The 70892-nt window shown below is 41.0% G+C and overlaps 3 protein-coding genes across 4 annotated transcripts; 2 read left to right on the forward strand and 1 right to left on the reverse strand.

The window, feature by feature from the left end:
• The first annotated feature begins 4986 nt into the window (after window positions 1-4986).
• Window positions 4987-6538, forward strand: PPP1R35 (protein phosphatase 1 regulatory subunit 35). Its single transcript, XM_069063274.1, has 4 exons — window positions 4987-5361; window positions 5581-5854; window positions 5968-6110; window positions 6253-6538. Exons 1-4 carry the CDS (start codon window positions 5137-5139, stop codon window positions 6424-6426), a joined length of 816 nt encoding a protein of 271 aa, XP_068919375.1. The 5' UTR covers window positions 4987-5136; the 3' UTR covers window positions 6427-6538.
• A 574-nt stretch (window positions 6539-7112) lies between these two features.
• Window positions 7113-12553, reverse strand: MEPCE (methylphosphate capping enzyme). The gene is made up of 4 exons (XM_069063271.1): window positions 9853-12553; window positions 8165-8383; window positions 7819-7945; window positions 7113-7656 (listed from the first exon to the last, which is right to left on the reverse strand). The coding sequence occupies exons 1-4, from the start codon at window positions 11494-11496 to the stop codon at window positions 7604-7606; spliced, it is 2043 nt and encodes a 680-aa protein (XP_068919372.1). The 5' UTR covers window positions 11497-12553; the 3' UTR covers window positions 7113-7603.
• A 246-nt stretch (window positions 12554-12799) lies between these two features.
• ZCWPW1 (zinc finger CW-type and PWWP domain containing 1) lies at window positions 12800-54860 on the forward strand. 2 transcript variants are annotated; one of them, XM_069063272.1, is made up of 17 exons: window positions 12804-13264; window positions 27621-27670; window positions 29333-29613; window positions 30119-30209; window positions 31652-31727; window positions 32008-32156; window positions 40925-41056; window positions 41923-42039; window positions 46132-46252; window positions 46862-46937; window positions 47619-47723; window positions 48475-48558; window positions 49100-49178; window positions 49579-49655; window positions 53178-53238; window positions 53783-53908; window positions 54357-54860. In XM_069063272.1, exons 2-17 carry the CDS (start codon window positions 27646-27648, stop codon window positions 54470-54472), a joined length of 1716 nt encoding a protein of 571 aa, XP_068919373.1. In that variant the 5' UTR covers window positions 12804-13264; window positions 27621-27645; the 3' UTR covers window positions 54473-54860. The 2 variants fall into 2 exon arrangements, with proteins under 2 accessions (XP_068919374.1, XP_068919373.1); XM_069063273.1 differs by lacking the exons at window positions 49100-49178; window positions 54357-54860 and having other exon boundaries at window positions 12800-13264; window positions 53783-53909.
• The last annotated feature ends 16032 nt before the right edge of the window (window positions 54861-70892 follow it).

Genomic DNA, 70892 nt, shown 5'->3' on the forward strand with positions numbered 1-70892 from the left:
TTTGTTATTAAGTCCAGCTTTTTGTGATCCTGTGGTTTTCTTGGCAAAGATAACTGGGAATGGTTTGCCTTTTCCTTCTCCAGTAGATTAAGGCAAACAGAAGTTAAATGACTTGCCTAGGGCCACACAGTTGGTGTCTGAGGCTGGATTTGAACTCAGGCTTTTTTTACTCCAGGCCTCGAGCTCTATCCACTAAGCCATTTAGCTGTCTCTTGATTACCTTTTACAAAAGGATATATAAGCTTTTACCTCCAACATCTCAGGTACACATGCTACCTCAATCTCTGAGGAAAGAGTAGCCTCACTTTTTTTCCTAAGGCAGTTGAAGTGAAGTGATTTTCCCAGGGTCACATAGGTAGTAACTGTCAAGTGTCTGGTCTGAGGCCAGGTTTGAACTCAGGTCCTCTGGACTACAGGGCCAGTGCTCTATCCATTGTGCCACCTAGCTGCCCAAAGTGGCCTCACTCTTAGCACAATTTCTACATAATAACATTGGTTCCCACCAAGTTAATGTACAAATATGGCATGTCAGGTGAGTCCTTGTCTCAGTTGGGTTTTAGAGGTCACTCCTGAGGATGACTTCTTGCTCCTTGGGGCATAGACATTAGACTGGCTACAAAACCCAGCATGGGCTGATTCCCAGAGGCTCTGTCTCGTGACCTTTTAAAACTCACAAGATTAGGGCCAGTTAGGTGGTGAAGGAGATAAAACGCTGACCCTGGGATCAGGAGAGAGGTAAAATGGGGGGAGGGGGTGTAAACCAAATAGCAAAGCAAAAGGCCTGTTTTCATGAGGTCACATATTGTTTCTTACTGTGCACAGTCAGCAAAGGAATCAAACCAAGAACATACTGTAGAAGAAAATGGATGAGTCTCTGGTTGTTAATGGCTTTTTGAAGGCACCCCTATCTGCAGCTACCTAGTCTACTGAAGTTTTCTCCTAACCATATAGTCAGTAGATTGAAACCAGTTATAAAATGCTTCTAATATACTCAAGTCTTTCCAAAGTACTTCCTTCATGACACTCCCAGAAGAATAATTAGCCTCTTTTGTGTGGCAAGTAGCATCAAAGGAGCTCTGTGCATCTTGTCAGAGAACCATTTTGTATAGTTTGGCAAGGGAGGGGAAAAGAAATAGGTAAGTGATCAGGAACTCTATTTACATGACCTGTAATTCTAGGCAATGTGAGGACACCTGGATTTCTGAATAGAGGTGGGAGAGTTGGAGGTTTGATGGCTACTGGGTCTCTTGTTTGGGATGGAGAGAGAAAATAGTAATAGTTTCTCCCTTCTCTATTACTTCATGTGAGTGGGTGCCAATGACTGTAGGGCAAAAGAGCGTGTGTGCATGTGCGTGCTCACGCACGTGTGCCTTCATGCCTGTGTGTCTCAATGTGTTTCTTTATACATATGTATATCTGCCCTGGTATGCTACACAGATATGTACACACATATATGTATTTGTAAATGTAAGGTATATTTGTGTACGTTTCTTTCTTGAAGTGCTCCTGTCCTTTCATGTCAATCCATATCTAACATTCAGGTACTTTGCCCTGATCATATTGGCCTCTGTGCCTTCTAATCATCTAAAATCTCCAGCAGAGCTGTTCACATCCACTGTTATCTGCTTTGGCTAAAAAATTTCCACTGCTTGTTACTCTCTTAATACTTGTGATATTAAGCTTTGGCTGCCTAAAATGAGACCATTCCCCCTCCCCAACCAGTACTTCCTGTTCTCTCATCCTTCTCCTGAACCCTGCCCTTCCTATGTTCCACTCCAACTCTGCCAGCCCCTTCCATTGGGTCTCTCATGGAATCCATCTCATAACTAACCAACAGCTCCACTTGCGCTCCTTCTGTCTTGTATTACTCACTGGGCACTGATGACAGTTTCAGATATTACCCCAGATGACACTACACTCCTCATTATCTTTTCCAAACACTTGCTGTGTCTTCTCTCATGTTCCCTTGTCACTCTGGTCCTGGAAGAGGACTTGGAATACTCCTTGTTCCCCAAAGTCATTTCCAGACTTTTCCTTTGCTGACATCATCCAGCTACTTCTCTTCCTTTGAACCACCCTATCAATAATAGCATAGATGTTTACCAGCTCCTAGATCATATTTCTTCATTTTTCAAGGACTGCAGTACACCATCTTCCTCTCTACCCCAACTTTTACCCTTACACTAAAGGTCTAGTACCCTCTCAGATCCTCTATCTTCCCAAATCCCTTGACCAACTCCTGCACTCTGCCTTAAAAACAGAGATATATAGGAAGAGTTACATCTAGATCTCACAGACAAATGATCCACAAATGTTTCACTTCCATGACTGAAAGTTCTGATTTTTTAATTTGATTATAGCCACCTATCATTCCATCTCTTCCTGTGCCCTGACCCTTCTAAACCTGTTCTTCATCCTTATTATGACTTTGGATCTCTTGGACCTTAGTATTTTCTCAAAGCATTACCCCTGCACTGCTCACTTTCTTTCCATCCCAATCTTGACTCTAATAATTAACCAGTTCAATTCCACAGTGCCATCTACTCTCAGATCCTTTGCCTCTCTGTCCCCCTTGCTAAACCCCAAACTTGGATTACTCCTACCATTAGTTTCCTCTACTCCTACACAATTGCTGTTGAAGGAGAATGAAGGAAGTAATGGGATTGAACTGATTGGGTCTATAAATTGGGACTATAAATTTATGTTATCTAATCTCAGTTGGGCTTTCTGTTCCTCCCTGATTCACTTTCCCATTTTCCACAGTAGTGTTTCTCATCTCTCCTCAAGTGTCTTATGGCATTCTCTCCCCTTTTCCTCTTAGCTGATATTCTTGACTCATCCTTCACTGAAAAAAATTGAGGGCATTCCAGCTTTCTCCCTTCTTTCTCATTTCATATGCAGACTTCTCTACTCCCAGAGATGATAGCTGAAGAAATGAAAAGAGTCCCTGCAAAAGCACATGGTAGTGCAACTGTGTTCATGAAGTTCATGAACAATGTCCATAGACCTCAAGCCCATGAAAAAGGAAGATCGATCTTAAATTCCATAATCAGCAGGTGATCCCAGAATCTAGGCTTGTAGTTAAAGAAGGGAAAAATTCCTGGGCTGTCTTGGGATCAGACCTAGAGAGAGAAGAGGATTTTCTGTGGCTGTATGCTCTTAGGGGGAAAAAAAGAGGACATTCTACAAAATTACTGTGTGTCACCCTACTTGAAGAGCAATTCCAGGGAGTTTTAGGATTATTAAGGTCTGATGAAAAGGAGACTGATTGTTCAATTGTTCAGTCCCCAGTTAGTGGTGCAGTGGATAGAGTGTCTAGCCTGGAATCAGGACAACTCATCTTCCTGAGTTTAAAACTGGCCTCAGACACTTACTAGCTGTGTGACCTTGGGCAAGTCACTTAACCCAGTTTGCCTCAGTTTCCTCATCTGTAAAATGAGTTGGAGAAGAATACAGCAAATTATTCCAGTATCTTTGCCAAGATTCAAGAGTCGTCCATGACTGGAAAATGACTGAACAACAAAAAGTATGTTTACCTTCTAAGGTAGGGTTAAATTACCAGGTGGCACTATGAGCCTTGGGGAGGACAGGTCTCTGTGGGGGACAGGGATTTCTCTGCAATATCAGGGTGTTATCCTGTTAGAAAGCTAAGTAAAGTTGTCTTCTAGGATCTGATCAACTATCTAAGAGCTTTATATTTCTCTGTAGCTTTCCTCTAAATCCTTTGCATTTTGTACATTTTCTGGTGGGGTGAAATAAAGGTTGTCCTGTACTCACTATGCATTTAGTATCTTGAGCGCTTTATACAGCTAGGGACTCTATTTACCCACATTTGAGAAAACCTGAATATGAACTTTATACCTTGAATATATTAAGATATACTCCTAGAATAACTCCAGGGGACGGCAAAAGAGAAAATTACCCTCTTGGGGTCATTAGGGAGGGTCCGGACCACAGGTTACACTGGACTGGAACAGAGATGATGATTGGGTGTTTTTGGAGGGCAAAGTTTTGTATTTGGGTGTTTTTGGAGGGCAAAGCTATGTATAATACGGAGACATTACCTATTCTGATATAACTGAAACCTAAAGACCTAACTAAAATACAAGAGAATCCAGTATATATGTGCATCTTCCAGTATACCAGGTAGGAGTGTGAAGTGGTGAAATGAATGTTGGAATTGGGAATGAGGTGAGAGCTGGCTGTGGATATCCCCTCTAAAACTAGCTTGCTGTGTAACCCTGAACCTCTTTTCTCATTCTTAATTGGAGTTGTGCCTGTGATTTCTACCTTACAGGATTCATTGCGAAAATTAAATGAGATAAAAAGAGTGTTTTAAATGTCAGGGACACTCGCAATTATTCCAGGCTCCTGTATTTAATAAATGTGTTGGGGTGTGTGGCAACTCTAAAATGTGGTTATGGGGAAGTATAAGGAAAACGGACTTTGATTCCTGGGAGAGAGGGAGGTTGGGATACAGGGCGGACCAACTGAGACCAAAAGATGAGAGTGCCTTGACTGTCAAAGCACTGACCCGTTTGTCTATGTGGAACACCTGGCCACTCTAGATTCGGAAGCTATTCTGGGCCTGGGAGTCCGTAAGGGACACAATCTTTCCCACTGTCTTTCATTCAGAATGGTACCGTGCACGCCTAGGACAGCGGAGAGCAAAGACACCATTAATATCCACTCACTGAAGCTAAAGAGAGGACAAAGGTGCTCAAGGAGTGCGCCCCGTCCCTGTGCACGTTGGCTGTTCGCATGACGTCACAGAAGACAAACGCGGTTGGAAGCCAATCGTTCGCTTCCCTTCGTTCCGCCCCTCCTCCTTCCCTCCCTCGGGCTTTACTGAGCCTAGGAGTCATAAACTCGTCAGTCCTCGCCATCTCCTGATTGGTCGTGAAGCTCTCCAGTCTAGGCCAAGAGGAGGGGGGAGGGGGACGGTCCATGTCGACTCAGCGCGGAAACGTAGAAAAACCCAGAGAAGTGACGCATGAAGTGGGAGGGGATTATTCTCCCAGCCTTCTCTTGGGAACGCCAATCAGTGTTGGTGGCGGTGCCGCGGACCCTGGACTGTAGCGCTTCTGACCGCTGGGCCTACTCCAGCTCTTCTTCCCCATTGCCAATTACTGGATTATGCTGAGTCGGGGCAAGGGGAGGTTCGGGGGACTCTCGAGGGAGGGGGTGACCGTGGGGGCTCCAGAAATAGAACCCGAGCCTTTTGCCTCCAAGCCCGAGCCCGAGCCCGGCCTGGACCTGAGTCTGAGCCCTGGCCCGAGGAGCCCCGAGCCGCCCTGCTCCATCCTCCGGCTGGAGGGAGCCAGGTCCGGGGGACGGAGAGGACGGCACAGAGCGCGGCAGGTGAGGAGGCGTCGCCTCTCTTGTTCCCTCATTCCTGCTTCACCCGGTCCCCCCACTTCTGTTCCAGACATCCCCACTTACTTGTCATCTTTGCCCCACTTCCTAACTTTGTCTCCATCGCTAGATGCACACTGGTCTAAGAAAAACGTTAGTCTCCGTTTCGTACGCTGCCCTCCTCCCCCCCCCCCCCCCCCATATCTACTGTTCATCTCTCTCCAGGTTCGCTTTCACTTGGCTTCCCCGTGTCAGTCTCCTTCTTCCAGCGTGTCCCCACCACGGGGGAAGCTACCCACAGAAGAACTTTTGGAGAAGTGTGAAGCCTTACCACACCTCGTAGCCCCAGGGCTTCAAAGTACTCTGGCCCTGGGGCAACAACTGGAGTCCCTTAGGGAGGTCACAGCCCTGGGGCAGTTTGATGCCCTGAAGGCTGCAGAGGAGCAGTTGAAAAGTTCATTCCTAAGTCGCTGTGAGATGGAGGAAAACGTATCTGAGGGTAAGGAAATAACTGGCGGTTAATTGGGAAGTTTCCCACCAAAGGATAAGGATTGTAGGTCCAGGGGCAGTTGCAGCTCCCACCCCAGCAGGCCCACTACCTTTTCCCATCAGGGTTGAACGTGCCTAGATCCCAACGGCTCTACCGGGACCTGGTGAGCCTTCAGGTGCCAAAGGAGCAAGTGTTGAATGCTGCCTTGATGGAAAGACTGGCCTTGCTTCCACCACAGCCTCAGGTCCCGATCCACAAGATAAAGGTTTGTGTTTGGAGTGGAGGAGGCAAAGGAAAGGAGGGGATACACTTCATCTTTGGGTCCCAGACCCACCTCTGGATTCTTCTGGTTGTAAAACTTACCTATCTGAGCTATTATTCCCAACTTGTACTCCAACCCCAAACAGGAGGTTCCTGAGGCAGGTCCAGAACTAAGCATCTTATGTGATCCCCAATCACTGGCCCGTGAGTCTCCACACTTAATACTTGAAGGATTCCCTCTCTTGAAGCTAAAGCCACAGACCCGTCCTGCAGAGGATACCTTCCTCATGCATCAGACTCTCAGACGGTGGGATACATAGTATTACAGAATTGCATTCACTTTTATTTTTGTTGTGGTGGGAGGGTGGGTGCACACGTTGGGATTGTCCTTTTTACATTTGGATTTTATAGAAATAAAGTTTTTAAATAAGTGACCTTTTTTCTAAGGATTTGGGAAAGGATGTTAATTAGTAAGGCTTAGCCTAGTAAGAGCCTAATAACAGCTCTTGGAAAGTTTCTCTTATTGAAATACTACTGTGCTACTCCCATATTCTAAGGTTTGAACCTTCCAGGGGATGAAGATGGTAAAGAGTATGAAGATAGCTTCCCCCCTACCTAAAACAGGATCCCAGTAATTTCTCTTTTATATGAAATAGGAGTGGGGGGAGATAAAAGGTTGATTTCCTCTCCAGTTACTGGATTTAAAGTTTTATATCTTCTATTCTCTTCTTGTGCCTGGCCACATTTGAGGCTATGGGATCTCCTTCAGCAGAGGACAACCTGACTGGGACATGTGACTATTTGTAGAAAAAGTAAGAGTTCTCCACACCTCCCTAGTTAATAAAAGCCCTACTTTACAGGAGTTTTAGCCTCTTCAATGGCCCATTCCTTCAACACACCTCTAACACACCAACCTGGGACATTATTTGCAGAGGGGGCAGAGTTCTGCTCCCTATATATATATCTTCTCAGCCCATTATCTAAGCAAAAGACTTAAGTTTAGGGGTCACTGCCTTCAATATCAGGTTTATTGTGCTGCTTTCACCCCAAACCCTCTCTTCCCCCCATCACACAAGGACCATCTAGAGGGGACTTCTGCAGCATCTGGTGATAACCAATCCTAAGTTGGTCCACTGAAACGTGGCCAGGGTGCCCACCAGGGGCTAGGAATCGAAGGGGTGGGTGGGGAAGAGACAAAAAGGGAAGGCCCAGAGCAATTGAGATTTGGACACCCAGCTCCCCTTACTAAAAGCAAGGGTTCACAATCCATATCATCCAGCGTACTAGGCTGTGGGGAGAAAGCGGTGACAATCTTTAGTCCAACTGTGCCTGCTGCTTAGGTGCTGGAGGTTGGTAGGCTCCTTGTTAAAGATAGTGGCAGGAAAACAAATTAGGTATTGGGAAGAGGAGCAAGCCATGAGTAGGACTTCTCTCCACCACCGCCCACATGTCCTCAGTAACACAAGCAGCCTCTGATCTTTGTCCTTGAAGGGCTCCTCAGTGGCTAGGGGAATTAGCCTTGTGGAACAGGTATACAGGACGCTGGAAGCCTGTAGGGAAAAGATAGATGAGTGTTGCAATTTAAGACCCCCCATAATTTCTACTGTTCCTCAGCCAAGCTGGGAGGTACTACCATCCACTTGAAATCTTCTACCCACTCCCCATTCCTCACACCCAAAATACAGATTAAGATGGGCTAGCCTGGATCTCACCTTTGGAAGAGTTGTGGGGTGTGGCCACAAGCTCATAGCTAGAGAAGCCAACCTCAGGGGATGTCAGGTAGGAACTGAACTGCTCAGGTTTCAGCTGAATTCGATAATAATTCTTGTAGATAGTTTCCTAGGAATAAGCACAGGCACTAATCTTTCTTTGTATTCCCAGCACTTTGCACAGTCCTAGTATATTAAGTTCTTAATAAATGTTTGTTTACTTATTTGGCCCCATTCTTCCTCCACTAGCCAAGAATTTTTAGCCTGAACCCCATTTAACCAATACCCCTCCCCTTCCCCCCATTTCATAGGAATGATCTCTTTCACCTTCCCCTAGGGTCCAACTTACTGTGAGTGTCTTCCTTTTGCCATAGGATGACCAAGGCTGGGGCTCTAAAACCAAAATGCCCCCAGGTCGTAGATGGCGGTAAATTCTTCGAAACATTCGCTTCAATCCCTCATCACCCCAGTTCAGATGCACCCATTTAGTGAGACTGAGACAGAGCACCACATCATACTCAGGAGCTTGGGCTTCTACCAGTTCATCTCGATCTAACACATAATTACCCTGAAAAGACAAGGTTTTTTTTGGATAAAGGTTACTACAGGGAAATCAGTATTTTCCACTCCTTTATTCCGCTATGGACTCCCAAATAAGTGAGGCAAATTTTAATTTAAGGTTCTGCCTTTCAGACATTTCCCAAACAAGCTTATTGAAAAACTACCCTAGTTGAATGTCACTCTGCTGTAGCACCTCTGCTTCATTCTGGCAGAACAGAGAAAGCACAAGGAAAAGAGTATAGACAGTGGGGAGAAGGCTGTACCATGGACAAACCTCCACAATTAATTAGTTATCTGAGGGATGGACAAGGTCATCATAGAGAAAGCCCTAGTGTTCAGCCTTGACCCAATTCTAGTACTTATCTCCCTCCCACACCAATTTTCCTAGGATAAAGAAGTATTACCTCATGAGGTCTTGGGCAGCCCCTCCAGTCTTTCCCCATTCTCTGTCATCCTCCCCACTGCCCCCACCCCTCCATTTGAGAGTTTCAACTAAGTTTTCTTCTGTGTTAAATTTTAACACAACTCAGGAGAATGTAAGCTTTGTAAGTGCAAGGACTGTTCATTTATTTTTATGTCCCTGGTGCCTGGCAGAAACTATGCACTTAAACGTTGCAGTTAAATAAAAACTTAAAAAAAACTCACTGTCCCCAAAGCCTAACCCTATCCATAGCTCTGACTCCCTACCAAATTTATCAGTCCCCTTTATCCTACTGTACAGAAGATCTTGAACTGAAAGGTTCAGATCCTACACTTACTACCTATGTGACCATGTGCAAGGCACTGAACTACTCTGGGCACTTGATTTCATCTGTAAAATGAAGAGGTTGGACTAATCCAAGGGGACCTTTGGACCTCACAGGTTCTTTCTAAGGCTAAATCTCTATGTCCCTAAAATCTTTCCCTACACCTTTTTTTTTTTGCTCTATTCTTGGGTAATCCCCTAGTTTTCTGACCAATAACACTCAAACCAATACATTAAAGGAGAAAAATTGACTACAGGGTTTTAGCTTTTTTATCATGAAGATAAGGGTTGTTGATCCTCTGGTACATCTAACCTGAAAAACACAGGAGAGGCACCAGACCAGATACCTGTCACTTGAGTATGGTTCCTGGGATAGTTCTAAGGTCAAGTTTTTGCCAATTTAAAATACTCAATGGAATAATCCTAGTCTTGTTGAGCAGACTCAGTTTAAAGGTGTAACAAGGAAGAGGAATCCCATACTCACTGCCTTATAAATAAGCACCCTGAATTCATGGGAGAGGGAGCATATGCCATTAAGGTGGGAAGTCAAGGCCAAATCAGCACAAGCCTTAGCTCATTTTCAAATATGAGTTCCCAAGCTGTAGTTCAGGATATAGATAATAAGAATAGTTTTGCTCCTAGCCATAACTGACTCTCCTCCCTCCCATCATGGCACAGTAAACAAGTTTGCAAAAATATCCCTTACACCAACAGTTACTAGGTCTCCTTACCGTGATGAAGACAACATTGTTGGGAAATATGGAGGCATCAGCCCCATCCAGAGGCACTTGGGGTGCAGCAATGGGGCCCCGACTGGCAGTCAGGGAGGCTGGGAAACAGCTCTTCTTTCGGGTGGTAGCAATCCCCTTACCACCCTCTGGACCTTGGACTCCTTCAGGTGGCTGGGGCTTGAGACGAAGCTCCTCAGATAGATAATGTCGGATGTTCTGTCGAGCAGAGTGTATGAGCCGAGCATCGATGTCTACACCCACTACTCGAGCTGGGCCCCACTTGCAAGCAATGCTTAGTGTCAGGTGGCCTACATTGCAACCTAGGTCCAGTACATCACGGCCCTGGAACCATTCAGGCCTCATCACCCGAAGCCTCCCATCCTCACAATTTGGGTTTCGATAGCCATAGTATTTGCAATAGTTTCCATATTGGAACTTACTTTGCTGCTTCTTGAAACCAGCTGCAGGCAAAGGGTGGTCATGATGGCGACCTCCCCCTCTTGCCCGGACTTTCTCCTTTGGGCCCTGGCCACCAGCCCTGGCACCTGACTCAGACTTGCTAGAAGTCCTACGACGTTTCCGGTGGTGGCGGGAGGAAGAAGACAAGGGAGCAGGTGTAGTTGAAGTAGCTGAAGGGGCTGCACGAGTGCCTGGGGGGTCCTGTGGGGCAGGCAGAAGGGGAGACACTACTTCATCCCTACAGTTGATGGCAGTGTTCAGTTCATAAGGCTGGGGGCCATCCCGCCCTTGCGACCTCTGTCGTTGTTGCAGCTGCTGGGGGGTGGCTTCTCCATGCAGCGAGGGAGTTGTGGAAGTTGGGGGAAGTGCAGAGGAGGTGGGATCATTCCCCCCAGGTCCGCCTGCCTGTTGCTGGTGGTGCTGTCCACGATGTCGATGTCGCTTTCTACCAGTCTTGAGTGGTGAGGCACGAACCACTTGGGCCTCATCAGTGCAAGCATTGAGGCTGAGTGGGTCAGTGATGTCCTTGGGAATGAGTATTTCCACAGGGTCTCTCCCCTTAGCTGGCAGTGGGGAGGATTTAGGAGTCTCAGCATTGAGTGCTCGACTTACCTCCTCATCCAGGAGGCTATTCAGATTCAAAGGATCAAAGATGTTGCCCCCCAAGAGAAAATTAGAGGGCAAGACTGGGTCGCAGTCCGAGTTAACTCGCCTACGCCTCTTGAAGGCTGGATGCTTGAAGCCACCCACATTACAGCTATTTCTTCTCTTGTTCCCACCGGTCCCCGGAGGCCTATGGGGCTGGAAGCCATTACGCTGTCTGGGGGGTGCTGGGGTCCCTAGTTCGGCCCCGCCCCATCCCCTTCGCTCCTCCTCCATGTCAGGAGGAGGGGCCTCTCCATGAGCTTCAGACGGGCGGGCCTCCCCCTGCGCCATCGGGTCGCCACTTCGCTTCGGATTCTGGCCAGCCCTACTGGGAGACGGGGCCAGAAAGCCCTCCCTGCCTGATACTGTGGGCGTATGTGGGTTTGGTCCCTGAGCTGTCCCGCCACAAAGCTCCCCGGAGGAGGCCTCTCGATATGGCTGCACCAGAGTGCCACCCCCACCACTGGAATCAGCTTTGAGGGGTGGCGGCGGCGGGGCCGGCACGAGGAATGGCTCCTTCTCAGCTGCCATCTCGATCATCTCTTCCCCCCTCCCCCGATTAGGCTAACGAGGGAGATCAGGGGGCCTACACCCCCTCCTTTTCCCCTTCTTCCTCCCCGCCCCTTCTCCCAGTGCGCGCGTAACCCCGCTCTTCCCTTATTCTCTCGCGTCTCCACTAACCCGCGCGAGACCAAAACAAGCTGCCCGCGAGACCCGAACTGAGTAAGAAAACAACAGAGCCTGCGCTTTTTCCTCCACCCCTCCTAATGCGCGCGACCAGATACACTGCGCGTGCGCACTCAACCCCACGCCCCCTGTTGTGCCCACACCAGGGACAGAACAAACTTAACGGCTAAAGGCTTTTTAAAAAGGGAACCACCAATTCCAAGTGACACCCCTTTTCCTTCGCAATGATCTCCCTCCCACCCGTATCCTTCGCGCACGCCCACCAACCGTCGGCGTAGGGCCGATGGGAAGAGCTTCTTTACATCCGTCCCCGGCTCCTGGGACTGAACGTCTGTGGCCTCCGCCCGGCTGCTAGCCCTGGTGCCTCTCTACCCCGCCTCTTTCCTCCTCGAAAGGGCCACGCCTGCGCACTCGACCTATCAGTCTCGCGCTTCTAGGCGCTGCACGTGCTGGGAGCTACCACTCACCCACAGCTCGGGACTGCAAAGCCAGTTTCTTACCCCGTTAAACCCTCAGCCAAGAGAGGGACGTAACTGCATCCTTGAAGGGGGTGGACGCCTCAGTAAATTAATAATTACTAATTACTTCACACACACCTCAAATCCTTCAACTAGGGGTACAGAAAAAAAAAGGAAAGTGGAAATAAGAGAGATGGATAGTGGAAGGGTTTGGAGTACACAGGCCTACATTCCCTACGAAAGACCTGTTGTCACTAGAACAAAATCGGTGCCAAGATGTCACCTTAACTCTCACACACTCTCCTGGCAGAGAAGAGCGGCTAAGAAAAAAAGAAAACCGAGCTCCACTGAAATAGCCAAAAGATTGCCTGAGACTTTCCCTAAAATGGAATGATTAGGTTTCTTCACTGTATCCCGTTTCCCTACCTCCTAGACAAATCAAAAAGGCCGGAAGGGGTGGGAGATATTGCGTCACTCCCCATTCTTTCCCTCCCACCGTCACCACCCCGACCGCACCTGCGCACAGGTTCCCTTCTCTTTTCTCCCCCCACCCTAATTTGCCCCGATCCAATCAAAAGTAACCATCACCACTTGGCAGATTCTTTGCAGTGAAGGAACGTGGCCTCAGCGCCTCTTCACATTGGAAAATGAGGTGTTTGGACCGCCTTCGATTAACGCAACCTTCCATCTACTGGCCAATATGAGTCCGGAGGGGCGGGTTTAGGATGGGGCCCTTTGGCAGCGAAGAGGGGAACCGTAGAGGGGCGAGTGGCCAGTAGTTCGTTGAAAAATAAAGGTGAAATGCAACAGAATTAGAATCAGGATTTGGGAAAGGAAAAAGCAACATTATGCATCCCTGGGCAGAGAGACAAGTCATAATGTCAAAAGAGCCATCCCAATTATAATCAGGCGCTGCTCAAGTTAACGAAAAACTGTGGCTACGGCAGAATGGGGTATGCTGGGAATTGTAGTTTTTGCCAATCGCTCGGGGCGAAAGACTTGGCATGCGCAGACAGAAGCCCCTCCCGCTTCTCCGCTTTAACTCTTCGCCTTTGCCATCTATTCTCCACCTGTGCTCATTGAGGGAGAAGCTAGAACGCTCCTGAGAATTGGCCTCGCACCCATGCTGCCGGGCTCTTCTTTGGTGGGAAAGGCAGACGGAGGTGGGGGACCGCGAACTCGCCGGCTGTTGCCTTCTGTTATCCCCTCCCAGCCCCAACCTTAGCTCCCCCATTCCCCAGGTTCCTGGCGCCTCGTGCAAGCTCTGGCCTCCCTCCCCGCCCCTGGCGCCAGCCGCTGAAGCCCCTGTTATTGCGGAGGCCTTAGAGCGCCTCCATTGAGCACCCCGAGCATTTGGAGATGGGCCGAAGGCGCCTTAGTACCAGAGTTCCAACACCCCCCCCCCCCCCCCCCCCCCCCCGCCCCGCATCCCAATGCAAAGCACTCAGCCGGAAAGGATGATTAATCCTAAGAAAGTTCTGTCAGGATCTGATCGCTGGTGGGGAAGGAGTCTGTCCAACCCTAGGTGGGAGGTGGGGGAGAAAGAACTTTTCTTCACTCAGAACTTGATCGTGGAAATGGGCATTTTTATTAGATACTTCAGTCCTAAACCCCTTCGAGAACCTGGTGGGAGGCACCTACCGAGTGTGAGGATGATAAAAATAATGAATCTGGGATCTCAGAAGGAAATCAGCATCGTAATAGCTAGCTTTGCATTTACTGATTGCAAAGCACTTTACATATGTTACTCACAACATATCTGTGAGGTAGATACTTTTATTATCCCAGTTACCGATGGAGGGACTAAGGTGAAGTGACTTGTTCAGAGTCACAGGGCTAATAAGTTTCGGAGGCTGGATTTGAATTCAGTTCTTCCTGACTCCAAGTCAAACACTTTATTTACTAGCTATCTACTGTTAATAGCATAATGATAATAATAGTGTGTTTGTAGAACTTTGCAAATATCATCACATCCTTACAATCCTGGGAGGTAGGTGAGATACGTGTATATGAGATGAAATATTATTACACATATATACATATATTATACATGTTTTATGTAACAATGTATATGTTATATATTACATATATAACATATACATATGCTCTTATGTGTATATGCAAGTCATTAAAGCTTAAAACTACAATAAGATTTTCGGGATTATATAAATAATATGTGCAAACACATATATACACATTTATATGTATACATATATTTATGTGTATACCTATATGTTGAGGTGATTGGGAGTATCAGTTGCAGACTTGAAAGCTGCTGTGACACTAAGGAAAGGAGAGTGTCAACAGGCTCACAGGAGTAGTGGAAGGAAAACAGTATAAAGCTAAATTAGGGTTTTATGGACATTTGAAGCAATATTTGGAGAAATGTCATTGGACTTCAAGGCAGAGCTAGTTAACATTGAGGAAAGGGCCTGATTAGCACTTAGCATCATAGTCAGTTGGCAACACGCATTTATTGAGTGCTTTGCTTTTGTGCTAGACACTGGTAAGCTCTGGGGGTGCAAAAAAAAGGGCAAAAGCAGCCCCTGACCTCAAGAAGCTCATATTCTAATTAGGGAGTCAATATGCAAATAGCAGTGTTTATACAAGATACATATATACAGTGTAAATGAACATAATTAGACATTTCAGATGCTGTCAATGTAGGACTTTGTTTTGCAAATTTGTGTGTATATATTATAAGGCTATCGTTCTTCTTTCTATTTGTTGGTGTTTGGGAATAGTATAATTTGCCAAAAAGAGTGTCTTTGAAGCAGAAAATAAGGAAAGCCAGGATGAAACACTGACAAGTAGGACAGTTTTGAAGGTTACATGTGGAATTTAATATCCATTTTAAAGAAGAACATGTTTGTAATAGAGGTTTACAATTTCATGTATAATCCTCCCTATTCTATATATGGTCATAGGATCATAAGATTTAGAGCTGGAAGTCATTAAATGCAAGTCCCTAATTTTACAGTTGAGAAAACTGAAACCCAGAGAAATTAAGTGATTTGCCCAGTGTTACACAGCTAGTGTCCAAGGCAGGATTCCAAATAAAGTAGGTTTTTCCAATCCAAGCCAAGTACTCTGTAAATTGGAAATGTTCACTTTATTTGGTGTTTGTTAAATTCAATATTTTAAAAAAAAATTTAAATAAAAATATTTTTTAAAATTAAATTTAAAAGATTTGAATAAATAAAATTAATTAAATAAATATTTAAAATTGAAGAGTGGTCATGTTTTGGGGCTTCCTTGGGCAGTCTGGACCAAGAAGTCCTAATACATTCCCAGTAGATACATTTACTAGAGAGTGTTATCAGTTTTCTGTTCTATAACCCTTATTTCCTTGCTGTCTTGAATCTGTTGTCTCTCCAGGTTTTAATTGAGTACGTGGTAGTTTCTTTAAAAGCCTAGGTAGCCACTTACGAAATGTGTCCAAATGTAAATGGAAGGGAGAGGGAGAGAAACTGAAAGCTGAAATTCCATTTTATGGTATAGAATATCCATGACTTCAACATTCTAGAACCCCACCATATGTAACTTGTACAACAGATCCAGTCCACTGAAGGGACCACAACTCAAAACTTTTCCTGCTCGATAAAATCTGCCAAAACTTATACTGTACTGACATAACCTTCATCAACTCAGGTCAACTCCACATTTTGATGAAGCATCAGAATAGGACTTCTACCTCATCTTGTCCAGTCTCATCTAAATTTTGTTTCTCTTCCCAGAACTTTGATTCCCTTTTCCTATAGAAAGCAGAAAAAAGTCAGAATGATCGAATGAAAATTCAAGGCCTAGCTGGATATCAGCTCTGTCTTTACTAAATGTTTGGGCAATAATGGAATCCAGTAACTTTTTGTCTAACATTGTTAAAAAGGGACCCTGAATTCTTTTAAATTTTTTTTTAAATTTCTATTAGCTAACAAGCTTTTATTAAGTACATACTATATGCCAAGTATTGTGCAAATTGTTGGGGACACAAAGAAAGGTAAGAGACAATCTTTGCTCTCAAGGAACTCACAATCTAATGGGGGAAACAACATGCAAATAACATATAAACAAGATATATACAGGATAAATGAGAAATAATCAACTGAGGGAAGGGACATTAAAGATGACTAGGAAAATCCTGCAGGAGATAGGATTTTAGCTGAGACTGGAAGGGGAGCCACAGAAACCAAGAGGCAGAAATGAAGCAGGAGAACATTCCAGAAATGGGGAACAAATCAAAATGCTTGCCTTTTGGAACAGATTCTATGTGAATGCTGATCTCTTGCCTGAAGAAAAGTGGAATCCAATGTCACTGGGTCATGGGGTTATGTAAGGTATGAAAAGACTAGGAAGGTGGGGAGGGGGCAGATTATGAAGGACTTTTAAAGCCAAACAGGATTTTATATTTAGTCTTGGAGGCAATAAGGAGCCATTGGAATTTATTGAGTAGAAATGGTTAAACCTACACTTTAGGAATATCAGTTTGACAACTAAGTAAAGCTCTGACTAGAGTAGAGAATCTTGAATCAATCGTTAGCCAAAAGGCAATTTAAATAATATGCCATGAGGTAATAAGGACCTGTACTGGGGTAGTGGCAGTATCAGAGGAGAGGAGGGGACGCATGAGAGATGGGATTTTAGAAGATAAAATCAACAGGAGTTGGTGATGAGAGAGTGAGGATTTGAGGATGATACCTAGTTTTGGGCCTGAGGGAGTCATTGAAAGAATGATGGTACCCTTCACTGTAATAGGTGTTAGGAAAAGAGAAAGGAGGGGTTTGGGAAAAAGATAAGAGTTGAGTTACAGGTGACATTTAGTTTAAGATGTCTATGGAATATCCATTTTGAAATGACATTGGAGATTCAAGTTTGGACGTCAGCAAAGAGGTTAGGGCAGAGAGCCCTGGGAGACAACCACTATTAAGTGGCACAACCTTGGCAAAGATATAGCAAAAGTGACCAAGAAGAATTGTTCAGATAGGTAGGCAGTGACCCTGGAGGAAACAGTGTCACAAAAACCTAGAGAATCCAAAAAGAGGGTGGTTGACAGTGTCAGAAGCTACATAGAGGTCAAGAAGGATAAGGATTGAGAAGAAGTCATTAGATTTGGTAATTAAAAAATCATTGATAACTTTGGAGTTTCTGTTCAACAGTTTCTGCTGAATGATGAGATTGGAAGCTAGACTACATAAAGTTAAGAGAGTAGAAAGAAGTGGAGGCCCCCTTCTCTCCTCTGACACTGAAATCTCCCTGGTGCAGGCCCTCATCACTTCACATCTGATCACTTCAATAGCCTGCTGATTGGTTTCCCTGCCTCACTTCTCTCCCCACTCCAATTCATCCTATAATTCAGCTGTCAAATTTATTTTCCTAAAAATGAAGGCCTAACCACATCACCCTCTTATTCAGTAAGCTCCAGTAGCTTCCTATCACTTTCAGGATCAAACATAAAATATTCTCTTTGGCTTTCAAAACCAAACCAGGTATTTCCTACCTTAACGTTTGTCTTTATCTTACTCCCCTCTGCTTTGTTATTCATTGACACTGGCCTCTTTGCTGTTCCTCATACATGATAACCCAGTGTTTTCATTGGCTGTGCCCCATAACTGACTGGAATGCTCTCCTGTCTCATCAATGCCCCTTGCTTCCCTGGTTTCTTTCAGGTCTCAGCTAAATTCTCACCTTCTACAAGAAGCATTTTCCAGTCCTGCTTTATCTAAATGCCTTTCCTTTGAAATTATCTCTAATTTAACCTCTAAAATGTTTTATAGTTTTAGATTCCTATAGTCTTTGGATGATTTTTAGGCGATTACCACCCCAAATATATATATGTGTATGTATATGTGTGTGTGTGTATACAGAAAGATAGTTTTTTGCCTGTTTTTTTTTTTCTTGTTTTACTGCTATAGCTAGCACTTCCAGAACTATGCTAAGTAGCAGTGGTCATAATAGACATCCTTAATTTAGACCCGATCTTATTGAAAAGGAGTTTGTCTGCTCTTCGTTTTGTTCTTGTTGTTCAATCATGTCCTACTCTTCATGACCCTGTGGACCATGCTCACCAGCACTTTCCATAGGATTTTTTTGGCAAAGATACTGGAGAGGTTTGTCATTTCTTTCTCCAGTAAATAAGGCAAGCAGAAGTTAAATGACTTGCCCGGGGTTATACAGCTAAGTATCTGAGGTCAAATTTGAATTCAGGCCCAGTACTTTATCCACTGAGCCATCTACCTGTTTCTTTTCAATACCATACCAAACTACAAAATTATAAAAAAAAAAAACTATAAAAATATAATGGATTTCATATGGTGTAACAAAAAGTCAAGAATTTCAAGAGAAATAATGGAAAAAATGAGAAGGGAGACTATCAGTATCAGATTCCAAACTTCATTACATGTGTTTTGTCTGTTACCAGTTTTGTTAGCATATGTTTGGGCAAAATAGTTTCTGATAATTTCTTTTATTTCCTCTTCAGCTAATGTAAATTCTCCTTTTCCATTTTTGATATGAACAATTTGGTTTTCCTATCTTTTAAAAAAATCAGATTAGCTGTTTATTCTATTATTTTTTTACAAAAGCTTCTCTTTTCTTTCAATGGTCTTTTTGGTTTCACTTTTTAAAAAATCTCTTCTTTAATTTTTATAATTTCTACTTTGTTGCTTAGTTGGGGTTATTTGATTTCTTGTTTTTCAAATTTTAAAAATTCAATGCCCAATTTATTAATTTTTCTTTTGATGAAAATGTTTATAGAGATTTTATTGCATTTGAATTAATAAATAATGTGTTTAATTTTTCTACATTTTTAGTGAGATCTTTATTCCCCAATACATGGTCAATTTTTGTGTTATGTCACACACAACTAAGAATTATGTAGATTACTTCCTATTCCCATTAAGTTACCACCTGAGATTTTTCATCTCTAGTTTTTCTAAACTTCTATTCAAGCCCTTAACTTCTTTCTTATTTATCTTTTGATTAGATTTGTCTAGGTATGAAAGGATATATTAAGATTAAGGTCCCCCAGTATTATAGCTTTATTATCTCTTTCTCTCTCCAATTAACTTTTCAAGTATTTAGGATCCCTGTTTAGATAGATAGATATCATATACATGTATACACACACACATATATGTAGAGCAAAAGAGAGAGGAAGTGATAGAAAGAGAAAGAGCTTAAAATGGCAGAAGTTCTGTGGATGTTTTTTTTTTCTTTTGAATGGTTTTAGGAAAAGACAAAAATGGAAAGGAGGGATGGGAAGAAAAGGAAGAATAAAATGAGAGAAATCACTAAGCATAACAGATATGTAAGATAAAGAGAGAGAGTGTGTATGTAGAGAGAATAACAATTTGTTATGATACTTTTGAGCATATTATGTCCCTTATCTCTTTTAATATTTCCTATATTTACTGTGTCCTTATCTGAAATCGTGATTGCCACCCTGCTTTTTACTTTAATGTGTTCCTATTCCAAGATTTGTGTGTGTCTCTGTGTGCAGTTGTGTTCAGTCTTCCTTTATCTGTTTCAGATGAAAGTGAAGCTTATGAGATGCCTATCCATACCCCACCAACACATACCTTTTCCTCCATGATTATGTGCTCTTCATCTTATGTACCTCTATTATGCTTAATGATTTCTTTCACCTTATTCCTTCTTTCCTTCCAGTCCTCCTTCCTGTTTTTTGTCTTCTCCTAAAATCATTAAAATGGAACAAAACCATCCACAGAACTTTTGCCATTTTAACCTTTCTCCATGACTCTCTAAGATTTAGGGTTCTGTGGAAACATTTATTTCTTATCCCCCACTAATATGTAAATAATTCATCCCCCCATATTCCCTTTTAATTAATCAACCATGTCTACCTTTCTCTTTCTTTTGTCACTGCTTTTCAGTTTCTAAATGTCTACTCAGTTCTGGCCATTTCCCAGGAATGCCCGGAAATCCTCAATCACATTCAAGGTCCACTTTTTCCCCTGTAGTCCTTAACTTAGTTTTGCCATATGTGTTATTCTTGGTTGTGTACTTTTATCTCTTGCCTTTTGAAATAGCATATTTTAAGCTCATTTCTCCTTTTTAGTGACAAATGCTCAGTCTTGTGCAATACTTCTTGAATGAGATAATATTTGTTAAAGTACTTAGCATAATGGCTGGCAGATTGTAGGTGCTTAATAAATTGTAGGTAGTCAACTGGATAGAGCATTGGGCTTGGTGTCAGGAAGACCAGAATTAAATACTGGCCTTAGACACGAGCTGTATGACTGGGAAAGTCACTTAACCTCTGTCTGCCTCAGTTTCCTCAACTGTAAAAGAAGGATCATAATCACAGCACCTACTGTACCTCAGGGTCATTGTGAGGATCAAATGAGATAATATTACAGACATTTAATAATTTTCCCTCCCTTCTCTTACCTGTATTGTGGCTCCTGGAAGCCCTGGTTTTGGGATATGATGTGCTTGGGATCTTTCATTGTGAAGTTTTTTTTCTGGATGTTACTGGTGGATTGCTGCTATTTTTACTGTGCCCTCTGGTTCTAAGCAACCTTCTGAGAAGGTTCTGAGCAACCTTCACTTATAATTTCCTGAAATATGGTAACCAGACTTGTTTTTCCCTGATAATAATTTTCAGATAGCTAGTTCAATAATTCTTCAATTGTTTCTCTTCTTTTCCAGATTAATTATTTTTGATACTATTTTTCCTTTTGTTTTTTCCATTTTTTGGTTTGTTTTTATGTTTCTTGTATTGTTGAGTCATTGTCTTCTGTCTGACCCATTCTGATTTTCAGGGCATTCAGTTCTTAAAGTGACTGCTTTCTACTGGGTTTTCTAAGGTGTCATTTTTTTTTCATCCTTCCTAACTTTTCTGTATCTTGTTTCATTTCCTTGGGGGTAACTCTTGTATTCCTTGTGTACAGGACATTTTTGATCTGAGGCTTTACTCTTTGTGGGATCAATATCTATTTTGATATCAGTCCCCAAAATATTTCCTCATGGTAGTTGCAATTTTCTTTATATTGCTCATGGGGGGGCCCTGCTGCTCTCTCAAGCTCTGTTAACTAAATGATGTAGGAAGGTCTTTCTGGTTCCGAGTCTAGTTGGCAAGACTAGGTTCTTCCTCCATGGGACTCTGGGGTTGTCCCAGTGCTGGATTCTGCCTCAGGGCCCCTTCTTATCACAGGATCCTAGGACTTCTCTCTGTGTAGGTTCTGCCTAGCAACTTACCCCTATGCTCATCTGATCAAGAGCTACTCTTGGTGGCTAGGTCTTGCCATAAGCTTTGAAGATAGACTGTTCAGGCTAGGTTTTGCTTAGGGCTTTTCTTCTGCAGTTGAGTTCTAACCACTGGTGCCATGCTGTATCCTCAGAAAGCTTAAAAACTGATTTCTCTTCTAGGCTAAGGCTGTATTTGGGTACTCTTAGAACAGAGTCAGTCTCAAGCTCTGTTTGGCTTAGCCTGGATTGCCTAGAGGCTCCTCCTCCTGAGCTGGACTCAGACAGACAGCCAAAGACTGGGGGAAGGGTCAGTCTGGACTAGGATATTTTTTGGGTTGTCAGCAGACAATCACAACTTCATGAAACTTATATGAAAACTAGGTTTATTATAAGACGAATGAAAATGCATGTGGAACCCCCAAAATTTACAATCCATACAGAAGTTTGCATATTTATAACAGTACAACAAATGAAGGATGAGGAAACATAAATTGCCACCTAAAAGAGCATAGCTTAAAAGGGGGAAAGGTGAAGTAAAGGTGGGAAAAGGCTAAAACCCCTCCCACGGGAGGAACAAGACCATGGCAAAAGTTGTATTCTTTTCCCTTGGGAACTGCTAGACCATGAAGATAGCATGGTCTGCTTATCTACAAGGCTCCCAGCTGCACAAGCAGTTTTGCAGCCTAGTGCAGAATAACTTGAATCTGTCTTGACTCCCAAGGACACACAGGGATACAAACAATAAATAGCTTGAGGAGGGGGGCCTTCCTCCTTGGCACATTCAGAGCCACCTGCATACTCTGGGTCCAGTGTTTCTGAAAAAATATGGCAACTCAAATAGAGAAGTTCAGGGAACACTATAACATTCCTTAACCAGGTGAGGCACAGAGTGCAGGGCTGGACTCACAGAATATGCTAGAGTTGCCCTCCATTAGCCAAGTGTCACAGGGAAGGCTTGGGCTTTGCTTGACTTGGTTTGACTGGGTCGAGCTGGGCTGGGCTAGGCGGGATTGGGCATTATTCTGCTAATCTCAGGAGGGAGTGCGAGGAATGCCTGAAGGCTCCAAGGTAGCCCACTGACCTCTGTGCTTCATTCTTGACCTCTTTACTTTTGAGGCAGCTGGTGGCACAGTGGATAGAGTGCTGGGCCTGGAGTCAGAAAGACAAATTCAAATATGCCTCAGGTGCTTACTAACTGTGTGACCCAGGGCAAGTTAATTAACCTCTGTTTGCCTCACTTTCCTCAACTGTAAAATAGGGATAATAATATCACCATTGAAGGGTTGTTGTGAGGATCAAATGAGATAATATTTTTAAGGGCCTAGTACAGTGCTTGACACATAGTAGGATATCTATCTATCTATCTATCTATCTATCTATCTATCTATCTATCTATCTATCTATCTATATCCTTCCTCCTTCCCTTCTCTTTCCTCTTGACCTGCATGGCTGTATGGCTGTCCTGGGAGCTCTTCAGGACTGGGGATAACCTCTGTGGATTTTTTTGGTAGAATCTAGAGGTGATTCTATGTGGTATACCACACCTCTATACCCCAAATGGAGCTTAGCACTTTTCACAATCCCCCTATATTTTCAGTACCAACATTTTACTGGTACTTATTTAAGATATACAGATGTAGAATACCACAGCTTCTAACTTATCAATCAAATTGCAGATTCCATTGAGTATCTGAATATTATTAGTTAAATCAGCCTTGAAAATAATACTTTCTCAAATGAGGTTAGACTCACATGCTGAAAGGAAATCTGACAGAATATTTAAAAGAAACCTAGTCAGATTAGCTTCCTAGCTTTTTGGAATACTTCTAAGGGTTTATTTGTGTTCTTTCAGGAGAGGCAGCTTAAAAACAGGTGAATACACTCTCTGGAAAGATTAAGGGGGAAAAGATGTGTCAGGGAGACACAATGCATATCCTAAACAGAGCTTAGCAGGAAGAATTGACTGTTTAGACTTTTTGTTCACTTTGGCAAAACATTTCTCAAATAAATATAATTCCTTTCTTAAACCTTTTTTTCTATTTTGGACCCCCTTGGCAGTCTGGTAAAGGCTAGGCACTTTTTAGAATAATGTTTCTAAATGCATAAAGTAAGATACATAGGATTACAAAGGAAACCACCATAAAAATGTTAAACAAATTTAGGGACCCAGGTTAAGAGTGTCCATCTTAGTTCTTTGGAACATTTATCACAATTCCCAGTTCCTTCCCTTTTCCTTCTACCCCTCTCCTTCTCTCTCTTCCTCTTCCTCTTCTTCATATCCTCCTCAATTTTAATAGTCCCAGCGAGAAATTATAGACGTATCCTAGTCTTTTTTATTTTAGTTATATTAGTACCTCAAACCATAACATTTCAGGTTCTTCATTCTCAGTTAAGACAATGAAAGAAAATGTCAGAATTTCGATTAGGGTCTATGTTGAAATTTGAGGAGTTAGCTGACCAACAAGCAGTGTTCAGTTCCCAGAGAGATGAAGTGTTTGTGGTATTTTTAATTTATTCATTTATTGTCTCTATTCTCTACTTTTTTGAACCACCCAAAGCAAAGGAGCAGTTATTTGAGCAATCAGTAACAACTCTTTAATGGTTTCTTAAGTGGTGCTTTCATAAAGATTTTTATTTTAAAATTATACTTCTCACACTGCACCTTCAGACTGAGTTGAGCTATTAGAAAAGTATTTGCACATAGATTTATATTATTTTAACATAGTCTACGATCCCAAAAATTATACTATTTTATTATCTCAGAAAGGCTAATTAGTGCTCCCCTATGTATCCAAAATATTGAGCTCCAAAAATACAATTCTGCATATGGTTCAAATATGAATGAAGATTTTAGCTGAGTTCTCTAAAAACATGCATGGGCATATTCAAAATATAGCCATAATGTTTCTTTGTCCCCCAATTTATGTTCATATTCTTCTAGCCCTGATTTTACTGCCAATTTGGTAAAAGGTAGACTATTTTCCATTTATATTCAAGTGACTCCTTATAGCCTAATTTTATTCAACCTCATTCTTTTGCAGAATTGCAGTAATGGTAGCAGAAAATAATTCTTTGAGATGTTACCTATTATCTTCATTTTACTGATAAGGAAACTAAGGTAAAGTGAGGTAAATGACTTGCCCAGGGTCACACAGAGTCAGTGTCTGATTTGAATTCAGGTCTTCTTGAGTACAGACTGTCTAGTTACATTCTGTAACTAGTTCTGGCTGCCTAACCACATGGTGAGGGAAAGGCTCTCTGATTGGCTTTCAGAGCATCAAAAACGCCTGGCAACACCAACTACTTTCTTTTTGCCACTCCATTTGGAGATGCCTTGTCTTACAGCTTCTGGTGAGTGACCTTGTGGTAAGAGGGAGGGCCTTGGGTCCATCTTTCCCCTATAAAGCCATATAGCTCTGAAAAATGGTCTTTGGTTCTTGACCTTGACCTTGCCTTGTAAGGGGTTTTTTCCCCCCATTCTATATGAAGGAAGCAGAGTCTCTGACCTTTTTAAAGTTTCAAAGAGGGAGAGTGAGTCACAGGAACCTAGTAGCTAGAATCCAGGCCAGATTTTGTAGCCAGAGCAGTATTGATTACCCTGAGGAAAAAGAGAAATTTTTAGGAGTGACCTTGGGGGGTCTCAGTGGAATGGCTCACTAGGCCAAGGTTGGGAAGCCTGCGGCCTTGAGGCCACATGTGGTCCTCTGGGTCCTCAAGTGGAGCCCTTTAACTGAATCCAGACTTCACTGAACAAATCCCCTTAATAAAAGGAATTGTTCTGTAAAACTTGGACCCAGTCAAAAGGCCACACCCAAGGATGTAGAAGGCCACATGTGGCCTTGGGGCCTTAGGTTCCCCACCCCTGCACTAAGCAATTGAGCTACCTTTATATGTGAACTTGGTGGGACCAATGCTATATGGGAATAGGATTAAGTTTTGAGCCTATTTCCCCCAAAGGGCGGAAGTGGTATAAAGGAGAGTATGTTCTAGAAGTATGAAGAAATGCTTGTATATTTGTTCTTGCTATAGCTTATAAGTAAATATCCTTATATACATTAACTTGTATAAAGGAATTATGACTGGTCATTCTGTTGGTCAGAATTCTTAAATCTTTCACAATTATTTTCCTTTACAATTGGAATAGATTTTGTATAAATTTGTATTTTTTATAAATGTTTTTTCCTGATTCTGCTGTCTTTACTCCACAACAGTTTATACAATCCCAGGCTTCCCTGAATCCTTCTCTTTTGTCATAGCTTACAACATAGTGCTATTCCATTAGATTCATATGCCATATTTTGTTCAATCATTCCCAAATAATGCATCTCTATACTGTTTCCAGTTCTTTGCTACAACAAAAAGTGCTGCTATAAATATTTTTGTACATATGGATTCTCTTCCTGTCTTTCTTTGATCTCTTTGAGGTATAGACTTAGTAGAGGTGTTACAGGGAAAAAGACTTGCATAGTTTAGCTATAGTTGGGGCAGAGTTCTTTGGAACTTTCCAGAACAATCATACCACTTGATAGTTCTACTAACAGTATGCTAGTGTAAAAACCATTTTTTTCCTCTTTTGCTGATCTTATGGGTAGATAAGTGTGAGGTCAGTGTTGTGCTAGAGCCAGTTCATACTGACTCTCACAAAAAAATTATATAATTTTCCAAGTGAGCATTTATACCTTGGAAATTAAAATAGGCATATATTGTAACAAATCAGGGCTCAATTTATTGTTTTGTTGATTGTCTAGATTAGAGGTCCCAAACTTATTTGGCCTACAGCTTCCTTTAAAAAAATTACTCAGTGCCCCCCCAGATCCACTTTCTTTAATCCTTCAACTTTAAAAAATTTGCATAATTTCAAGAAATATAAATTTTTTTAAATGATGCATCTTAAATTTAATAATTTGTTGTAAATTTGTGGGTTTTTCCTGCATTGAAATTTTTATGATTCAGTATTGTGTCATGTAACCTTACAATTAATATTGTAAACAAGTCATTATATGTACATTTTCCCACTATTGCATGCTGGACTTCCTGAATTCTAAACATGCTCCCCTGCCAATACTTGCTTGTTAAGCCCTGTTGGTGGGTTTGACCACTTAACAGTTATAACTTGCATTTTTGTGTGTTTATTTGGAAAATAATGTAATCACTCTAACTTTAACTCTGTTACATTACAGATGAAACATGTATGAACAGTTTTTCAAAACTTTTTTCTTTTCTTTCTTTATGCTTCCACTACTCCCTTATTTTTATTCAATGCTCCCCTCCTCAATTGCACCCCAGGCTACTACTTCACCCCTGGATTGTTCCAGCACCCCCCAGGGGGTGATATCACCCACTTTGGCAAACTCTGGCTAGACTAAGAAAGTGATTGGGAAAATGTTGCTAATACAAATTGTACTTAAAATTGGGGGGGGGGGGAGGAGGGAGAAGGAGCACCAGTTGTTAAACATTTACACGGTAGAGCTTCAGAGTTGTTTTAATTTGCATTTTTATTATTAGTGATTTGGAATGTTTTTATATGGTTAATGATAGTTTGCATATCTTCTTTTACATACTTACTGCCTATTCATATCCTTTGAACATTTATCTATTGGGAATGACTTTTATTCATATATATTTGTATCAGTTCCTTATGTAACTTAAATATCAGACCTTCATCAAAGAAATGTTCTGGAAAAAATTTTCCCCCAGTTTTCATTCTAGTTATAACTGCACTGATTTTGTTTGTGTAGAAACTTGGCAGTTTTATGTTCTAATTTGGGTCTTCCCTACTCTAATCTCTCAGTTAGGAATTGATGAAGAAGACTTTGTACTAATGACAGTAAGAAAGGACTTTGTAACTGCAAAGGAATAGGAGGAACAGGGATAAGGGGGAGGGAGGACCTGACCCCCTTAAAATGTCTAAAGAGATATCCCATCTTTTTTTTTTTTGCTTTTTTTGGAGGGGCAATTGGGGTTAAATGACTTGCCCAAGGTCACACGGCTAGTAAATGTCAAATGTCTGAGTCTGGATTTGAACTGAGGTCCTCTTGACTCCAGGGACTCTATTCACTGCACCACCTAGTCGCTCCCCCATCTTTCTTTTCTTCAGGAGCAATCAAAAAGGAAGTTGACTTGACCTTAGAGCCATAGATCTTAGGCTTGGGTATAATGGGACTCATTGAAGTCTAAGGATATAGAATTCTAGAAATAACTCTAGTTCCTTTTGCTATAAGAAATTTCTCCCTGATAATGATTTGAAGGGAAAGTAAAATTCATGTCTCTTTTTGAGTAATTAATATTTAATTTCTTTTTCATTTTTTTCAGCAGAAAGAGAAGGTATCTAAGCTAAATGATGGCAACCTTCAAGAACAAAGGTGAGTCAGAAATGGGAGACACTTCTTTTCCTTAATTCCTTTTTCCCTTTTCCTGGTCCCTGACCATCTAGAAGCTCTTTCCCATTAAGGACAACCCTTTCACCAACTTAAAAAAAAAAGTTGGCTGGGTGGTACAGTGGGTTGTGGACCTGGAATTAGGAAAACAACCTGAGTTGAAATCCTACTTTGGATTTTTCTAGCTGTGTACCCTGGGCAAATCAGTCAATCTCTGTTTGCCTCAGTTTTCTCACCTGTAAAATGAGGGAATTGGAATCATTGGCTTTTAAGGTCTCCTCCAACTATTAAATCTATGCTTCTGTGATCCAGTATTTTTTGCCTTTTTTTTTTTGGAGGGGCGTTGGGGTTAAGTGACTTGCCCAAGATCATATGGCTAGTAAGTGTTAAGCATCTGAGGTTGCATTTGAACTCAGGTCCTCCTGATTCCAGGGCCAGTGCTCTATTCACTGTGCCACCTAGCTGCCCCTCTGTGATCCAGTTTTGCTATATATAAATATCAGCTATTATTGTTAGAGAAGGTAGTACTCAGGTGAGAATCAGCGAAGGCTTCATGGAGGAGGTGGCATTTGAGTTGGACTTTAATGGGTTATGGATAGGACTGGACTTTTCATTTCAGTAGTATAGGAAGCTTCCAGGAGAAGAAATTCTCTCAAACAATGCAGGTCAGTGCCTTCTCTGCAAGTTTTCATCCTGGAGAATTGTCTAAAGCCCTGATTGGTTAAATCCTTTGCCCAGGGTCACTCAGTGGGTAGGGGTCAGAGGTAGGACTCCAAAGTAGGCCCTTCAACCTGGCTGTCTAGCCACTGTGGCATACTGGCTCTTTGGAACTTGAAGGGATAAGTAAGAATTCAGCAGTCAAGGAAAGAGAAGAAAGACATTTTAGGCATAATGAGCAGTGTAAGTGAAGGCTTGGAGTCATAAGAGCAGAGGCACATGTTCAGGAGCAAAAAGGGGTTCTGTTTTACTAGAACATAGAAGCTGGGAACCTGGAGGGCATTCTTATGCTCTCACATAGCTTGAAGTTGAGTAGGGGAGATAAAGGCATCTACAGGGACCTATAATGCAAGGTAGAGTATAATAAATGTCATTCAGAGAGGTACAAAGAAATTGCCCTAGAAATCCAGTAGAGATCATTTCCATTTAGAGGATCATTAAATCTTCTGGAAGGAAATTATATTTTACCTGAGCACTGGTAGGTTTTTAATTGGCAGAGAAAAGTTAGAAGTGCACGGGCAAAGTAGCAAGCTAATTAAGTGTGTAAGGTCCATGGAAAGGAATACAAGGAAATATGTCTAGATAGGCTGCTTGGAACCAGAATATCATGCTAAGGTGCTTGGACTTCATATTTTAAGGACATACTGAAGGGAGTGGAAAAAAAGACTTTGAGGAAGAGTTCCAACTTAACCTTGAGTGGGAAGGAGAGCACCAATAGCCTAATTACATAAAATGCCATCTATAGACTTTCCCTCTAGTAATGACCTAAGAGAAGTAAATAAAATATCCCACAAAGACAAAATCTTTTGAAAAACATCATTTCCTCTCATATTTGCATAAATTAGCTACCTGAATGTCTGTGTGTTTCACTTTTCCATAAGTTCTTGGGTACATGTTAAATACTACTAAATGACCAAGTTTCAATTTCAGAAGGTGGGAAGGGGCCAAAGAAGGCCTTTATGCCACCTGGACAAAAAGTCTGCACTGAGATCCCTTGCTGTCTGAATGCTCCCGACAATGAAGATACTCAAGGGATTGGGCCCCCTGGGATGAATGCCAGGCAAGACCAGCCCAAACAAAAGACACAGAAGAAAAAAAAGGAGAAAGATCCAAAAAAGAGTTCTGGAAGTGACAAGGAGGGGAAGGGACCTCTAGCTACCAAGACTAGCAAAGAACAAGACACTAAAGGAGATGAGAAGAAAACAGAAAAGGTAACTTCCAGACACAGTAGAGATCATGCCATTTCTCTCCCTGTCCTCTGGCAGGACAGCTTCTCCCATAACCCTTCCGTGTAGAGAGTTCTCCAGCATAGGAAACAACCTAGGTTTTTTTTGCTTTCATATTTCCTGGTCTTTCTCCCCTACCCCTTAACTTTTGGGACATTCATTCTCATTTATAATCTCTCCCCCTCCTACCACAACTTTAATCCCCTATTTCTCTTACTATATAAAAGAATTTTGGTCCTAGCATTTATGAATAAGGAGGTAAGGGAATACTTTTTAAGTCCTTTCTCCACTTTGGCTTCCTGCCAGGCCTGGAACTGGTCCAGGAAAACTTTAAATGAATTAACCCCATGCCCTCAACCGTGTGAGTTCCTTATTTCAAATTTTCAAAAAATAAATGTCTACCTACCTATGGTGGAAAACAGGAGGCATCTCAGAGCTTTCTCTCCCTCTCTCTCTCTCTCTCTCTCTCTCTCTCCCCTACCCCCTCCAGGAGATGCCAAGTCTCACCAATGAACAGTTTGAGGAGATTGTCCAGTGCGTGCTTAAGAAGTCCCTGCAGGAGTGCCTGGATGTGACCTGCGGTAGGAGAGGTTGGAGGTGGGGAGGGCAAAGTGACAGGTGTCAGAGCAAGAGTAGGCTTAACAGGTTCCTCCATCATGCTCCTCTGGTAGGGACAGAATAGAGAAATTCTAGAAGGGAGCTTGAGAGATCCTCTAGTTTATACCTGAACCACTAGACAGTATTACAAGCAAACTATCCTAAGTACATTTTAATTTTTATATATTTTTTTGCTTTTTTTTTTGGAGGGAAATTGGGATTAAGTGACTTGCCCAAAGTCACATGGCTAGTATGTCAAGTGTCTGAAGCTGAATTTGAACTCAGATCCTCCTTACTCCAGGGCTGGTGCTCTCTTCACTGCACCACCTAGCCATCCTCCTAAATCCATTTTTTAAAGCCCTTTACATGAGTTTGGCAGATTGATCATCTAACTTAAATTATTTACCCATGGTTTAAGTCTGTTTTCTTGTGTTTACAATATTTATGAGGAGATGGATAATGGCTTTTCAGATATCTGAAGATTAGCATTAAACTTCCCAAACCTCCTAGTGCCTTAGTTTTCTTTTTCCCACGTGCCTCAGTATATCCTTATTGACTTGATTCTATAGGGATGGAAGGGAAGCTTATCAAAAAAATTTGTAACTAGACCACCTTTTTTAGTCCATATTGTCTTTTCAATTAGGAAATTGTGTGTGTGTGTGTGTGTGTTCAAATCAATATCCTCTTGCAGAGGGGGCTTGATGGACAAGGGACATAAAATGGGATATCGGTAACTACTGCTATACCAAAATATTGACATAAAGTACCACTCTGGGATGCGGGAAGAGATCGTTTCAGATCAGTCTGAAAAACTTCCTGGAACAAGTTGGTTTGATAGTTATTAAAAACTAAAGGGGCATGATTTTGGTTTAGAATAAGGAAAAGCTTATACATATGGTCTTGTGTGAATATTTTGTGCAGACTTTTGATTTCATTAGTATGGGGAATCCCTGGTTTGGAAAACCTGCACTAATGAAGATCAGCAACTCTTAATTTACAATCTTAGAGAGTTGCCCAGGGTATTGAAAGATAAAGTGACTTGCCTTTGGTCATACAGTTTGTATGTGACAGAGGCAGGGCTTGAACCCCAATCTTTCTTTCAGGCTTGTCCTCCACATGCCATACTTCTCTCTAAAGAATTAGAGCTATGCATAAGTGGATTGGAGTTAATGAATTTCTTATCACTAGAGGAATTAGACTCTTGATCAGGTACATACTGGACTAGATGACTTTCAAGATTCTTTCCAACTTCAATATTTGATAATTCTTTGATTTGGCAGGTGGTCAGGGGCTAGCTATTCCAGGAATAGGAAACAGTTTAATCCAAGGTATCCAGGAGAGAAAGGGGTCCTTATTTTCCTCCAGAAATTTCTTATTTACAGTGTTATGCTTTTGTGGGGATGGATTTGGGGCCTTGGTTTTTCAGAGACTTCACATGCACAACTTATTGAATGTTCCCCAGGGGCAAAGGAGACAAGTACTGCTACTACTGATGTGGATAGGTAAGTTTATCCTGCTAAGGCAAAGTACATCCCAAGTGTGGGTTTACCTTTTGTGAGTGGAACCCTCCTTCCCAGAGGTTGCTTAGTCTATGAGATACCCCTGTTTGTCTGGGTTGTAGAAGAAGCCAATGAGCACAGAGTCAGATGAAATTATCTCTGGAGTCTTAGGGAGTTTTAAATTCTTTGGTTTTCCTTAACTCCTATATTTTGAGCTTTTTAAAGGTGAGGATACTACAGTTTACTGCTTTCTGCCATTTTCCTAAAAAATTATTATTTCCAGGAAGCTGCTGGGGATACCTTATTCCTCAGGAATTCCTGTCTCTAAAGAAGATAGGATTGTTCATGGGACCCAGTCACCCACATCGGATCCTTTACCCTCAGAGAACAAACAGAACACGCTTTCCTTAAGCAAGAAAAGAAAAGAAGCAAGTAAGTATGAACAGACAACCCTCTTAATATGAAGCTTGGGAGTTGTTTCTAATGTGTTAAGGCACTGGGAAAACAGCAGATAAAGGACATACAGGTTGGACAAGAAACAATTAGACCATTGTTATGACCTTCTCTCCTTCTATCTGCTTTTATTTTTACAGGATTGCTATCTATTTGTTTTTATATCGCCTAAGCTGCAGTACTCTCCCTGGGCATAGCATGTCTGTTGGGTAGATCCTTCCCTTGGGTCTGGTTTTTTACTATAACTCCAGGCCCAGTGACCAGACCTGATTCTCTCCTTGGCTCGTGGAGAACACACTGGGGTCTTGGCAGGTAGGGGGCGCAGTGGAAAGAAGGCTGGGCCTGAAGTCGGAAAGACTCATCTTCCTGTAGCTGTGTGACCCTGGGCAAGTCACTTCACCCTGTTAATCTCAGTTTCCTCATCTGCAAAATGAACTGGAGAAGGAAATGGCAAACCACTCCAGTATCTTTGCCAAGAAAACCCCAAATGGGGTCACAAAGAGTTGAATGCAAACTGAAACAAGAACAACAGAGATCACACTTCTCAGAGCTGAGTGTAGTGTTTCCTACTGTCACTCTTTTTTGGAAGGGCAATTGGGGTTAAGTGGCTTGCCCAAGGTCACACAGTTTGTAAGTGTTAAGTGTTGAGGTCACATTTGAACTCAGGTCCTCCTGACTCCAGAGCCGGTGCTCTCTTCACTGTGCCACTTAGCTGCCCTTGGATGTTACTTTCTTTTTATGGAGAAATTCCCTCCCCTACAACAGTCAAGGAACCATTTCCTCTCCAGTGCCAGGTTCTCCCTCCATAGTTAGCTTTGTTCTCCACTGTACACTTTTTACTTTTACTTTGTTCTTTCCTCTCCCCCTTCCCCTAAGAACGCTACAATTAAGCATGGATATACTTATAGATAGATATAGATATATACATACATATGTGTATATATATATACACACACATACATCTACATATATTTAGATATCTATAATCATACTCATTTATATTCATATGCATCTATGTAAGACCATACTATACTCGTCATTTGTTTTCTAAGCGTGGATAACTTTGTCCTTCATAAGTCCAACTCTTTTTTTTTGGAGGGCAATTGGGGTTAAGTAACTTGCCCAAGGTCATACGGCTAGTTTTTGTGTTAAGTGTCTGAGTCCGGATTTGAACTCAGGTCCTCCTGACTCCAGGGCTGGTGCTCTATTCACTGTGCCACCTAGCCGCCCCAGAAGTCCAAATCTTTCTGTATTTTTCTAAGTCCACCAACTCATAATTTCCTACACCAAAGCAATATTCCAACCTTATATTGTCTAATTATTTTAAATAGTCTAAAACAATATTGATTAATATGTCCAACATATAGTATAGTTTCCGTATTTTTCTCTTTTGATTTAACTTTGTCTGAGATCATGATTACTACCCCTGCTTTTTTCCCCTAATATTCTATTCATGATCTTTATTTTATGTTTGTGTGTTTCTATGCTTTTTGACTCCTCTATTTACTTGTACCCACTAGCTTGCCCTACTATTACTTAACCTACCCCCGCCTCCAAGGATCCCTCACTTATCCTCCCATTCCCATCAAACCACCCTTCTGTACCCTGCCTTATTCTATTCCCTCACCCTCCCCTCTAAAAATTCCTCTCTTATCCTCTCTTCCCTCCCTATTCCCTCAGCCTTTTATTTCTTTCTAAATTTAGAAGACTTTATACCCTCATAAATATACCCATTCCCAATGAGAATAGGGTACCCCAGATCTACCAGTCCTCCTCCCTCATCTAATTCCTATGTGTCAGTTCCTCTCACACCTCATTTATATAAGGTAATTACTCTTTTTACCTTTGCCTAAACAGTTTTACTTTTTAGCATCATATCATTCTCAGGTCTACCCCAACCTTTCTTTCGAACTACCGAATTACTAATAACAATCTTACATATACATTTTACATTTCCTCATATAAAAAGTAAACAGTCTATCCTTATTGAGTCCCTTGTAATTAGTCTTTGATACATATCTTATATTTCTCTTGGATCTTTTATGTCAAATATTCTATTAAGTCCAGGTTATTATTTTTTTTACAAAATCCTGAAAGTCTAACAATAACAATTCATTAAAATGTCCATTTTTTCCCCTTTCAGTATTATGCTCAAATTTGCTGGGTATGATATTTTTGGCCACAACCCCAGTTCTTTTGCTCTTTGAAATATAGTATTCCAAGACTTATGAACTTTTAATGTTGCTGCTGCTAGGTCTTGTGTGATTCTAATTTTGGCAGTGCCATATTTAAATTATTTTTCCTTGTTGCTTCATAATATTTTCTCCTTTAGCTGGGGGTTTCAGGATTTAACTGATATTCTTGTAGGTTTTCCTCATAGGATCTTTTTTCAGTTGGTAATTGGTGTATTTTTTCTATTTTTACTTTCTTTTCTTGCTCTAATGCCTCGGGACAATATTCTTTTTTTAAATTTAATTTTATTATTATTATTTGCTTTTTGGAAGGCAGTTGGGGTTACGTGACTTGCCTAAGGTCACACGGCTAGTTTTTGTGTTAAGTGAGGCCGGATTTGAACTCAGGATCTCCTGACTCCAGGACCAGTGCTCTATTCACTGCGCCACATAGCCACCCCTGACAGTTTTCTTTAATTACTTCTTGTATTATTGTATCAATATTCTTTTTCTAATTGTAGTTTTCAGGTAGCCCAATTATTCTTGTGTTTTTTTTTTCTTTTCTCCATATCAGTTCATTTTCTTATGAAATGTTTCATATTCTCTTCTAAGTTTTTCATTTTTTATATTTTGTTTTATTATTTCTTGGTCTCATAACTTTCCTGGATTCCCCTTGCCCATTTATAATTTTCAAGGAGTCATTTTCTTCCTTAAAATCCTTTTCTAATTGGTTGTCTTTTTTCCCATAATCCTGTTGTTTTTCTTGGATTGTTCTTATTTTTAAAAAAATTTTCCTCAGTCTCCCTCATTTGATTTTTAAAGTCTCCTTTAAGTTCTATGAATTTTTTGGTGGGGCAGATGACCATTTGATGTTACTCTTTCGGGTAGGAGAGACTTCTTTTGCTTCAGCATCTTCTTCTGAAGATGAGTTCCGGTTCTATCTATTCCCATAGTTACTTTCCATGATTGGATTCTTTCTCCTTTGCCTGCTCATTTTTTTAACTTGTCGCAGCTTATTTTTTGTAATCACCTCTAGTTCTTGGGCATGGGGGAATAGTGTCTCTGCCCTCAGATCCTTCTTCAGTTCTTTCCTCTGGCCTAGAACTGAAACCAGGAACTCTGCCCTCGTATAAGTGCCCACAGCCACCGGCATCCCTGCCCCACTACTTCTGCACTCACCAGATATGTTTTGGTTCCTTCTCATCCAGGGCTTTGGCAGCACAGCTGGGTCTGGTGTTCCTTATCAGCAGAGATTCCCCTCAATCTTCCCAGGCTAAGGTGCCTGACTTCCCATGCTGTCCAGGTGGTGAAAATTCTTGTGGCTGGGGCTGAGGATACCTCCCAATCCAGCTAGCCCCAGGGCCCACTACTTGCTGTTTCAGAGGAACTAGCCTAGAGGTGTTTACCCTTCACAGGGACCAAACCTCCATCCTGGGATTTTGCTTTTTTTTTTTTTTTTGAGTGCAATTGGGGTTAAGTAACTTGCCCAAAGTCACAGGCTAGTAAGTGTGTCAAGTATCTGAGGCTGGATTTGAACTCAGGTCCTCCTGACTCCAGGGCTGGTGCTCTATTCACTGTGCCACCTAGCTGCCACCATCCTGCAGGAGGACCACTGTTCTACCGCAAGTCTTATTTATTTTTACCTGCTCTGTGTTCACGCTGAGGCACGATTTTATCTTGTTTGTGGAGGATAGCTGGCGAGCTTGGAATTTTCTGACCTACTCCACCATCTTACCAGAATCCTTCGTAACTTCATTTGGGGCTTATCTTGGTATATATTATGAAGAAGTTTTAGTCTAAACCTAATTTCTGTCCAACTTTCCCAACAGTTTTTTGTTGGGTTTTGGTTGTTGTTGTTTTTGTTATTTATCAAATAGTCTTTTCCCCCATTACTGGAGTCTTTAGGTTTATCAAATACTATGCTAGTGTGTTTATTTGCTTCTGTATGTTTTGTAGCTAATCTGTTCCACTGATTGACTTCCCTTATTTTTAAAATTAGTACTAAATGATTTTAATGATTACTGCTTTGCATTAGTTTGAGATTTGATACTGATAGTTATTTTTCCTTCCCACTTATTTTTCATTATTCCCTTGGTCTTTTTGTTACTTGGTATGAATTTTGTTATTTTATAAAACATTCTTTGATAAAATTGATTGGCATTATATAAACTAATCAATTTAGATAGTATTGTCATTTTTACCATATTGGTTTGACCTAACCATGAACACTCTGAATATATCTGCAGTTATTTAGGACTGTCTGCATTTCTGCAAAATGTAGTCCTTAGATAAATCTTGGAAAGTACACTCCCAGATATTTCATAGTTTTTGTAGTTATTTTGAATGGAATTTCTCTTTCAAATTCTTTACTTGTTTTGTTGTTTATAAATAGGAATGCTGATAGTTTATATGTATTTATTTTATATTCTGAAAATTTGCTGAAGTTATTCTTTCAATTATTTTTAGATTATTTTCTAGGGTTCTCTAAGTATACCACCATATCATCTGTAAAAAGAGATGATTTTTTTTCCCTTTATGTGTTTCCCTCTCAATTTCCTTTTCTTATTGCTATAACTAGTTTTCTAGAACTAAGTTAAATAGTGGTAGTGGTAATGGGCATTCTTGCTTGACCTCTGGAAAGACCTTTAACTTTTTTCCATTATATATAATGTTTGTTCTTAGATATGGATAAATACTATTTACTATGTTAAGGAAAGGTTCACTTATTTCTATGATTTCTAGAATTTTAGTAGAAATCAGAGCTAGATTTTGTCAAAAGCCTTTTCAGCCTCTATTGATATAATCATATGGTTTTTATTATGTATGTTATTAACATGTGTTTTTATATCTATAATCTTTCACATTTTGAACCAACTCTGTGTTCCTGATATAAACCCAGGAACCTGGCCATAGTGTAGAATCTATCTAATATGTTGTTTTAGCCCACTTACTAACCCTGTATTTTTTTTATCTAAATGTATTTTTCACTGTTTTTGCATCTGCATAAACAAAATTCTCCTAGGATAAAATATGAAGCAATTAAATGGGGGGAAATCGTTGCCTCTAATTTCTCTGATAAAGGTTTGGTTTAAAAAGTAAGGTATAGATATATGTAATCAAAAGTCATTTTCCAGTAGATAAGTGGTCAAACAATATGAAGAATTCTTCCATTCCTTTTAATCCTCCTTCATACCTCTCCTTCCAACATTCAAGATCATTTTGCTTGTGATTATTGCCTTACCTTTCTTGTCCTCCTTCTTAGGACCCTTCTTTACCCCTTCTTTATCTGTTTTTCCTTGGGTTTCCCTCGAGTTTAATGTATTTCTATACTGAGATCTGTGTGTATGGCCAAGTGTATTAAGTCTTCTTTCATCTCATTCATATGAAAGTGAGGTTTGGAAGAGGCCCATTTCCCCCCACCCCTTCCTCCTTGCTTTTCATCTGATGGCTCAACTATGCAATAGTGATTTTCTTCCTCTTCTTCCTTTCCTTCCCATATAGTCCATTTTTCTCTCCCTCCCATTTTTGTCTTCTTCTAAGACCAATAAAACAAAGTAAAATCACCCTCTTCTGCTTTAACCTTTCTCTATGACCCTTTAGGGGCAGCTAAGTGATGCAGTGGATAGAACACTAACTCAGAGTCAGAAAGATCTGAATTCAAATGTGAAACCAGACACTTACTAGCTCTGTGACCCTGGGCAAGTCACTTAACCCCCATTTGTCTCAGTTCCTCATCTGTAAAATGGGGGCACAGTGGAAAAGAAAATGACAAACCGGGTGGCCAGGTAGCACAGCGAGTAAGAGCACCGGCCCCAGTGTCGGGATGACCCGGAATGAATCCGGGCTCAGACACTTGGCACCCACCCAGAAACACCTGGCTGTGTAATCTTGAGCAAGTTACTTAACCTCAATTGCTTAAAAAAAAAAAAAGAAAATGACAAACCACTCTGCCAAGAAAACCCATGGACAGGTCCATGGGTCACATAGAGTCAGATTTGACTGAAACTGAACAACAATGACCCTTAAAGATAAAAGGGTTCTAAGAAGACATTGTTTCTTGTCCCTCTATTAACATGTAAACAATTCGTTCACATAATATTCCTCCTCAATTAAACAATATGTTTGCCTTTCTTTGTTTCTCTTGGTGCCTGCATTTCTGTTTCCAGATCACTGTGTATTCAGTTCTTGCCTTTTCATCAGAATTGCTTAGAAATCCTCTGTTCCATTAAAGAACCATTTCCCCCTCCATGCAGGATTATACTTCTTTTTTTAAATATTATTTATTTATTTTTAGTTTTCAACATTCACTTACATAAGATTTTGAGTTCCGCATTTTCTCTCCCTCCCTCCACCCCAAGCTGGCATGCAAATCTGATATAGGTTCTACATTAATATTACCATTTCTTAGGCTTTTCTTCTTTTATTTTGTTTTTACAATTTTTTGGTTTTATTCTGCTATTTCTTGTATTGTGTCATTGTTTTCTAAAGTCTGGCCCACTCTGATTTTCAGAGCATTCAAATTCTTTTTTTTTTTTTTTAAAGCAATTGGGGTTAAGTAACTTGCTCAAGGTTACATGGCCAGTTATTATTTCTGGGTGTGGTGCTGAGTATCTGAGCCCGGATTTGATCCAGGTCATCCTGACACTGGAGCTGGTGCTCTTACTCGCTGAGCCACCTGGCCGCCCCTAAGCAATTGGGGTTAAGTAACTTGCTCAAGGTTACATAGCCAGGTGTTTCTGGGTGGGTGCTAAGTGTCTGAGCCCGGGATTCGATCTCCAGGTCTTCTCAACACTGGAGCCGGTGCTCTTACTCGCTGTGCTACGTGGCCGCCCCTCATTCAAATTCTTAAGTGAGACTTTCTGTCACATGTTCTAAGATGACTTTTTTTTTTTTTGGCCATTGTTCCTTCCTTTCTGTGTCCAGAGTTTTGTTCATTTGTTTTTCTCTCAGAGGCTTTACCTAGACTTGTGGTATTGCTAGCATCTTCAAGATTTGCCTATGTGTATCTCTCATACCAAGGTATTTCTTTATGGTGATTGGAGAGTTTTTCTTGGTTTGCACATGGGGGCCTATTCTTGCTCCTGTTAAACTCAGCAGTAAACAGTGTGGTCAGGATCTGAAGGGTCCTGAGTATAGTAGGCCAGACTTAGACCTCTGTTTCACAGATAACACACAGGAGGCACTGGAGTTTTTGAACTCCAGTCTCTAACAGGTTCACTCTTGATCTGGTCAGACAGGAAGGACAAGAGGTCAGCTTTGGAGGGGTTATATAAGCTTTACTTTGTTCTAGTCTAATCTTCTCAAAGGGAGTTGCTGATAATGGAAGCATCAACTCCTATAGCGTCCCTAACAACCCTTCTCACAGGACCCAGTGTGAAGTGGGGGCAACTACCCCTATGTTTCTATGGGGTCAATCGAGATAGGTACAGCTTGTGCATGCCCCTAAATCCCCTCATGCTTCATCAAGGACTGGTTGAGAGAGGTACATACATTCCTCTATGTATTACCCAAATCCCAGATAGGTTCCCCTGTGAATTCCCCACTCACCAACCAGTTCCAACTCGCTTTACAGGGCGACAGACAAAGAAGTCATCTTGCCAACAATAGCCTTACAGGTTAACTTTAGCAACACTATCATTCAGTGCAAGCATAGTAAATACCTCACTATGTCACCCCATATCTCACTGCACAGTCTCAGTAGGACTGTCTGTCACTATGATTCTAGGAATTACCATCTAGGATCCTTGAGGCTATTCTGGGAGTTATTATCCAACACCTGGAAACTAGACATTGCCATAACCATGGATGCTGAGATACTGAACTAAAAAGGATGACAAAATCCTCCTTACTTACACCCCCTCCTTCAAGGGATTCTGGAGCCCTGCCTAGGAGCACCAAAGATCTTATTGGTCCTGCTGTTAGGTTTAGCTTGAAATCCTTACTCTTGGTACAGAGTTCAGAGGTTATTCCTATACTGGGTTTCACCTGTAAAATGGGGATAATATGAACACAAAAATTCATTTAGTGTAATGAATATAGGACTATCTTGGAGTCAGGAAGTCCTGGATTCAAGTCCTGTAGCTGTATAATTATGAAAGTCAGTTAGGAGCTGATAGTGCTAATAAAGGAGCTGCCTTTCCTTTATTAGAGGAGAGTTTTCACACTAGGAGTTCCTTACACTGATGAAATTACAGAACTAGAAAAAATGATATTACATCTATTGCACTACCTACCTTGTGACTAGAGAAATGCAGCCCCCCCTTTTTTTTGAACTTGTAGTTTATTTTCTTATATTTAATTTTGTTTTTTGAGTTTTGTGATATATGGTATGAGGTGCTTGTCTAAATGTATTTTTCACTATATTGTTATCAGTTTTCCAAATATTTAAAAAAAATAAGTATTCTCCCAGTTTTTATATGTGCTAGTTTGCTATCCACCAATCTTTTATATGCATTTGATTCTGTTTCCAAGATTTGCATTGTGATCTAATTGTCATCTTTTTTCCACCTGCCTTTTAATTTTTTTTAAAGGAACTTCCAACTTTATTTTCTATGTTTTGTTTTGTTATCTTCCTAGAAGATGAGAAACCTGAGTTAACCAAAATTGGACATAAGCACAGACGGAAGGGCCAACCAAGGAAAATAGTGCAAGGCTACACCCAGATCAGTGATCAGGAAGAAGCTGGAGGAGAACAGACAAGTGATTTCAGTGAGTTTGGATGTAAAAACATGGAAAATTTAAATAAATTGAGAATGAAAGGAAAGAGACAAGAAGTTGGAAGAGAGGAGGTAGAATCTATGGGAAACCCAATGAGGGTTGAATTGAATAGTTCTCCCACTGTCCCTCCTAGTATCTTTTCAGTTCAGTTCAACAAGGGAAAGAGAAAGGATGGCTTCAGTGAGCTACAGCCTGGAATTGACCAGTGCTAAAAGGTCAACCAAGGGCTCTGCAGAGGGGGCTAAGGAGTCTTCTTTAGGGAGCTCTTAACATAAGGGAGACTGATTTTTATTGGAGAAAGGGGTTGAACGCTATTTGACAGCAGAAGAGCACTGGAGCACCTTGAGAGTGGGATTGTTTGATTTCTGTCTTTGAATCCCTAACACTTAGCACAGTGCCTACCTAGCACAGAATGAATACTTAATAAATGCTTGGTGACTGATGGGGATGCCCAAAAAACCGATTTGTTCTGGGAATCAAGAAATTTGTGTTCTTGTGCCATCTTTGCCACTAACTAACTCTATGACCTTGGAAATTCATTAGACTTCTTTTTCTTATGTGAAAAATGAAGAGGTGGGGGCAGCCAGGTAGCACAGCGAGTCACAGCACCGGCTCCAGTGTCAGTATGACCTGGAGATCGAATCCCAGGCTCAGACACTTAGCATCCACCCAGAAACACCTGGCCGTGTAACCTTGAGCAAGTTACTTAACCCCGATTGCTTTTAAATTAAAAAAAAAGAAAAATGAAGAGGTAGGTTCTCTAGCTCTGACCATGGGATAGTTCTGTGACTTCCAAGGAAACCAGTTAGGAAAGATAATATTTCTGAGAGTCTCATTTTACTTATATCTGGTTTTAGGTAAGTGTGTAGCCTGGGTGCAGTGCTCCTTCCCCAACTGTGAAAAATGGAGACGACTACATAGGAACATTGACCCTTCAGTCCTGCCAAATGACTGGTCATGCAGTCAAAATACAGGTAAAACAAAAAGAAAGATTTATTTTCTTCCTTACATACACCCCATTGATGTATTCAACTGTTTAGATGGAATAAATGTAACCTTAAAGGCTGTTTTTCAACAAAACATTTCCCATTCATATGTTAAAGATTATATAAGATTTATTCATTGAAGGAAATAACTTTGTTCTATCTGATTTTCAATATCAAATGAACTCTTAAAGGAGTTTGACATTGTCATCTCAACTCGGCTCAATAAATATTTAATGCTTATCATGTTCAAGGCACTATGGTAGGTGTTGGGACAAAAATGAAATGATTCCAGCCCTCAAAGGTCTTACATTCTATACATATATACAAATAAAATTGGGGGGAGAGGAGGAGATGGTTTTCCTATAGGATAATGAGGTTAAACTAAGTGTAGACACAATGCCTTTATCTGTTTAAGAAGATGAAAGGTTCCTTGATAGAATTGAATGGGGCAACTGCCATTGACTTATTGAAGATTGTCCACACCTTTAGTGGCTCTTAAAAATTGTACCCTACTAGCTTTGCAGTCAGTCCAGGCAGAAGCCAACAGCCAGGGAAGATTCTGGATCCTAAAAGGGAATTACTCTTCACCTGGGGGAGGGGTTAGGGATTTTTCTTCCTTTCACCTCTCTTTACACCCCATTGGTCATGGCGCCATATAGGTGAGCTACTCATTCCACAGGAGACAGTAACTCCAGAAGGGAACAGAGAGAGGCCTTCTCTGGGAGCAGAGAAGAGCTGAGCAGGTTAATGAGACCACTAGAAGTTAAGGATTTTGTGACCTTTTTGAATCCTAAGCCTTGGCTGCCCATGTTCCCTCCATCTGAGCATTACTCCCCATGTACTCTAAATTTGTGCTTATTCTTCCTCAGACACTTGGGTGTGTCTGAGGGAGAGTATGTCCCAAGTTTATGGAGAGAATGTCTACTGTCCTTACTATGTCACCTTAGCAAATATCTCTACATTTTTTGAGTTAATGATGTCAACTGGCAAATTACTAAAGGTAAGGTCACAAGTAGCAACCCCATGGATTATAATTTTAGGAATGCAGATCTACACACTGTACCCTTAAACCTCCTCTTAGAAGGGAGCCCAGAGGGCGTACTACATAAGTAAATAACAAGAAACTTAAGAATGAAGTTACTAACAAAAGGAGGAGAGGGAATTAGGGAAGGTTTTATTAGGATAACAGGCTCATACATATAGAACTGCAAGAGACCTTGAGGACCACCTCAGAGAAGGGAAGGAGCCTGTCCAAGATCACACAGGTAATAAGTGTCAGAGTCAAAACTTAAATCCAGGACCTCTGGAAGTTGAGCAAAGATAAGAAAAGATTAGATTCTACCTGTGGGAGACAACCTGGGTGAATATAGAGGACAAGATGGAATGTCTATTTCGAAGAACAGTCCTTTTTGCCTGGAATGTAGAGTATGTATGAAGTGTGTGAAGGGGGCAGTATGCAATGTCTTGGATTCATATTGTTGAGAGCTTTAAATGTGAGGCTGAGGAGTTTGTATTTTATACTAGAGCCAGCCAATGGATTTTGAGCAAAGTAGTGAAGTACTTAGTACCTTTGGAAAAATATTTTGGCAGCTATTTAGATGAATTGGAAAATAAAAGAATGGAAGTAGGGGGACAAATTAGGAGGTTACTAAAGTAATCAAAATTAGAGCTGTTAAGGACCTGAAAGGTGGTGATAGTTGAATGGAGAGGACAAGATGAAAAAGATAATCTTGGAAGGAGAACCAACAAGTCTTGGGAAGAGAAAAGAGTCCATGTTTCAGGGTTTGAAATCTGTGTGTCTTGGAGGATAGTGACTCCCTCAGCAGAAACCGGGAATTTAGAGGCAAAGATAGTCAATTATGTTTTGGACATGTTGAATTTAAAATATTAATGGGTGGAGATATCATACTTGCAGACCATTGCTTAAGAGAGAGATTAGGGAGATAGATAGATAGATAGATAGACAGACAGACAGACAGACAGACAGACAGACAGACAGACAGACAGATAGATAGATAGATAGATAGATAGATAGATAGATAGATAGATAGATAGATAAAAGCAAAGAAAGAAAGGAAGAAAAAGAAATTCTTAATCTAGAGAAGCAGTTCTCAAAGGAGCAGCAAGGTGATGGCAGTGGATAGAATGCCAGGCCTCAGGAAGACTCATCTCCTTGAGTTCAAATCCAGTCTCAGACACTTACTAGCTGTGTGATCCTAGACATGTCAGTTAACCTCAGTTTCCTCATCTGTAAAATGAGCTAGAGAAGGAAATGGCAAACCATTCTAGTATCTTTGCCAAGAAAATCCCAAATGGCATCACAAAGAGTCAGACGCGACTGAACAATAGCATTTCTCAAACTTTTGGGTTTCAGGATTCCTTTATACTTAAAAATGATTTGAGGCTTTCCTCTCCACCAAGAGCTTTTCTGAATTATGGCAATATTTACCATATTAGAAATTAAAATGTCTTAGTATAAAATTGTTTCGACCTAATGACCCCTGTGTGTCTCCAGACATACTTAAAGAACGTAAAGGTAAGTGAGCCTATGGTGGCAGATGAGGTCACCAAGGGAGGGACTGTAATGAAAAAAAAAAGGCACCCAGGATAGCATTGGGAGGAAGGAGATAGAACAGGATCTAGTAAAAACAATGGAGAAGTATTGATCAGACAAGTCAGAGAAGAATTGAAACTGGGCAATGTTATGGTAGCTCTCCAGCAATGGGAAGAGAGTGGTCTGCCATGTCAAAAGCTACAGATAGCTGAAGGAGAACAGAGGCTGTCTGCTTTAGCAATTAAGGAATCTTGGTAACTTAAGAAAAAGCAGTTTCAGAAAAGTGGTCAGATGTCAGATTACAAGATACAGTTCTCCCTTCTCATTTCTGCCTCCTGACTTCCTCCATGTCTCAGCTAAAATTCTACCCTCTGCAGGAAGCCTTTCCTTATTCCCTTTCATTCGAACGCTTTCCCTCCACTGATTATCCACACTTTCCATGTATACAGCTTGTCTAGTACATAATTGTCTGCGTATTGTCTTCCCTATTAGACTGTGAGTTCTTCAAAGGCAAAAACTGTCTTTTACCTTTCTTCCTATTCCCAACGCTTAGCACAGTGCCTGGCACTTGGTGCTTAATAGATGGTTATTGACTGACTGACCAGATGAGTATTTCTAGCGTTTGGTAGTGAAAGAGAAAAGCTGGAGATGGCAATGCTGTTTGAGAGTTGGTTTTTTGAAGAATGGGGGAAGTCTGGGCACGTTTGTAGTAGGCCTTCAGGAAAGAACCAGTGATTAAGAGAAATTTAAGTTGAGAAAGAGAAAGAGTCTGTTGGTGCTAAAGGAAGGAGACACATACCACAGGCAAAGGCATAAACCCTTCCCTAGCCCTTTTCGAAATCACACCTTATCTCCTGGAAGGCTGCATTTAACAGGGCTGCCAGCTGGAAACTACCCCTTTTTCTGCCAACTGTGATACCTTGAATATTCAGTTCTTCTGGCTCAGCAGCAAATTAGGTGACTCAGTCATATATGACTGGAAGCTGGCCCTGCCTTGAAGTAATCAGAGAATATCTACACATGCTTGGGGGAGGTCCCATTAGCTGAGACACCAGCTGTCATCTCAGCTGAGGGAAAAGAAAGAAGAAATGGGCTGAAGCTGAAGTTTAGATTAGACATTAGGAGGATTCCTCCACCATGAAGATTGTTTGATACTAGGAAAAGCGATAGAGGGATATTTTATACTCTGAGACCCTTTAAAAGAGGTAATGACTTATTCATCTGGTATTGGTTTTATGGGCTTATCCAGATACAATATGAAGACTGGAATAACTGACTGCTCAGGGAGAATTTTTTTCTGGAGAGTTATCCCCAAGGAATGGGATATATAAATGATTGTAGAGTCTCTTTAAATTATTTGGAAAGGAGTATTCTGGCTGGTATTCTTTCTCCATGCCCTTATCTGAGATGCCTTCTTTGTCCCGCTTCTTATATGAGGGTACCAGCCCCTTCTTTCCTTTGACAAAATTCAGATGTGAACCTTTTACATCCTTTTTCTACCTCATCCCATTTGCTCCTCTTCACAGATCTGCAGTTTAACCATTGTGACATTCCTGAGGAAACCTGGTCAGGGGGGGAGAGTGATATGGTTTATGCTTCCTACATCCCAGGATCCATCATCTGGGCCAAGCAGTATGGTTACCCATGGTAGGAAATAATGGGAATATTCTGAGCTTATAGGAGTGGGGGAAGGAAGAGTAAATGGGGGTTCTTTACAATGGAGATAGAACATGTGAAAGGAGACTATCATGGAATTTTAAGGCAATAAAAAGGATGGAGGTCTGAGATGGGAGGCTGTTTCTGTGTTATCCACCTTCCTGATGGGGGGAAACAGAAGAGACCTTGAAAAGGAATGCAGAGGGTGGTCCTCAAGGCATAACTTCTGAATTTGAAGTGTAAGAGACCTGCAAACTGAAAATAAGGACAGAAAGGGCATATCCTTTTCTGGAAATGTGCTCACATAGGAGAGCTCAAACCCTTTGTTCTGAGTTGAGTGAGGACCTGTTACAGTACGTGGGGAAGGCAAAAGATAACGTTGAAAAGAGTCTAAAATTCTCCATACATTGTCCCCATCTCTTACCAGCCATATACACTCATTAACCATGCTGTGGAAGGGAGCTAAGATGGAGCAAGAGGACGTTACGAAGGCTTCTTGTTGAAAAAAATCTGTTTTAGGAATATGTGGCTATGAGTGAGTTTGGGCTCAGCTCATGCAGTGCCCTAATCCTCCTCCCTTTACCAACCTCTGTTGTGCAGGTGGCCTGGAATGGTAGAATCAGATCCTGATATGGGAGATTATTTCCTCTTTGTTTCTCAACAAGATGTCCTTCCTGTGAGTTTGATCTTGCTTGACAACTTCTTTTCTTTCTGGAATGTGGGGATCAGATCCCCACAGAGCATTTGACCAGAAAAGAAAGTGCTTTCCTTAGGACTTGAAGACCCTCCTGCAAAGAAAGACATATATAAATAGGTACAGGATCATACATAGTCAAGGGACACAAGCAGAAACACATACATAGAGTTGTCTGTTGGTAAGAGACAAAGGCCCATAGGTTTGTATAGAAATAGATACAATGTCCCTTATTATTTTTTTTGCTTTTTGGAGGGCAATTGGGGTTAAGTGACTGGCCCAAGGTCACCTGGCTATTTTTTGTGTTAAGTGTCTGAGGCCAGATCCGAACCCAGGTCCTTCTGACTCCAGGGCTGGTGCTCTATTCACTGCGCCACCTAACTGCCCCTGCCCCTTATGATTTTAATAATAAATTTAATAATTTAATAAATACATACAGGATAGAAATTTTAAGAGCAGAACAAGTGAGAAGAAAGGAAAGGCATTAGATTTCATAAAGAATTCCTTTAAGAGACAGGGTGGGGCTCAGGGAGCATATGAAACCAAGTGTCTACTTCCCAGTGGCTTCCCAAACTCTCTTTCCAGCCCCAGTTTTTGTAGGCTAGGAGAACAGAAGTAGGGGAAGGACATAGGGCTTTATCAGGAACATCTCTCTGATTCCAGTCCAAATACCATGTGACGTTTTTTGGGGACACTGCTTGTCGAGCCTGGATCCCTTCCAACATGTTGAAGAACTTCCAGGAGCTGTCCCTGGAACAGGTTGAACTGGTGAGGAGCTCTCAGGAGGCGAGGGTAGTGGGAACCTCCTATTCTATCATATCCTTGTCAGTATCCTTGGGCTTCTTTGGAGTCTCCTGGGAGAAGCTTGTTTTGAGATCTGGAGAGGGACAAGCCCCAGTCTGAGATTGCCTGTGAAAGCCTCTGCTCTCAGATGTAAGCCTACGTCAGGCCAGTGGCCTTCATTCTCTTTAAAGTCCCTAACTATGTAGCCTGTTGTTTCCAATACATGTGATTGTTTAGAGCTGGAAAGAATCTTAGAAGTCATCCAAAAGAACTAAGTGACCGTTGAACTCAAGTCCTCTGACTTAAAATCCTGACCTCTTAATACAATTGAAATAACTTTGGCAGGAGTGTGGGTGAAGGTCAGTGCTACCCAGTGCCAGCTAGGGTTAGACCAGTTCTGAAGGTGAGAATGGACTCTGGGAAATCAGGTATCTGGGTCTAAAGAAAACTGGAGCACAGAACTAAAATTTTTGGAATTAGCTCAACCCAACCCAGCACGCTTATCTAGATCAAGGTCCCTCATATGGATCTCAGAGTATCTAAGGGAAACTCCCCATTTGTTGACTGAAGATATTGCTGGGTGTGGGGGACTCTCAGCCTGGGAAAATGGAAAGCAAAAATAGCTTAGCATAACTAGGAGGACTTTGTAGAGTTTAGAAGGCTTGGCATGTTGGGAATACCCGAGGATTCACTCCTTTTGTCCTCACCCTTAATATTTAACTTTTTGCCATTCCAGAAAAAGATCAAGAACAAAGACTATAGCCAGAAGCTGACGGCAGCCCTAGTGATGGCCCGAGAGGCCCAGCAGATCAGTATTCAGGTGGCAGAATGCTCAGACCCCTTTGATCACTCCTCAGCTACCCCTCTCCCTGTCCTCTCACACAGCACAGTCACGAGCTGAAGACTTGTTACCCCCTTCCTCACTGATAACCCTACCCTGTTTAATCTGATTCCTTCCCCTGCCTCTGGGGAAGGTAGTCAGTAACTCTCAGGCCCTCCTGCACTAAGAAAACCTCCAGCTCCTTTCCAGCCTCAAGCTTCACACATTCAAGGTCTAATCTTGCTCCCTCTTGCTGTAATTTCAGCTGTCTACCTTAGGTTGAGCCACGGTTATTTCATCTCCCTCAGAAGTCACAGACAAAATAAAGTATTAAGGCGAATCCATTACAAATTGAACAAAAATAGATGAAAAACCTAAGTAAAACCTCCAAAATCCAAATCCAGAAGGATCAAAGCTGCAGAAGAATTCTAGGGGCTGGTTGCAGAGGGGAGAGTAGCTGCATTTCCAAGGGCAGCTAATGGGCTTGTTTTTCCTATCCGTGTTCTCTTCTCTCTCTGCCCCCCCCACCCCCTTTTTCTAGGATCGAGTTAGCTTGTTTGGCTTCCACACCCGATATAAGGAGAATGCAGCAGGGGCTGGCAGCAGTGAGGAGGGAGGAGGTAGGGACAGCTGGCAGGGAAGAAAAGAAGACCCAGGAGGGAATAAGGAGGGAAGGTTGGGGTGGGGGTTGGAATATGGTATATCTCTTGGAGGGGTAAATCTGTCTTTGCTCTTTTATCTCCTTTCAGCTGCTTTAGTCCAGGGCTCTTTGCATAGGGAGGAGCCAGTTTAATAAATGAGACTGATAGGAAGGAATAGAGAATAGAGGGAAGTAGGGGAGGAGAGAGGGGAATCAAGTTGGTGATTAGATCTGGGAAGAGGAAAGAGCATAGGTCTAGAATTTTGTGTATTTCAGAATATAGCACAGAAGTAAAGGGAGGAGGTAGAAGACACTATACACACTGGGCTGAGCTTTTAAAAAAATGATTATTTAAAGTATCCTTCTCTTATCTGTTCTAGATTTATTTTTCCAAGAGGCTAGAAAGCCTCAAAAGCCTGGAAGCTCAAATTCTTGTATTTCAAAGGAAGAAAACAAGGTAAGATCTGCCTTACAAATAGGTCTAAAAAGAGCTCAGGGTTTCCTCTCAGTGTACTCTCAAGGGTAACCTATTAAATTCAAAAAATTTTAGTGGCATCTGGTTAGTACCAACCATTTGTTTGCCCTGTTCTTACCACAGAGCATTCCAAGCAGGTCCATCTTCTAACCTTAAAGATCTCTGGATAAGAAATGTCCCCTTTTTTACTCATTTAATTATTCATCTCTGTGTTGGTTCCTAACTAAGCAGGGTGACTACTTCCTGGTTCCAGATTCTCTCTAGTTCTAAATTCCTAAAATTGTAGCTTATGAGCCCCACCACTTATCTTTAATAATCATCCAGTTGCCATACTTGGCTCAAAGGCAAGTATTTGTTCGTATGGCGTAGCAGAAACATCAATATCAGAACATACACCAGACATTTACAGGATCGTGGGAGGTGAAGTACACACACAGAGTGCACAAGTAGAAATGAGTACTTGCAGGGAACCACATGGGCAAGGCAGCTTACTGCTACTGTGAGCCTAGATGTCCTGCTGGTGTGGCCTAGATATCCTCACCTTTTTGTGTTGTCCTCCTGCCGTTCCACCTGGCTGGAGTGTCTTTACTGGACAACTCACTCCTATGAACTGCTTGGGCTTGTTCCTTTCTATACCTCAACCCCCTAGTGGCAACTCCGGATCTTCTGCTTAGACCGATTCAAAATACTCCCTGTTGGGTTTGGTGTCTCCTGTGGACATGTAGCTCCACTCAAGATGCCTTGACTTGTGGGAGTCTAATCTCCCTGCAAAAGCAAGGAAAATCACCTCTAAAGGGCTGGCTGCTTCTGCTGCTAGCTGGCTCTTTCCTGGGTTCACAGAGCTTACATTCAAAGTTGTCTCCTATCTCAACTACCTTCTTGTGTGTGTGACTGTGTGTGTGTCTATGTGAGTGTGTATGTCTTGCTTTTTAAAGGGCCACTAGTGAATAGCCAGCCCTTCAGATTAACCCAGACTAAACCCTAACCCTGAATGTGCACTGCTCTAGAATTCCATCAAGCATAACTGGAGAACCACACACCTCCTAAAAGGATAACAAGTCTTGACAGTTCTTTTCTGTTACCTGCTCTGTCTCTTTTGAAAATTCATCAGCTAGGCTAGAAGAAAATTAATTGCTAGGGATTTATCAAGGGATTCCTTGAACAATTTTGCTTGATATATTAAAATTTGGAAATTCTTTCTTGAGTCTAATTTTAGTCCCTCATATTATTTCCTTTGGTCATATCCTCAGTGAATGTAGAGAGTATCAGTCACTCCTCTCTCCTCCACCTGCATATGAAATTTTAAGACTTTTATAATAATAATAGTTGGTATTTACTCACTGGTTTCTTTTGACTTCTTTCTCTTTTCCAGACAAACTAATTCAACAAATTCAATTCAGCAAACATTTACTAAGTAACTATTACTACATATTATTAATTAATTACATTAATATGTAAGGTGTTATGCTACATTCTGGGAATACAAAGATAAATACCATAAAGACCCTGTTCTTAATAATATTAAATTTTAATAGTAGGGAAAGACATGTGCACAAATAATTTTGTTATGGGTAAAGTGAGATAAGTATAAAGGAAAGATTCAATATCCTATTAATAATATGAAGTTTTCTATCTGAGGTGCTCTGAGAAGATCATAGAGGACAGGACAGAGGAAGAAGAGATAATGTTCATTAGCAGGGTTGGGTTAGGGTTAGGGAAGACATTTTGCGGGAGATGGAACCTGACCTGAACATTAAAGAAAGAAAGGGACTCTAATAGATAGAGGAGATGGGGGGAGAAAGGGCAAGAATATGAATAAGAGCCCAGAGAGGACTGGGAATAGGGGAATAGAGAGGAGTTCTGTTTAACTAGAACACAAATTATATTAAAGTAGTATAAGATAAGGATGGAAAGGTCGGCTGGGGAGGGTCTGGAATGCTAGGGTTAGCAGTAGGCAAATAGGGCATCACTGAAGGATTTTGAGTAGAGAACATCAGAATGGTTCATTAGTAACTTGTTGGAGGCAGTGATATGGAGAGTGGATTAGAGGCAGGAAGACATATTAGGTAACTCTTCTGAAAGTTTAGATGACTTAAGATCCTGTGTGGGTATGAGTAGAAAAGAAGGGATGGTTGTAAGATATTTTTTTTTGGAGGTAGAATCAATAGGACTATGCAATTATTTGAATGTATAAGTTGAGGGAAAGGCAAGGATCAAAGATGATTCCAGATGATGAGCTTGGGTGACTTGGAAGATGGTGATGCTAATGATAGAAATAGAGAATTTAAGGAAGACAGGTGTGAAGGACAAGATCAATTCAGTATTGGACATGTTGACTTAGAGGTGCTGGCATCCATGTGGACATACCCAGGAGCAGGAGTTTGCTACAGCCAAGAAACAATTGTTCAGTTTTCAGTGTGAGAATTTACATCTCTGAGATCAGCAAATGATACACAAGGGCTTGGTTTATGGTTTTGTTGATTGTCTAGACTTAAGAAAGTGATGGAGAAAATGTTAATAGTACAGATTGAACTTAAAAGTGTATCATGTGCACTTTTTTTAGGAGAACCAGTTGTTAAACATTTACCAGCATAGCCTTAATTAATAGTCAATTGGAAATACTAGAGCACAGTGGAAAAAATGAAGGTGGAGGCCTAGATTTCAGAGTTATCTGTATAGATATGATTGAAGTTTTGGAAATGAATGAGATCATCAGTGGGGAAAGTGCAAGGAGAAAAAACTAAAGGATTTAGGATAACTTTGGGGACATCTATGACTAAGGATTGGGATGAAGATGAACCATCAAAAGAAAAAGGAGAACTATGAAAACTCAGCATCAGAGGCTATGGAAGGAGGGCTGTCAAGGAGAAGGTGGTCTGTAATGGCAGGGGGAAAAAAGGCAGTTGGATTTATTGATAGAAGGAAAATTCTGATAAGAAGGCTGTTGATGGCCTTAAAAGAGAGAACAGTTTGGTAGAGAGGTGAGAATAGAAGCAAGATTACAAGGAATTAGGAGGATTTAAAGGAATGAGTACATGGTAAGAGAACAGAGATAGCAAGTGCAGAATTTTGGTATTGAAAGGGACTGATTCTGAGATCTCACATTTCTTTTGTAAGTTTAATGTCCCAACTCTTTAATCATGCTTAATGATTAAGTCATTAATCCTAATCTATATCCTTTCTAATTATGCATTTTCTTTCAATCTTCCCCCATATCCATCATTTAATGGGTCTCAGTTTCCTCATCTGTAAAATGAGGAGGTTGGCCTAGATGGACTCTTAAGTACCTTTCCAGCTCTAGGTCTATGATTCTATGATCTTAACATGGAGCCTTTAATTATGCAGGGCTGAGTATATTGAGATCATCACCATGCAACTCCCTTCTCTATACAGTGAACCAGATTTGACTCTCCTTTTCCATCAACCACTTTGGAGTGTCTCATTTCATTAAAAACATAATGTTAAGGCTTAGTTTCTTTCTTACCTTTTATCTCCTTCCCCCAGGAACCCTGTTCAACTGATTACAATCCAATACACGCCTCCAAGGAGAAACTCAAACTAAAAGGTGAGAGAGGCCAGCTGGAAATAAGATATGCCTTGGGTCAGCAAGAGAGGCCCAGATGGGATAGAGGCAGAAATAGTAAAGAGGTAGCCAGGTAGGAAGAAGCCCTAGTCCAGACCTCTCACCAGGCTGTGACTCTTCCTGTTCTAGCTTTCTGCATGCCAATCCCGATGACTGCCTCAGCTGTAGAGCCTAGAATTGAAATAGACAGCAGGACTGGAAGACCAAGAACTAGAAAACCTCAGAGGAAAGGAATTGGGTGCCACTTAGGAACATGAAGAGCCCTTCTTACCTTTATATCCTATTATGAAAATTTAGGCTGAAAGATCTTTTATTTTTTCTTAGCTAAATAAAAATTCCTGGAGGAGGCAGGCTTTGAGGAGTTATGTGAAGAGAAGAGAGGAAAAAGACCTAAGTGGGGTGAGGTGAGGATAGAGTAGCTGAATCGAGAGAAGGGGGTGTGCATGGTACAGCTGCACCTGAGTCTCTAGACCCTTGCCAACCTACCTCGGAGACAAATGCAATTAATTTCTTTGTTGTCTTGAAGGGGGGAACATGATAGATGAGCAAGATGAGACCCCTAGAAAGAAGAGAAGTAAGAAGTCCCCTTCACGAGACGGTGCCCCCGTGGAGAACAAAGGAAGCAGTGGAAACTCGCAACCTGACCAGCAAGGTATGAACTGAGACCCGAAGAAAAGGTACACAAATGTAGCAGCTGAGGAGCTGGCTGTCTTCGCTGTTATTACTGCCAAGGCTAATGCTCCCCAGATTTCTTTCTGTGGGGAAAATGATTCATAACTGAATTCCACTTTCTCTATTTAGTATTAATTTAGCATTAACTGAACTTTTAATTCCTTTAAAGAGCCGGCAGTGCTCCAAAGGGGAGGGACTAAAATTTTAATTGAGGAGGAGACATCTATTAAGTGACAGTGCCTTGTATATGTCCTTGCATATAGTAAGCACTGAATAAATATTTGATTGATCAAGGTACCAGAGAATAAGGGAGCTAGGTTCTTCCCTGGGAATTAGTGTGATAGGAACCTAGTTTACAATGAATTTGACCCAGAAAAGGGTGATTACAGACACAGAATTCTCTCACCCTTACTTCCTTTTCCATTTAGGCCTTAAGAAAAAATTTACAGCTCCCCAAAGAAAGACCACAGTGACCAAACTGCCTGGGAGAGGAGGAGATAGAGCTCCCCAAAACCAGTCCCCACCAACCCAGAGTCCAACCTGACCCCTGGTGGAGGCAGGACAGAAGAGTGATCCCCAGGAGTGCCTAGCACTGAGGTCCAAGAGCCCTCTCCCTGAGAATAAGGCCTCCAGTGACCTGAACCAAGAACAGCTGATGGAAGAAGTTAGAGAAGGGATTAACCAAAAGGGGGCACTATGGGCTCCCGAAGGAGAGGAGGATGAGATCTCTTTGGTTTCATCTGAGGAATAGCTGTGTGTGCCTTCACCCCTCATTCTTCCGTTTCTCCTCAGCAGCTTCCTAACTATTTTCCAGTGGGTTGGAGGTGAAGTGAAATCCTCTAGCAGATGTTATTGAAAAGTTTGTCTTTGTTAATGTTGTTCATTTGAACTCAAATCTGAGCAATAATAAAGCAAGTTACTGATTTAACTGCTCTGGTCTTATCTGTGGCAATATTCGTCTCATTTCTTTCCATTTGTCCTAACCCTACCCTGACTTTTGGTGAGAGGCCTATAAGAAGAGGTGGTGATGGATGCCAAGATATCCAAATCTTGTGACAAATAGTTAGAAAAGTCTAAAGGATCTTCTTTATAAGATCAGGCTCACTAGGACATGTACTTGGTCTATGTGAGTGAAGAGCTGGGGTCCTTTACTGGGAGAGGATGATTTCCATCTAGGCTGTGGGTCATACACTTAATTTTCCTTTTTTCCTGTTGCAGTCACCATAACTGGATGTTTGATTGTGGCATCCATCCCATCTTTCTTCCTTCTGTTGCTACACACTCCATAGGGTATAATAATGTAAAATAATATGCAGCAGCAAGGCATTAAAAGTATACATAAAGAAAACTACCTAGTGCCAATTAGAGGGGTCTATTTAAGCCCTCCAAGTTCTCATTCCTTGGCCTTAACTTGACCTATGATCCTCTAGGCCAGAACCCCATGCCAATCTGAAAAGAGTGGGATCTTTTCTGGAATTGTTGTTCAGATAAGTCTCACTCTTTGTGACCACAAGGTTTTCTTGGCAAAGACACTGCCATGGTTTGCCATTTCCTTCACTAGTGTGTCCCCATTTTACAGATGAGGAACTAAGGCAAATAGGGTTTAAGTGACTTGCCCAGGGTCATATAGGTAGTAAGTGCCAGAGTTTGGATTTGAACTCTTCCCAAGTTGACCAGTGCCCTATTCACTGCACCATCAACTGCCCCTGCTAGTGATCTCCAAAAGTTTTTGATAATGCACCCCATCAGTTAAAAAAGATGACTCCTTACAAATTAGATACAGGTGCTATTATAATAGGTATATAACACTGAAGGGTAGCATTGCAGGTGTTTCTCATTCCTTTCTGGATCATTCCTTCCTTTTTGGACTAAGGTAGACCTTAATCTCTTATCTCAATTCTGCCCCTCCTTCCTTTCTCTTCCAGTAGATTTGAGCCACACCCCATTAACAACACTTTTAGCTTAGGGACAATATAATGGTCCTCAAGTCTATTTGGTCCCTTTTTCTGATATTTTATGGACTTTATATCAGATGAAAAATTATTAATAGAATGTCATGTGAATTCTCTCATCCACTGCCACTAAGTTAACACAGGAGACAGACATAGGAAAAACTGCAGTTTATTCCCTCGGAGGGAGACACACCCCTCCAGAATAGGATGAACATGAGTGTATGTGATAACTCCGCAGAAGACATTTATGTATTCCCTTCCCCAAAGCTACTGGAGCCAAAGAGAGGAACAAAAGGGAAGATTCTTTCTTACTGAGCAGCTTGATCAGAGCAGCTTGATCTTTAGATACACTTCTTAAAACAAAAGAGGATGTTTGTCACTTGTTACAAAGGACAGCATGTGTTCTTGTTAGCAGAGCCACTTATACTCGGACCAAAGAAAACAATACCTTTTTAATCATTTAAGCATTCATTAACCCTACTATGCATTTTTATTGTTGTTCAGTCCAGGTCTTGACCCCATTTGGGGTTTTCTTGGCAAAGATACCAGAGTGGTTTGCCATTTCCTTATCCAGCTCATTTTACTGATGAACTGAGACAAACAGGGTGAAGTGACTTTCCCAGGGTCTCACAGAGTGTCTGAGGCCAGATCTGAATGAGTCTTCCTAACTCCAGGCCCAGCACTCTATCCACTGTGCCACCCATATGCTTTATCAGATAATATAAAGCAGAAAGGGATAATTTCCTTGAATTTCCTTGAGTCCTCTCAGTTCCCTTTTGTAGTCATAAAGCCATTAAGAGGGAGATTTTGAAGGAGACAGTTTGCTTTAAGGTCATCATGAGTGGTAGCCAGGTGGCACAGTGGATAGATAGAGCATTGGGCTTAGATTCAGGAAGACTCCTCTTCTTTTTTTTTTTTTTTTTTTTTTTTTTTTTTTTTTGCTTTTTTTTGAGGGCAATTGGGTTTAAGTGACTTGCCCAAAGTCACATGGCTAGTAAGTATGTCAAGTGTTTGAGGCTGGATTTGAACTCAGGTCCTCCTGACTCCAGGGCCAGTGCTCTATTCACTGGGCCACCTACCTGCTGCCAAGACTCCTCTTCTTGAGTTCAAATCCAGTCTCAGATAGCTGTGTGACCCTGGGCAAGTCATTTAACCCAATTTTCTTCACTTCCTTATCTTAATATAAACCAGAGAAGGAATGAGCAAACTATTCCAGCATCTTTGCCAAGAAACCCCAAAAAGGGGTCCTGAAGAGTCAGATACAACTAAAACAGCTTAACAACATCATGTAGTAAAAAAAGGGTACATACAGGGCAAAATGGGGTCAGTTATGTTCTCCCTAAAATCTACTTTCAACAATCATACTAGCTCAGAAGTTAAGAAAATCCATAACATTCAAGTAGGTTTGGTTCTTTCTCTAATTAAAATGTCTGTATTCCAGCTCTGACTTCTTTATGTTGGAGAAAAAAATCAGCATACAGTGAAAGAAGCAAGCAGAGTATCTTGTAGTTCTGGTTACTGAACAGGCATGGGGTAGGGAAATTAGAGAGAGTGGATACATTTTTCACAACTTTTCCCATCCCTGAAGAGGTGATTACAAGGAGCAGTTTCAACCTGAAACTTGTTCCAGGGTTCTTGAAGAGGCCAGATGGGCCCTGCTGCAGCTCAGCTCTTCCTTAGCTTCACTCATTAAGTCTTGGGCCAGCCTGGTGATTCAGTCTCCATTGCTTCTGCTGTGATATTCATTTGGTCCCCATCCTCTGTCTACTTACTCATAGACTCCATGTGTCTCTTTAAAAACTCCCGGGGAAGGGGCCGCTAGATGGCGCAGTGAATAGAGCACCGGTCTTAGAGTCAGGAGGCCTTGAGTTCAAATCCAGTCTCAGACACTTAACACTTACTAGCTGTGTGACCTTGGGCAAGTGGCTTAACCCCAACTTCCCTCCAAAAAAGCCAAAAACAAAACAAAAAAGAAACAAAAGACTCCCTGGGAAAAATAATAGAACATACTACATTCCTCCTGACAGGGAGGTAAAGAATGAGGCATATTTTTGGAGAAGAGCAAATGTGAGAATTTGTTTTGCCTAATTATGTTTATTTGATGAAGGATTCTGTTTACTTTCAGCGGGTTGACTATTTTTTTTTGAGGCGAATGTTGGGAAGTAAGGGGGCCCCTACTAGGGGGTAAATAAGAAATATAAGAAAAGAAGGCCATTGAAACATTTTTAAATGTGTAGAAGAGAACAGAAGGAAAGTCAGGAACAAATACAGATAAGCTTTAAAAAAGAACATAGTGAATCTGTTGTATATTTGGAGGGATATTCAAACAGGTGCAAATCTGTGAGTGCCTATGCAATCCTATTACTCTATTCTGCTTTTTACGTGGGAAAATGCTTGTCTTATCTGATATTTCTTAAGTTTAGAATAAAGGAAATTTAATTTAGAAAGACAAACCAAAAATTCCTGAGTATTACTCAAGTCTACCTTCTAGATCTAAAATGTAACAATTCTTGTTGTTGAATCATTTCGGTTGTGTCTGACCCTCCTCTGTTTACCATTCCCTTCTCCAGCTCACTTTACGGATGAAGAACTGAGGCAAACAGAATTAAATGATTTGCCCAGGGTCACACAACTAGTAATTTCCTAAGGCTGGATTTGAATTTAGCTTAGGTCTTCCTAACTCCAAGGCCAGAGCTCTATGCACTGTGCCAAGCTGTCAGAATTGAGAAGGAATGCTTGTTGCTGTGAACTACAAATCCTAGGATCCCATCTGTTCTCAAATTCCTATTACATGGTGTTTGGAATTTTGCATTCCCTTACAAAATTGGCTGCAGTGCACTTAACATCTGGACTTAGTATGATTTTAAATTACATCAGTACTCAACAGCATAAAGATAATTAGTCCAATATACCAGGGTTAGTCTTTGCAAAAATTCAATAACGTATACAGTAGACGAGGAGTTCTTAACCTGGGGTCTGTGAACTTAAAGAGAAAGTTTAGATCACTATTTCAATAATGTTTCTTTTGTAATCCCTTATATTTTATGCATTTAAAAACATTACACTGAGAAACATAGACTTCACCAGACTGTAGAGGGAGCCATGACACCACAAAAACAACCCAAACCCTCCAGTAGACTCAGTACAAAGCAGAGCATCATTTGAATAGCTGCTTCAGTGACTATACATCTAAATTAAATGCAGGATGTTTGAGGTGTTTGAGCAACACAGGTTGCTGTGTTTCAGCAGTACATATATTTGTGCTACACATTGTTTGCATGACAGCAAACAAAATCAAAGGACTAACATCCGCATGCATTCAAAATAACAAAATACACAAAATAATGAGATTATTTGCATATGACTAATGGAAAAAACTAAACTAGCCAACAAGTTAATATAGTTACAAGGCATGCCATACACAGAAAATAAGCATAAACCAGAGCAAAGAAATAAGATGTGTCTATTAAATGTTTAATTAACATGTGAATCAATAAACATGTCAGGTAGGGCTCATATTGCAGAAATAAACAATTAGTATCATCATCTAACTACACAATTGTATATTGGTTCATTAAATCTTGAGCCAGCCTGGGGATTCAGTCTCCCCCACTGCTACTTTTAGCAAATTTAATCTGGGACATAATTAGTCTGTCTCTGATTGGATACACCTCACTTCCTGTGATTTACTGGCTTGTCTATCTCACTTCTATTAGATGGTATGGGCTAATCACAATTCTCATCAGAATTATGGTTCTGCCTTCCTAAATCTGAACTTGTAGAGTACTCAGACCAGCCTGTGGTATTATTATGTTGAATCACATATCACCATATCCTATGAATCTTTATGACTGAAGCAGTAATAGGCAGAAAAGGGAAGGAAGGAAATACGCATTTATAGAGATGGAATATGCATTTATATAATACCTATGTGCCAGAAATGATGCCGAGTGCTTTACAAAACAAACCTGGGAGGTAGGAGCTCTTATTATCCCCGTTTTACAGTTGAGGAAATAGAGGTTAAGTGACCTACCCAAAGTCACAGTGTTTGAGGTCAAATTTTAACTTCGGTCTTCCTGACTCCAGGTCTAGTGCCTACCTCTGGGTTCAGTCTTCTCCCATTATCTGACCTACTTGTTCTTCACTTGGAATGTCTGTTTCTGAGCCATTGTTTGGCTTAGGCAGTCTTTGCATGACTGGAAGGCAGTCCCTTTCACTTAAGAGTCTGCTAAGTATCCATCAGTCTCCACTCATCCAAATCTAATTGTCTAATTCATCTATTAGTAATATTAATTGTGGTGTATTGTCCATGAAGGTTCCCCTACCCCTCCTTCCAGCCTCGAGAACATTTTGTGAACAGGCAATTTGCCCAGTCTCTCCACACCTAAGTATGGAGTAGCTTAGTGTCCTATAAAACATCAACATTTATCAGCAAAACTGTCACCAAGCTGAAGTTCTCAACAGCAAACTCAGGCATCATGTACTGTCATTTATTTCTTTTGGAATTTTTTGGGGGCTGAAGTTATAAACCAGTTCTCCAAATCCCTTTAGCTTCTTTTTGAGCTGAGAGATACACATACCGCTTGTGAGTTTTTGCAGTCGTTCCATTTTCAGAGATTCTAAAACCCAAGTCACCCAAACACCACCAAATAGGATACAGAGCCAGCAGGCATCATTCTTGTATGCATGTGTGCAAGGAAAGGTCCAACATCCTTTTCTTTTTCACCACCAGTACCTCCACGAGCTAGCCCTCCGTTCTTTCCCAGGCATTGGCTACACTCTGCTCTACTTCCTGTCCTAACTACATGGAGAAACAATTCAATTCTACTCTATCCTCTATGCTTGAGTACCGTGCCCCCTTGTGCTAACCCCAGTCGTACCAAATCTCAACCCTGGATTACTTCCACCATCTGCCTACTTTGCTTCTGTTCATGTGCTGGAAGAAATCACAAAGTCATGTGAATAGGTCTCCTGCATACTAATGTTATCTAATTTCAACTCAGCCCTCACTGTACCAAAGCAGTCCCCCAACTGCTCCATAATTGATTCACTATCCCGCCCTCCACAGTGGCTGTTTTAAACTTTCTTCTTTGGCCTTAAGCTTCTCACAGCACCCCTCCCTACATCCTCTGATCAGAGGACTTTGCCTCTTACTTCACTGGAAAAAAAATTCTGGCCGTTCATCATGAGCTTCCCCTTATACTCTCCTCATCTCACATCACTCAGGCACATTTCCCTACTATCTCCTTTCCATACCCTGTCTTTCACACACACCTTTGATCTCATCCATCACATCTTCTCCACAAGATTGTCTTCACTATAAATCCCCCTTATTTATCTTCAGTCTTCCCAGAACTACTAGTTCCTTCCTGCTGCCTACATATTTGTATCTTCCCCCCTGTGGGGAGCCAAGCCCACCCAGGGACCCCTGCCCTTCTGTGGCAGAGTCTGAGATAGTGGTAGAGAGGAGCCCTGCCAGCCAGGAGCAGAGCTGAGAAGGAAAAGTTAGGTGAAAAGATAGATAAAAGAGTTACTTACCCAGAGGCTGACAATCATAAATGAGATGGGACTCCAGTATGGTGGAAAACAGAGTCAACTTTATTCAACTAAGAGTCCAGTATGTATTGGTGTAAAACTGCATAATCATCATAAGCCACTGTCTTTGGGATTACACCATTGTCCTAGATCCCATTCACCTCATACACAAGGGCCCTGCACTCTATCCTTGTTATCAGGGTTCGAGTACCAGGCAGGATGTTCCAAACCTCCCTAGAACAGAATGGAGTTGTCCCAAGGCTTCTAGTTAATACTATGTTGCTACATTATGCTAGTTTCCCCTGAGAACACTGCAAGCATCCTTGTTCCTAGACCAGGAACGAGTACCATGCTTCTCATGGGGATGTGAAGCCCATGCCTGCAAGCCTTCCTGGGGGATGGGGAACCAATCCGAGCCTGTTTAGCAGGGTCTGATGCTGAGAGGGCTTATTCAGCCATCAGGGTCAGAGCCCCACTGGCTGTAGTCCTCAACATCTCCCCCTTTCTGTTGATGAAGGCACAGGTAATGCAGTTCAGTGGCAACCTCACGCAGAGCTTGAGTCTAGCACCGACAACATATGGGAACAATGCAAATCGCAAGGAGACACAATATAACCAGGGGAAGAAGGGGTGAAAGCAATGTATATAGCCAATGCAAAGGACTTAACTCTAAACGAACCCTAAAACTGTCGTGCCAAATCATCCACCTTAATTTTATCCAGGGAGGCCTCATTGATATGGGAAATCAGTTTATCGAATTGTGCCAAATTCCCTCCTGTGGAGATATTTCTAAAAATCCCTAACAAACCATTTTTATCTTTTTGCCAATCATAATCAGACCTATTATATTTCATGGATGTAACAAAAATAGGATGAAATCTATAATCACACTTTGACAAAACTCAGTTTCTGCAAGCTTGTCTTTCACAAATTCTACTGTTTCCTTTAAAGCATCTAATTTTTGCTGAAAGTCTCTACTTTAACTTATTACCTAAATACAAAGACACAGTGGTTGAAATTATCAATGATAGTAGACAAAATAATAGTACAAATACCTACTAGATATACATTGAGCAAGAATACAATGAATCCAAACAATATTCCATACAGAGGAATCATACATAGACAGGTGTATCCATAAGTACATTGGAGAAAGAGAGTAGAAGACACAGTTGCAATTAGTCCCATGAGTAAAAGTCCAGAAATTGCTTTTGTGCAGGTTTCTCCAAAGTCTGAAACCAAAAGAGGGTGGTTCTACAGACAGTATAATGACATCATAACCACTAATACATTGTTTGAGAGTACAGTTAAAGCAGGGTATATTCCAATAAAATGTAGTATGGACTTTCCATAAATGATTTACATTAGTAGAAGTAAGGAAGGCTTGAGGGGGTCAAATACATGTAGTTACAATTACAGCCATATATGAAACAAGTGACGTGACAGGGGTAGGTGTCTCAAAACATAAATCAGGATGGAACCACTGTCTTTGGGATTACACCATTGTCCTAGATCCCATTCACCTCATACACAAGGGCCCTGCACTCTATCCTTGTTATCAGGGTTCGAGTACCAGGCAGGATGTTCCAAACCTCCCTAGAACAGAATGGAGTTGTCCCAAGGCTTCTAGTTAATACTATGTTGCTACATTATGCTAGTTTCCCCTGAGAACAATTGAGTCTAGCACCGACAACATATGGGAACAATGCAAATCGCAAGGAGACACAATATAACCAGGGGAAGAAGGGGTGAAAGCAATGTATATAGCCAATGCAAAGGACTTAACTCTAAACGAACCCTAAAACTGTCGTGCCAAATCATCCACCTTAATTTTATCTATACTTTGTATAGAAAGCAGAGTGATCACAGCAAGAAAACACAAATTCTGGGATAACAGGTTTCAGTTCTTTGGGTGGATATAAAAAATGTTCGATCTGCCCCCATGGGGGCACAGCTTTTTTGTTTTGTGTAGTGATTGCATTAGGAGATCTCTTCTTCTTTATTCCCATGTTGTCGCTGTGAGTTCTTCCGCTGCTGGAGCTTTTTCATCTTTCTGGGTGATTTGGAGTACATACCCCAACATTTCTGTTATGGCACCCTCACTGGTCTTCCCCAGCTTCTGGAAAATATGTAAGCATAGCCTCATCCCCATAGTAATAAATCCTCACATTACCTTCATTTTGGGGAGTATACATCTTTCACATTTTTTAATTGCTCGTGTATACTCATTTTTAGCAAATGTTTTTATGTAGCTAACGTATTTTGGGTGTATAAAGCAGTAGCTAATGTAGCTAATTGCTCCCTCCTTTTTAATTTTAGCAAGTAGGTTCTAATATCTTTATTATAAGTGGTATGCCTGTAATTAATATTATTTTTAAAATGATCACAGAAAGATTGAAATAAGTTGTTAGTGGCAGGAACATTATCAGCATTCAATTTGTCTAGCTTGTTCCCTAGTAACATGGAATTATTTACATATAGTATATGCATTTTGATAAAAATAAGAGTAAGCTAATGTAGTCCTATGAATATTTGGGGAAAAAGTTGGAAAAACTTGAACTTTTGATTAATAGTTTCATTATTTAGATAAAGAGGCCTAGGAAGTGAAGAATGAACTGCAATATAGGTAGTGGCCTCTATCTTATAAGAGCTTGTAACTTCTGAAAAAGGTTAAAAAGATCTGTATTCTGAGTGTGTTTAAGTTTAGCAGTATCAAATATGTTGGCATATGTATATAGAATATTTGCTATCTGACTCAATTTTTAAAGGGAAAAGACAAAATCATTAAACAGTAATATTTAACATAGATAAAAGTTTGTATTATAAACAGGAGTAAAGTGAGTAATAATAACCTTATAATTACTAGAATCATTGTAGTAGGCTATATTTCTAGTTTTTAGAATTATAAATGATCATCAAACTTTTGTGAGAGAAAAGAAAAAAATTTAGTTAAAATTTTATAACCTAATAGCTCTCTGTGTATACTTTAGAGCAAAACAAACTTTTAAAATTGAGATTATTAAGACTAAGTTGGTATAAAAATTTTCTTAAGTAACATAAATTCCCAAAGCATGATAAAAAGCTGAATTTCTAGATAATTGTGGAATTCTTTAGATATTACAAAGAGTTTTAGTGAAAAAGGTATAGCAAAATGTCTTTAAGTAACATAAATCCCCAAAGAATTATTAACTTACTAATTTTCTAGTTGATTGCAGAATTCTTTAGATATTAAAAGGTGTTTTAGCCAGAAAAGGTATAATAAATGAATCTGATCACAATACTTTAAAAGCTATTGATATTAGAATCTTCTTGAGGTGAACCTTAAGTAGTTAAAAAATTTCTTTCAACAAATCATGGCCCATAGCCAATTACAATTAAAAATTTTTTATTCCAATGGAGCTGTAATAAACAATAAAGATTTACTAGGTTTCTCCTACATAAAGAATTTTATTTAACACTTTTCTTTCTCAAATTTAACTTTTCCTGGTGTAAAAGCCAAATCATTAGAAATCTTTTTAATATTTTGCAACTTTCTTAGCACGTTACAATTAAAAGAAGTTCCTTTCTCAGGCCAAATGACCTTGCCTCTACAGATAGTTTCCATAGGCTTTTGGCAGTTTTACAACATAAATAAGATCGATATGGATTCTAAGCAGGAGAGACTGGGGGGTTAATGTTATTTCCCTGCATTGCTAACTCTCACACATGGAGGAGGACTGTTCTGAATGGGCAGAATTAATCCAAAATAAAGTTTTCACCCAGTCTCCTCCTTTAATACATTAATCAATCAACAATGTTAAGTTTTTAGCATTAAAACAATAAAATAACTCAATTAATTACAATTACGATTAGTTAATTACAAGTTCCAAATAACTTATAATCAAATTTGTTTTAGTTGAAACTTCCTCTCTAACTTCAGGTAGGTGTGTAAATACCTGATGGCATATATAAACATAAGTTGTAAGTGACAACTGGTTTGGTTTTTTTTATCTTTTGGAGGGCAATTGGGGTTAAGTAACTTGCCCAAGGTTTTGTGTGCGTGTGATTAGTGTCTGAGGCTGGATCTGAACCCAGGTCCTCCTGACTCCAGGGCTGGCACTTTACTCACTGCGCCATCTAGCTGCCCCATGACAACTATTTTTTTTTAAAAAGTTCTTTATCTTCTAGTTCCAACAAAATTCAGATTAAAAATTTTCTTATCTGACACTATTTCTGGCTTACAATGATCCCCACATGACCTTATGACACCAATTTTATTTCCAAATCATCATTTGCAAAAATTAATGATGAAAATTGGGCTTATCAAGTGCAGAGGTTTTTTTCCTCTCCTCACAGCTACAGAGCCTGATAGTGGATGTAGGCGTTTGAATTAGAAAAGTCTATCTGCTTGCTTAAAGGTGTGGCCTTCAGGGTGCCTCAGGGCTGTTGCTATCGGGGTCCTTGATAGCTTTAGTTTGTTTCCTCCCTTTTGCCAGATTGGGGAGGATAACTTAAGTTCCCTATTAATCTTCAGCACTCTCTTTTAGCCTAATCTGGGACAAGAGACTTTAATGAATTTTTGTAAAAATGTTTTTTGCTGACAAAACTTTTACTCCAGTTAACTGTATTTATGTGTCCACTCCTTAAAACACTTTTTGAAAGTGAGTGCTTTGACTCTTCTAGCAAAGAGGGAGTCAGAAATGGCATCGTATTCTTCCTCCCCCATACTAGAGCTCAAAACTTCACTTTTTTTAATCAGATCTTAGAAAATATCCCAATTTGCCTAAATGTCAAATAGTACAATATCTTTATCTTTAGCATCAAATTAGGAGTGACACTTTTTACTTTTCACATGAATTTAATTGACCTTCAGTTGTATTACCAAATGTTCATCTGTTTGCCTCTTTGATCTGAGGGAAAAAATTCCCTTATTATTTCTTATTGCCTTCTCCTCACTCCACTTGGCCAGAGGGGAATGAAGAGGAGATTTTCAAACTTTCAAAAATCTTAAAACTTCTGTTCACATCTTTCATGCAAATAATTTATACCTATCTTAAGCTTTCTACCCATGCTCCTCACATTGCTACATGCTTAAACTTTCTTGCTTTCCTACTGTCATATTTTTTTGCTGGACTTTGATTAAAGCCCCTTTTAAAACCACACATATCTTGTTTCTTTCTAATTCTAACCTGACACTGCTCCTACACTCTTGACTTACCATAACTATCTTATAACCTGTAAAATAATAAAATACTTTGTTCGTTTTCTGGCAAGAAAGAAGATGGGGAGTGAAAGAGATAACATTTCACGGAAAGTTCCACAGTCCAGCTGCATTTTAAATCTTACAGAATGACAAATTACTCTCACTCATTCTCACAAAGACACATAAAACAGAGAGATACAGAAAATAACAGAATGGATCACACAGAATTTGTAGGAGATCTCTTGAAAAGATTAAACAGTTGCTGGTTCTCCAGATAGTAACAGAAGCCAGGTAAGACTTACTTGATAATATTAGAGACAGCTGCATCACTCTGAAGTGTTTGAGCCACCCCTGGCACTTTCATTTCTGATGTTAAACATGTCATTAGTATATTCCATAGAAAAAAGGCAGAACTGAGGAAATGCTGGAGTCCCTTCTCCATTAGTCCCTCACTCCTCTCTCTGCTGACTGGCTCCCAATTTACCAAATAGGGACAACATTCCAAGAATTAATATGACTGACTGTTAGTGATAAATAATCCTCTTTCTTTTACTAATGTCTTTAAGAGTCTTAAATAATATATTTTCTCCGGAAAATTTTCTGAGACTGGGTTTATCTACTTACTTGTTACTAAGTTTCCTGCTGATCCCATGTTAGCCTGGTGAATCATCCGCTGAATAGCCTTTTGGAGGGGGGTGAGTGTACTGCAATCTCGCCACCTGACTATGTAACCATTAGAGATATACATGCTCTGATAAGAGAGAGAGCAGGTGGGGAGGGGGGGCAGTCAGCTGTGTGAGAGCCTTCACCTCCATTGGGGAACAACCCTTTTCTCCCTGTTTTCCTGTTCCTGTTTCACTGCTTCCTCTTCCTCCACTTGTGTTTCTGTATTGAGCCTCCAAATCTCTCAATAGTGCTCTGGCTTGACTAAGCACAATGTAAGAACATTATATAGTTGAAAGCATTGTACTGGGAACTTCTCTGGCCCTACTGTGGTGTAATATTCTGTCAATTGTTCATCTACCACTTTCCATTTTGCAGGGTTTAATGTGTCTTCTTTGGGCAGCCATGGAGAAATGGTCTCCAGCAAATCTGACAATTTCTGTATCTGAGTCTTACCCCGTGTTTTCCCGATAATAAGACACTGTCTTACTAATTTTTTTGGACAGAAAAACACCAGAGGGCTTATTTTCAGGGGAGGGCTTATTTTCATGAACATTGACAGCAATTTTAATAAACAGGTAAATGTGAACAAAAAAATGTACCTTTATTCAATAAGCAAATCACTGGGGAAGAACAGGATGACGCGCTCACTGCTGCATATCTGATTGGATACAGCTTAGAGAGCAGCGTGCATTTCACGGGGGGGGGGGGGAACGGTGCATACAGAGGGTACCGTAATGTAGCATGTAGCACAGGGGATCACCTTCACTACAGTAGCAATCTCAATAGGGCTTATTTTCGGGGGAGGGCTTATTTTAGAGGAATCTTACACAGTAAGGGGAGGGCTTATTTTCGGGATAGGTCTTATTATCAGGGAAACACGTAGTAACAATGAGTCCTCTCTTTCATTATACATAGGAGGACCTTTTGATACGTCTCTTGGCTAGGCTGTTCAATCTGTACTTGCTCCATAGCCGCTGCTTGGGGGAAAGAAAGTACTGATAGCAGTTCATATGAGCCTTCCCCTTATCTGGTATTAGGGCCCTGCATTGCTCTGTGTTGCTCCAAGAGGGACCTCCTGGGCGAAACCTACGTGGACCCGTGATACCTACTTGGCCTGATGTTTCTGTGCCTGGCCTGGCGCTCCTGTGCCCAGGCCCATTCATCCCTGTGCTTGTACCTCACACCCCACGTTGGGTGCCAGTTGTGGGGAGCCAAGCCCACCCAGGGACCCCTGCCCTTCTGTGGCAGAGTCTGAGATAGTGGTAGAGAGGAGCCCTGCCAGCCAGGAGCAGAGCTGAGAAGGAAAAGTTAGGTGAAAAGATAGATAAAAGATTACTTACCCAGAGGTTGATGACAATCATAAATGAGATGGGACTCCAGTATGGTGGAAAACAGTCAACTTTATTCAGCTAAGAGTCCAGTATATATTAGTGTAAAACTGCATAGTCATCATAAACCACTGTCTTTGGGATTACACCATTGCCCTAGTTCCCATTCGCCTCATACACAAGGGCCCTGCACTCTATCCTTGTTATGAGGGTGCGAGTACCGAGCAGGATGTTCTAAACCTCCCTAAACCTCCCTAGAACAGGATGGAGTTGTCCCAAGGCTTCTAGTTAATACTATGTTGCTACATTATGCTAGTTTCCCCTGAGAACACTGCAAGCATCCTTGTTCCCAGGCCAGGAACGAGTACCACGCTTCTCATGGGGATGTGAAGCCCATGCCTGTGAGCCTTCCTGGGGGGTGGGGAACTGATCCGAGCCTGTTTAGCAGGGTCTGATGCTGAGAGGGCTTATTCAGCCATCAGGGTCAGAGCCCCACTGGCTGTGGTCCTCAACACCCCCCATCATTAAAAAACCCTAAATCCAGTAGCACTTAGCTACTATAACTGTCACGTTATTATCTCATGTCTCTCCTCCATTTTACATCTAAACTCCTTCAGAAAACTCTCTGCAGTGGATGCCTCTCACTTTCCTCTGAACCCTGTGCACTTTGGTTTCCATCCTCATTATTCAGCTGAAACTGCTCTCTGCAGGCTTGCCAATGATGTTTTAATGTGAAATCTAATTGCCTTTTTTTTCCCTCAATCTGTATCTTGCCTTTTTCACTGCTTTTGACGCTGCTGATAACCTTTTTCTCTACGCAATCTCTTCTCTGGCTTTTCATGACCTGTGAGCTTTGCCAAAAGCATTCTGTTGGGGCAGGGCAGGATTGATGCCAGGATCCTGTTAATTAATATTCAAAAGATGATAGTCTTGTCATATTTCAGGAAAAATTAGCCCAATTTGCATAAGGGAAGGAGTTAGGATATTGTTCTCCACGACAGCAAGGCAGTGAGATAACTAGGACACTATGCAAGACTGACCTGGAAAGTGACCTGGAGGTCCAAAGATGACTGCAATGAGGATGCAGACAGAATGGAGCACATTTTAAAGGAGAGCAGGTTGCTGAATGATAGTAGCAAAGATGGTAGCGGTGAAGAGCAAGGAGTCTATAAACTCTTCCTAGGCCTGTGTGTCAAGGTGATAGGGATGCACTTAACACAGGGTACTCTGCTTTATTTTAGGATGAAATGAGACACTCATCGGTCTCAGTTAGCAAAAGGTTTGTTTACTTTGCCCTAGCATAGCAAGACTATGCAAGAAGACTATAGTGACATTCAGCTACTATAAATGCAGACCCCTTCCTCTCCATATGGAAAAGCATCTGCTCAGCAGGGCAGGGTGTAGCGGCTGGGTAGGAGAGTCCTTAACTCTAAATGGGTGGGACTTTTTGTGCCCTTTTTGTTCAGATTCAGTTGTGCCTGACTCTTCATGACCCCAGTGGGGTTTTTGTGGCAGGGATACTGGAGTAGATCTTTGGGCTTATCATATACTAGATTACTATGGTCATTTACTATAATGTAATTTGTACCTAATTTATTCCATTTATCCATCACTCTATTTCTTAGCCAATACCAGATTGTTTTGCATAATTACTGTTTTATAATACAGTTTGAGAGATTTGGTATGGCTAGACCACCTTCTTTCAGATTTTTATCATTGATTCCCTTAATATCCTTGAACTTTTGTTCTTCCGAATGAATTTTGGTTTTTTTTTCTACCTCTATAAAATACTTTTTTTTGATAGTTTTATTGGTATGGCACTGAATAGATTTAGGTGGAATTGTTTTTATCATATTGCCTCAGCCTACCCATGAGCAACTAATATTTTTCCCATATTTTAGATAAGACTTTGTATGAAAAGTGTTTTATACTTGCATTCTGGGTTTATCTAGGCAGGTAGATTCCAAAGCATTTTATATTGTCTACAACCATTTAAAATGGAATTTCTCTATCTCTTGCTACTGGATTTGTTGGTAATATATAGAAATGCTAATGCTTTATGTGGGTTTATTTTCTATCCTGCAACTTTGCTAAAGTTTTAATAATTTCAAGTAGTTTTTTAGTTGATTCTCTAGGATTTTCTAAGTATAAAATCATATAATCTGCAAAGAATGGTAGTTTTATTTCTTAATTGTCTATTCTAATTTCTCCCTTTTTCTTCTCTTACTGCTATAGCTAACATTTTTGGTACAATATTAACTAATATAGGTGATAATGGTCATCTTTGCTTCATCCCTGATT

This window comes from Petaurus breviceps, unplaced genomic scaffold (genome assembly GCF_028583685.1).
Source record: "Petaurus breviceps papuanus isolate PSGF00001 unplaced genomic scaffold, PetGlider_PUasm1.0 90537, whole genome shotgun sequence".
Classification (NCBI taxonomy): Eukaryota; Metazoa; Chordata; class Mammalia; order Diprotodontia; family Petauridae; genus Petaurus; species Petaurus breviceps.

What these genes read in the sequence shown, in the direction of transcription:
- PPP1R35 (XM_069063274.1), top strand. Translation starts at nt 5,137, where the DNA reads ATGCTGAGTCGGGGCAAGGGGAGGTTCGGGGGACTCTCGAGGGAGGGG. An exon ending in GACGGCACAGAGCGCGGCAG is followed by an intron (nt 5,362 to 5,580) that starts GTGAGGAGGCGT and finishes ATCTCTCTCCAG; the next exon opens with GTTCGCTTTCACTTGGCTTC. An exon ending in GGAGGAAAACGTATCTGAGG is followed by an intron (nt 5,855 to 5,967) that starts GTAAGGAAATAA and finishes TTTTCCCATCAG; the next exon opens with GGTTGAACGTGCCTAGATCC.
- MEPCE (XM_069063271.1), bottom strand. Translation starts at nt 11,496, where the DNA reads ATGATCGAGATGGCAGCTGAGAAGGAGCCATTCCTCGTGCCGGCCCCG. An exon ending in GCAAAAGGAAGACACTCACA is followed by an intron (nt 7,946 to 8,164) that starts GTAAGTTGGACC and finishes GCTTATTCCTAG; the next exon opens with GAAACTATCTACAAGAATTA. An exon ending in ACCCCACAACTCTTCCAAAG is followed by an intron (nt 7,657 to 7,818) that starts GTGAGATCCAGG and finishes TTTTCCCTACAG; the next exon opens with GCTTCCAGCGTCCTGTATAC.
- ZCWPW1 (XM_069063272.1), top strand. Translation starts at nt 27,646, where the DNA reads ATGATGGCAACCTTCAAGAACAAAG. An exon ending in GGCAACCTTCAAGAACAAAG is followed by an intron (nt 27,671 to 29,332) that starts GTGAGTCAGAAA and finishes TTTCAATTTCAG; the next exon opens with AAGGTGGGAAGGGGCCAAAG. An exon ending in GCTACTACTGATGTGGATAG is followed by an intron (nt 31,728 to 32,007) that starts GTAAGTTTATCC and finishes TATTATTTCCAG; the next exon opens with GAAGCTGCTGGGGATACCTT.